Source organism: Lygodium microphyllum, chromosome 26 (genome assembly GCF_053477565.2).
Source record: "Lygodium microphyllum isolate KBCC chromosome 26, Lygodium_microphyllum_v1.1.10, whole genome shotgun sequence".
Taxonomy (NCBI): domain Eukaryota; kingdom Viridiplantae; phylum Streptophyta; class Polypodiopsida; order Schizaeales; family Lygodiaceae; genus Lygodium; species Lygodium microphyllum.
In genome coordinates, this window is record NC_141160.1 from 94,051,437 (window position 1) to 94,109,816 (window position 58,380).

Here is a 58,380-nt window from a genome sequence, read left to right on the forward strand (position 1 = left end):
TTATTGAGATTTTGCTCAAATAGTTGTGCCTTTGGTTGGGCTCTTCCATTACCCCAAGACTTGCTACTACATACATGATTGGTATGCTAGTTGATGTATACCACACTGACAAATTGCAGTTGATAACTTTGGGTGCTTGTCTTATGTATGTTGGCTGATAGAGTTTCTTACATACCCCGCATGATGCAAGATCTCACTTGGCAATTCCACTTTGTCATGTCTCAGTGATAGCTCAGTTTTGGCTTGGTTTTCTTATTGTTGTGCTTTATTTACAACAAGCTGTAATTGCAGATTTTGGCAGTTTTCATGAGGGCACATTGCCATTTCTATTTGACAGTTCTTTCCATTGACTTTGTGGATAGATCATTACTTGGTTACACCCCTTGTTTTTAGCTTGATCTAACATTGGTTTTGGGGTTGATTATAGGTTATTACAGTAACCTATTTATCCCTTTTGTGCATTTTCTTGGTCTAAGTACGGTTGATGGTTCTAATGATAGTGCAATTTTTAATATTGACAAGTTGAATAGCACCAACTATAGCTATTAGAAGGCCCAAATTTGGCAAGTTTTCGTGTAGAAAATGCACGTTAAGCCTTTGAAACATGAGGATGTCAAGCTCAAATGTATTGATGCAGATGATTGGGCTGAATTAGATGAGCTATGTAAGTCCACAATTATATTGTTCCTCTCTAAGCAAGTGTTCTATGATGTTGTCTCTGATGATTGGTAGTACGCATGGGACTTATGGAAAAAGATTCACAATGTCTATCATGAGCAAATCTCAGATGTATTGGTTGAAGCAACTCATGGACCTTCATATGAAGGAGGGCACTTCCATGTCAACCCACTTAAATGAGTTTCATTCAATTCTCACCATTTGTCTTCACATCAAGGGATTGAAATCAAGGGCAGTCTCCCCCCCATTATTTCTATTGGTTACATTACTTGAATCATAGGATACATTTTGCATTGGTATATGTGTCAACATGCCTATTGATGGGCTAGACTTACAAGGTGTAGAAGGTGCACTCTTGAATGAAAAAGATAACAAAAAGAATGTCGATGCTTCCCACAAAACTCTCATGCTTTGACAGTTAAGGGATGATAATGATAGGAGCAGTAATGACCATCGTGGGAGAGACTCTAAACAATCTTGTTCTCAGTTACGTGGACAATCTCCTAGTAAGTCGTGTGGCCATAAGTCCTCATTGACTTATCATTATTATGGAAAATTAGGGCATATTTGACCACAGTGTTGTAAAATGCATGAGGACGTGCAAGGAAAAGAGAAAGGGTAAAGTATAGGACAAACATGATAATCGCATTATTGTGCCTAGCAAGTAAAGTGTTAAGAGTGAAGAGATCAATGCCATGTAGATTGATTTTGATGATGATTTCATACTTATAGCTTCTTCTCTTATTTGATATACTCAGTGTTGGCAAATAGATTCAGGGTCTTCCTTTCATATGTGACCCCTCATGGAGAGAGTGGTTCCACTCCTATCCCTATTTGACTAGATTTGTCCATTTGGGTAATGACCTAGCACTAGAGATAGTTGGTGTTGGTAATGTCCCCAGTTGCAGTTTGGTTCAGGTTGCATATTTACTCTTCATGATGTGCATCATGTACATGCTCTCATGAAGAGCCTTATCTCTACAAGCACTTTGGATGATGCGAGCTATGTAATTTCTTTTGGTGATTCCTCATAATCTTCCCATGGGAATCTTGTCATTACACATGGTGCTAAGTCCAATACTCTATATCCCTTGCTTGTATCTAGGTCAATTCACCATATTTTGGTAGTGGATGTAGTTCCACATATATGTCTTTGGCATCATTGCCTTGGACATATGTTCTTGAAAGGAATGAAAAGGCTTACTCGTTTGCAGTATCTTCTACCCCCCCAACTATAAGTGATTTGAGTCTTGTGATCATTGTTTATATGGCATGTACACATGTAACACACATAAAAAGTTTGGTATGAGACACATGGGTGAGCCATTGGCTCTCGTTCATTTGGATGTATGTGGCCCTACAAGTGATGAGGTGGTATGAAGTATTTCGTTATCTTCATTGATGACTATATGCACAAGGTCCGAGCATATCCTATTGAGCAGAAATTGGAAGTCTTGGCTACATTTCAACATTGGCTTGCTTTGGTTGAGAACCAGTTTGGGTATAGGCTGAAATGCCTAAGGTCAGATAATAATGGGGGTGAGTATGTCTCTAAAGCCTTTGAGTAGTTTTATGATGAGAGAGGTATTAAGCACCAGTTGACTACCATGTACACCCCCCCTAGAATAGTGTGGCTGAGCGCACGAATAGAAGGATTCAGGAGTGAGTTTGCAAAATGCTTAGCTAGGTAGACTTGCCATCTCCAATGCCAAGTTTAAGTGTGCATTCATATGTACATAGTCCCTTATGAATTACCAACTATAGGAGGGATGTTTTTTTTTCTTTTTGGCAATAGTAGTAGGGGACTAAAGGGTGGAGAACCTAAAATTCCATTGAGCTAAGTTCCAAGTGAGGTACCATTTTCCATTGAGATTAGCTATGAGTTTGTGTGGGGGTGAAGGGAGGTTAGGAATAAGAATTAGTGGCTAATCATTGGCCCAATTGAAAGCTCCCTAAATGGCTTGGTAGAGGTGTAGGGGCCATTGTGCTATTTTGTCAATAACCAATTTGAGTTCTATCATGTAAGCTTGAACATATTCCTAATTACTCTTGGATCCAACCATTGTCTCTACTAGAAGTCCCATATATCCTCCCATAGTTGAATGCCTTTCCTATAGAGACATGATGCTAAAAGTAGTTGTCCAAGGGTGTTTCCATAATGAATGTTGAATGCATGTGCTCCAATAAACTTTAGGTATTTTCTTGTTGTTATTATTTGTTCCCTCCATCAAGGATCTAATAGGCCCTCAATCTCCTTTATTGAAGTCTTAAGAGGCCTCCAACAAGCTAAGAAATTGATAATTGAATGAACTACATCCATGCAAATGAGATTGTCCTTATAGTCCTTTCAATATTCTAAAATTTTTCAAATCTTATCAACACCCACTCCCATCTCTATTTCATGGAGACTGTGAATCCCATCAATATTCCAAGGAGGCAAAAGATTTGATTGTCCTTAATGACTCTGTAGCCTTCATTAAATAGCTAGCTAGGAGGGGGTTTGAATAGGCTTTTGATACTTGTCTTGAGGTGGTTAACCACCAAGCCCAAGGCACAACCGAATAATTTTGATGCATTACTAAAAAGATATTAGGAATTTGTCATAATTGTTTATTGTGCCATTGGTATCATTGACAAAAAGATTCATAACCGTTTGCTTTTGCCCATTGGGAAGGGTGATACCTTTAATGTTCCCTGTCTTAACTTCCTTTTGTACTAGCCACCCTAGGCCATATGTTGCAATGGCAAATAGGAGGGGAGAAGGAGACAACTCAGTTGGATGGACTACTTGAGTAGGAAGGGGTCTGATATTGTACCATTGATAGCAAGCCTAGTTGATGCATTTTTTAAAAGCATCATGGTGACAATTTTAATGAAGTGTTTTCCAAATCCCATGACATGTAGGAATTGAAATATAAAATCCCAATTGAGCCTATTGTAAGCCTTATCAAAGTCTATTTAAAAAAAAAGAAATCTTATTTTGATTCTTGTGCAAAATCCATTCCCTTGCATAGTGCAATGATTGAGTCTTAGATGTATCATACTTTAATGAAGCCTTTTTGTTCCCTTCTAATCCATTGATCCAAGTATCCCAAAATCCTCCTAGTGCCAATCTTTTTGCAAATGTGTTATAAGTTGAGGTTAAAGAGGTGATTAGCCTCCATTTGTTGAAGAGAGTCTTGTCATCTCTCTTATTGAATTAACTTGATTACCCTAGCATTGAGGTAGTGGGGAAGGGCACAAAAGTGAAGGGTTTCATTCCATACTACTAGTAAGGGATGAAGTAGGATGTCTTTGAATTTTGGTAGATTTTGTTGGAGAGATTGTCTAATCCATGATTTTTCCCCTTTTTGAGGTCATCAATAGTGTCGCAAAGCTCATAGATAGTAAAATCGTGGTCACAAATGTCAGCAATGGATGAAGGAACACCTTTAGGCTGAGAGACAAGTCTCATCATTAGAATATGATGGAGGAGAACTAAATATCCTAGTAAAGTAGTCATGGACTAGGGCTAGGTTATCTAGATCATTAGTAACTTTATTACCACTCTCATCCATAAGAAGGGGAAGTAGTTCTCTCTCTTTTTCCCCTAATCATATGGAATCTCTCTTTACTGGGCTGATCCCCATTCTTTGGTGAAGATGATTGCCTTTTCAACTTCTAATTCTTCATCCTTGATAAGTTATGAGTGTAAATTCATTAGCTCTTCTTGTACCTCAATGATGCCCTGGTCTATTTGGGCTTCTAGGGTCTTGTGTTTAGCATATTTCTATGGCCTAAGAGCCATTTTATGGGTGGTTGATTGTTTCTTAATGCTTCTTAGCAAGTCTTGAGATTCATTGATAGATTTCTCCGAAGTAGTCGTTGCAAGGGAAAGAAGGTATGAGAAAGCCCACCCCCAAATGTCTCCTATGTTGGTTCTAACATCATCCATTTTGAAAAGCCCCAAGTTAGCATGCAACTATCCCAACCTAATGTGATTATCCTTGTTAAAAAATGATGGTTGGATGGCATAGTGGTTGAATAGAGCTATATCCCTATAGTTCTTTATGTTGGTGCTTACGTATATGGATAGGAATCCCAAAGAAACATAGGCTCTATCTAACCTAGCTTTTTGGAGGTTTTGACCCATTTGTTTGTTGGACCAAGTGAAGAGTTTCTCACTATCAACTTCCATAAGGTTATGTTCTACTTTTAAACTGCCCCAAGCTTCTTTCTCTTTACCCAAAATAACCTAGGGTTTTATAAAAAAAAACGTGTCATTAATATCTTCAACCATATTGAAATACCCTATAAGTATGGTTAGACATTTAAAACACATGAGGGAATTCCAAATGGATGGCCTTATTGTAAACTACTTAGCCATACAAAGAAACAAATACAAAATCCTCATATGTTCTACACATGAGAGCCATCCATTTTATCATAACATACATGTTTGACTACACTTGTCCACCTTGAGCGAATCCCAATCACAACACCACTACTATGGCTTGAATGTTTGGTGAAGTGCCATGAGCAGTCAAGTGAAATGCTCCTTAGATTTTTATCTAATTCTCTCATTGTCAATTTCCATGAGGCTATGTTCTACTTTTAACCTAGCCAACCTTCTTTCTCTATACTCAAAATAACTTGGCCTTTTTTAAAAAAGCTGTCATTAATATCTTCAACCATATTGAAATCCCCTATAAGTATAATTGGATATTTAAAACAAAGGCATTCCAAATGGATGTGGCCTATTTTCAAACTATATTTATAAGTGGATATTTAAAACAAAGGAATTCCAAATGGATATGGCCTATTTGCAAACAAACAATTGGCATGCGGAGGAACAAATGAAAAATCCTCATCTATTCTACACATTAGAGCCATCCATTGATTGTTGTTATCATAACATACATGTTTGTGTGAACTTATCCACCTCGAGTAAAACCTGATCACAACACCACCACTACATCCTAAGTGTTTAGTGAAGTACCATGAGTACTCAAGTGAAATGCTCCTTAAATTTTTATCTATTTCATTGTCTCCCGATTTAATTTCATACAGGCATATAATGTCCGGTGATAGAGAGTTTTGATTCAACCATGTTTTAATGACCTTAGCTCTGATTGGGTTGGATAGACCTTTAGTGTTGTAAGAAATTCTCCTAATTGACTTATTCATTAGTACTTATTTTTTAGATTGTTTCCCTTTTGAGGTTGATCTGGATTGAGCTTAGGGAGATGTCGTACCAATCTTTGAATATTTGTTTAGAAGTTGAATTGTTATCTCTAATGAAAGGGATTTTTGTTTGGTGGGATGTCTCAGGGGGAAGAGGTTCCTCATTTGCTCGAGACATGTCAAGCTCCTTCAGGGGAGTGTTGAAGTCATAATCATTATATTATTTCTCGAAGTGATTTCAAGTTTTAACAAACTATGAGCTATCCACAAATTCCTCCTTGTCCTTGTCAGACAACAAGTCATGGATATTAGCTAGGGGGAAATTGCTAGGGGTTTTTCTTTACCCTTAGTCTAACTATTAGTTGGAGCTCCTTGTGAACTGAAATTTTTAGGATTGGCAAGCTCCATGAGCAATGGTGTAAATTATTATGAGCTTTAGGCTTATGTTGTTTATTTTCTTGGGGGCACTATGCTTTGTTGCTTGTGTTCCTCTTGTAATTGTTGACTAATTGGAAACAATCATCATCTTTATATGGTGTAGATTGCTTAGTTGTTAATTGCTTGGGGGCTCTAAAGTTAGGACAGTCCTGAATAAAATGGCCCTATTTGCAGCACTTGAAGCATGAGTTCAAAAGCTTCTTATAGATGACTAGTCGATCAATCTCATATTCGTCGAATTCGGCCAAGAACTCTACCTAGAGGCAATGCTATTTGTTTAAGACAGGGATGAAGGTACATTGGAAGATCAAGGAGCTCAATCCAAACATGTTAGGATTAAACCCAGGCTCCCATTTGAACAAAGACAAGGGGGATTTTCGAATCATCCATTGCATATGATTCATAAGTTTTAATGCTAATCCTTTAGATTCAAAACTAAATATTGGGGAGGTATAGAGCAATCAAGACCTTACCAATTAAAGCTTTCGTATTAAATAAAATCCAATTTCTCATGTACTCAATTGGAGAAAGCAGACCATGTCATGAACCGATGAGAGCACAATCAACAACAACAATTTCCAAATATCCATACCTTCTTGAGCAATGATAATACATTTTCTTTCTATATTGCTATTGTTGCATCTTCATTGGCACAATTGGCAATAACAATTTCCAATTATCAGTACCTTCTCAAGCAACAATAATACATTTTTCTTCCTATCTTGCTACCATCGCATGTTTGTTGGTTGTTGCCCTAGTGCCTCTGTGACCACCTAGTTGCTTGTTGCTGCCACTTATTGTCATTGTTGCTTGGAGCACCTCCTTCCTTTGATGCATCCAACAAATCACCAATTCCTTTACCATTGCTACTACTAATTCCTGCAGCATCCATGCCATGAGATCCTTGAAGATGTCTGCTCTTGAGGAGGTTAGACATGTGTCATTGTGCCAAACCAACCAACAGCTAGAGGTCAAAATTTGCAAGAAGCAATCCTTCGCCATCTTCTGGTTCTCGATTGAATATATGAGATGAGAAGTTTAGGGATAAGATGCTAATATGCCGAATTGGAGAGAATAGAGAAGTTGCCCGTAGAACCTCTGCATAGCATCTTTATTAGGGGTGTGGTTAGGAAGAGGATTGTAGTTAACCATGATGTTTGAGGGTAACAATCCAAAGTGAAGGGAGGTTGTTTTAGGAGACCCTTGAAAGGACCAAGTTGTTCCAACATCATTGCATGGGGAGGATTGGCACAATAGTTGGAATGGATTTGGCGTTAGTCCCAATATTCACCATGCACGAGGCCTAAGCTTGGCCATTGGCAAAGGAGGATGACTGCATGATAGCCACATGGCCAGGTGGCCGCTAGGCTCCGATAGGAACTTGCAATTCCTCCAATAGAACTGACAAACTAGATGCAACGAATTGGACACGAACGGTGGTCACAATTCCAATGGGAGAATTGTTAAAATTTTGGAGATATCTCATAGTGCCTTGGAACATGGAGGTGCAATGGATTAGATTTAGGTGTGCCTAAAGCGGGGCTCGTTGGACTCAAATAGTTTAAACTACTTGTGGTACAACCCAATTGCTTGTCATTGTGGCTTGGACATCCTAGTTGATTGTTGTTGTTGGTGCTTGGAGCATCTCCTTCTCCTTCCTTTGATGCACCCAACAGACCACCAATTCCATTACCATTGTTGTCACTAATTTCTATAGCATCCATGTCGGGTGTACCTTGAAGATGTCCTCTCTAGCGGAGGTTAGACACATGTCATTATGCGCCACACCAACCCATGGGTAGAGATACAAATCCATAAGAAGTGCACTGCCATCTTCCGACACTCCATTGAATCCATGAGACCAAAGAAGTTCATGGATAAGATACTGATATGTCGGATTGGAGAGGATGGAGGAGTAACTTGCCCACAAAGCCTTTGCATTAGTAGCTTTGTTAGGGGTGTGGTTAGGAAAAGGGTTGTAGTTTGTTTGAGGGTAATGATCCAAAGTGAAGGGAGCTGTTTGGGAAGTTCCCTGAAAGGACCTAGCTGCTACAATGTTATGCATGGTGAGGACTATCACAAAAGCCAAAATGGATTCAAGGTTAGTCCTATGATTTGCCATGCGTGAGGCCTCGACTTGCCCATTAGTAGCAGAGGAGGGTGACTGGCACAAGAGCTAAAACGGATTCGAGGTTAGTCCTAAGATTTGCCATGCGTGAGCTGCTCAGTAGTAGCAAAGGAGGATAACTGCATGATAGCCATGTGGTCAGGTGGCCCCTATCCTCTACTAGGAACTTCCAATTCCCTCACCCCTTCTACCCTGGCCTCTACGAGGAACTTCCAATTCCCTCATTGAAAGGGGTGATCCTGAGTGATGAGTCAAAATGGATTCAAGGTTCGTCCTAAGATTTGCCATGTGTGAGCTGTCTGCTAGTAGCAAAGGAGGATGACTGCATGATAGCCATGTGGCCAAGTGGCCCCTAGCCTCTACTAGGAACTTCCAATTCGCTTACTGGAAGGGGTGATCCCGACTCAACAAATTGGACGTGGATGGTAGTTATAGACTATAGTTATGTTAGGAAAACCGTCGAATAGGTTCTGCTCTGTTTCCTTGGACTGTTGGAGATCAAGGTGTAAAAGTTTGCAAGCATCCCATAGTGCCTTGGAACATGGAGGTGCGATGGATTAGACTTAGATGTGCTTAACATGGGGCCCATCGGACTCTGATAGGCTTAGGCATTTTAAATTATCTAAATCTAAACCATCCTAAAGCGATTAGGTCGGGTACTTGAGTCGAGAGCACGGCTACGTGCTGAAAGCATCTAACAGGAACCTACCTCAAGATAAGTGCTCTTTTCCTCTTCTGTAGAAGGTTACAACAAGACGAGCCATTTGTCATCATGGTAGGTGTTCGAAGGAAGTGCAGTAATGTATGCAATGGAGGCATTAGGTGTTCAAAGGGAGTGCAGTAATGTATGCAATGGAGGCACGTTGTCACCACACAACCAGATCAAGTCACAACTCACGATTTGAAGGCTTCGAATAGTACATCAGGTGACAGAGAAGACAGGAACAGTCTGCTTTCTATCGAAGTTCTCTTAAATTTTGTGCTTTTCATTTTGCAATCATGGAATCCTATCTTCATGGATTCAAAATCATTTTGCGCCTGGTAGGATTAGATTTTGGCGGTAGACACATATTGTGCTGTTTGTACTTATATGTATAAAGATTTACACTGGTATATTTGCATGTACCCATGTGACGTTGATTCCGTGTGTAGCATTACAGTGATCAAATTATTTAGAGGCTCCCTTGAATGCATATTGCAGGTGCAGGTAAGACATTTGGGGCTTGGTCAAGAATGTGGTTTAAAGTTGGGATGTTGTTCGGGTACAGCTTCGTCTCTGAGGTACTTTTCAGTGATGGAAAATCAATAAATAGGAGAAAATAGAAGACTCTGCAGACAAAAAGATCGAACTTTAACACCAGGAGAAAACTGAACTGACATAAGAATCAAAGTAGCTATTAGTGATACCTGCCAAGAATGCTATTAGCCAAAGTTACGAGTTTCTTCGACTGGGAGAGCATGGACTGTGAATTTCACCAGAGTTCAGTTCAGAGGCCCTGCATGAAGAGGCAGAGGAGGTCCATAAATCTATGGTAGCTAGTGCCACCAATGGCCCAAATCAAGAAGATGAGAAGACCAGACAGACTGCATGTATGTAATTCCAAGAAAGTCATCTGCTTCATGTCGATTGTCATGTTTCCTGGTAGCTCTCAATGATTGTTTTATCGATATGCAGGTTGTAGCTCGACAGGAAAGGAGCTTCTCATAACAGAAATTTGTGATCTGTCCAGAAAACCATTTTCATCCTGCAGGTTTTTTGGGCTGAGCTCTTTCATACGTTCCATCTCTTTTCTGGCTTTGGAAACCTCTGCCTCCATGCATAACATCTTCTCTTCAAGTTCATCTATGATTAATCTGGACTGCTTAAGTTGTTCTCCTAATTTTTCCTCCTTGTTGCTTGCAAAGGCCAGAGAAAATTTAAGTTGACCCGTCTCCTCAGAAACATCTCCTCCATCAATCAAAGCTGCTAAATGTTTTGTTAACCTTTCTAATGCTTCCTCTCTTTGTGCAAGTTCATACTCTGTTTCATACAGCTTTACCTTCATAAACTTGTGTCGATGTTTTAGCGCATCATCCTCTTCTTGTAGCTTTTTCAGCTCTTTTGCGGTGCTGTCAAGCTCTTGCTTTAATCTGGTGCTTTCATCTGTCTTCAGCTTTATCAGATGCAACAAGCGCTCTGAGTCCTGGTTAGAGGAAGTAAGCTGTTTCATATCAAAAGACCATGTTAAATAACTTTCTTGAAATTTTCCAAAAGTCTCTTTGGTTTTACTGGAGGTCAGAACATACTCAAAGTATGTCTCTGCAATTACATCCATCTTACCTGGTCTTCTTTTTCTTGAGCAAATTGTAAAAGCTCTTCGTTGACGCTAACAAGCTCTGCCAGTCTCCTCCTCTGCTCATCATATTCCTTTCTCAAATCTTGAGTTCTAGTGACAAGTTCAAACTTTTCCATGACAGTTGCATCAGTTTCATTTTGAATTGCCAGCATTCTCCTTTTCAACTCCTCCATTTGCTTATCCTTATCCTCCAACGACTGCTGCAGAGACAATATCCTAGCTTCACTATCTGCAAGCTGCTGTGCAAGTTGATCTGCTGCCTGTTGAAGGTTGTCAAGCTGCAGCAACAAAAGTTTTATGTTTGAATAATAACTGATGAAAAATAAGGAATCTTATGCTGGGACCACAGCCACAGACCTAGCAAAGTATTTGAGGCTTTCTATAGTACTCCTGGTGATACATTTGCATTCATTTTGGCATAATATTTTCCAACTCTCCTCCTATGCACGTCAAGCAATTTTAGTGATACCGGCACATGTTTCTACATGCAACCTTTTCTTTCCTATAGAAACACTACATCTCCAACACACAGGGGCTCTAACATTTGGGATACTGGCTCCTGCACATGCAATATGCTCTCGGAAAGGCTAATTTGCATTGCAAACTTGCCTACGCCCCTTCAGCTGACATTGATCTTTAGCTTGCATAAGATGTTTCCAAATTCAATTCTGGCAGTGCTCTCTGCTAGTGTTACTCAAAGGTAGGATCTTTTTTCCGAATCACTCAAATAATATAACACCTGTGTGATTATAAAGTAGAGCTCTTTTAGTTAATAACACGAGAAGACATAAACCACAGTATGTCCTCAATCAGCATCTACAACGTCATAACTTACTGTAGGACTCTACCAAAATGGTGGCTGGAAAACTTTATGAAAAAGATTCAATATATTAGGACACTAAGGCAACATTGTTTTTGCCCTGAAGTACTCTGAAACTCGTGCGTAGAGGACAACTTGCTGCCTCCATGGTTCCTTGTCCATGTGGGTTAGCAAGAGAGACCATTCTTGCTTTTCAATGTTCTTTACTCTGAAACTTGTGTGTACACGACAACTTGCCTCTGTGGTTCCGTGTCCATGTGGGTTAGCAAGAGAGACCATTCCTGCTTTTCAATGTTCTTTATTGTGTCAGGGTTTCTTCAAATTGTCTCCACACCTATCTGCAATTCCAAACGTTAAAGGGCACTCTCATAGTGTGTCAGGACATTTTTCTCTGGACCTACATTTTCAATGCCTGAAGCTGCTGTCACTGATCCACTATGTCATCATCATTGCAATCAGGAGTCAAGCTGTACATGTTCTTCGGGCCATGTTTTAGCCACAAGGATCATTTTGCAGCACTTGCACTGTCTGAAGGTTAAGGCACTATCTTTCCAGCACTCACAGCCAAGTGTGGCAGCTATGCAGTTCCTGGCAGCTGCAGTTTCAGCCTGGAATCAGCAAAAGACTCCAGTTTTGCAGCAAGCATGCTCATGGTGCAGTCACTCATATCAAGTCATTTGCAACATTCTGATAATCTCATGTCAAAAAATTCCTACCAAAGATACTGAAGTTTAATCTAGAAAGAACCCTTGATGAAACATGGTGCTCCCTTTCCAATGCAAGACACATTTGCTTTATTACTTATCATCAAATCATCGATCCTTCTCAACAGATGTAGTGTCACTGAGTGGTGGGCCCCATTCCCAAACCTCCCCCCAACCCTTTACTGAGTTGAATCCTACCACTGATCCCCTTCGCCAATCCTACAGCTGTGTCTCACCCCAACTAGCTGTCGCCTCTCCCACCAGCCTCCACTCTCACATCTCTCACATCCTTGTCACTATCTGCACTCGTGCCCTTCTTTGCTTGCTGGGCTGCCCGCACTTCCTCTTGTTTTTTGGTCTCCAGCTGCCGCCATTGTATCTATTCATTCATTTATTTATCTTCAATGTTCATTGTCTCTAAGTTACCCTAACCCTATTGAGTTTTTTAAATCAATCTAAGTTTGGACCTACAATTGTGATTGTATTTTGTATACAAGTATTTCCTTACATGTGATTAGAGCTAGGTGTTGTGTGAAGAAGCCTAGGGCCTTAATTGAGAAAGCTCGTCCTAAAAAATAGGAACCTTCAGAGGGAAGATGACTTTGAGAACTTCCACACTGCTAACATCCCATGCCAAGTACCTGTGAGAGTGTGCAATGGAAGAGAAACATGAGCATAGAGAGAAGCAGAGAGAGGAAGCAAAAGATGAAGGAAGAATACTACATTGATTGAATAAGAACATTGATACAATGATGATGGATTGATTAGTCCTTGCACGCAACCCAAAGCATTAGTGAGGGCACTAGATCAAGCTCATGATGATGGCATCACCAAGCACGGAGAGTCGGAGTGTTAAGAGTGTACATGTACAAAGGGAAGATTGAAGATTGAAGAGTGTGTGTGTCTACCAAGTGGGGAGGGGAGGGGGCTTGGCTATAAATAGCCATAAATGCCCAAATATGGCCGACCTACACTAGGAGAGGCCATAAATGCCAGAAAAATAGGGGTGACCCCGAAAAAATCCCGGATGACAATGACAATATGTTGTAGGTGTAGGGAGATTGTGGAAAGCAGTAACTGGCTTGGGATTGCACACAAGAAGTTGACAAATGAACAAAATGCACCTAAACTGTTAGAGCTCCTATGTCTTCGTTAGACTTTGACAGGAGCTCACAACCAGGAGATGGCAAACTGATAGATCTTGATGTTTCAACATTGATTGGGCCATCTCTAGCACGGTCGGATTCGCACGCTCCACCACACTATTCTCCAAAGGTGTGTTTGGATGGGTTTACTCCACCTGAATGCCATGATCCCGATAAAACTAAGAAAAGACGTTAGAAGTAAACTCTCCACCATGATTGGCTTGTATGCCATGAACTTTGGAAGTAGTCCGTGTCTTCACAAACACCTTCCACTCATAGAAATAGGAGTATGCCTCGCTCTTGTAAGCCACACATAACGACTCAATTCATCTATAATCAGCATCAAATACTTGGCCTTTCCAAGGGAGGCCGTGCCCATAGTTCCACAAAGGTTGGTATGAACCAATTCAAGCAGAGTAGAAGCTCTTCAAGTGGCAAGCTAGGGATGAGGCTGCCTATGCTGCTTGCCCCTCAAATAGCTAGGGCACAAAGTGTAAATAGGAGGGAAATCAAGAAGTTCCTCCACCATCTTCTTCTGAGAAGCCCGTCGTACAGCATTAAAATTTAGATGGCCATAGCAAGCATGCCAAAGTAGCCCAAGCTCATGGGCAGAGCTCATGGCTAAGGCTGTGAGTGCGTAAAGCCCACCCTCTTGGGATCCTATTCAAAGAATGGCACCTATAGAAGCATCCTACACTGTTACTGTATTGTGTAAATACCACGTGGGTACAAAGCTGTGTAAGACCATGAATAGATAATAGGTTAAAGCCTAAATCCGGTACATAGAGAACTTTGTTGAAGAAGATTGCCTCTCTGGCAACAATGGAATAGTTCCCACTCCTTGAATGGGAAATTGTCACCATTGATGAGTGTGTCCTCCCTGGCACTCAGATCTTGAAGCCAATATTGTCTGTAGGTCATGTGAGAAGAGATCCCATTGTCAACGAGCCAAGTCTTCCCCCAAGCAGAAGAAGCAAGAGTTGTATCCTCCTTGGCAAATACATACTCAAAGATAGACTTTGTCGTCACCAAGGCAGCGATCGAATCCTTCTTTTTTGGCTTCAAATAGGGGTACTTTTGCCAACACACGTCCTCAGGATGAGTGTCCTTTCCACAGTGTGGGCACTTGGGCTTTTTCTCCTTCTTCTCATCCTTCTTGTCCTTGGCCTATACCTTTTTCTTTCCTCTACCTGTACCTGCAATAAATGCCTTGGTGGAGTCAAAACCACTGGTCCCAACCTCTTTGAGTCACTCGTCATGCTCCAAGACAAGTGGTGAAAGCTCCTCCCATAAGAGAGTCTCACGGATGCTCGATGTGATAAGGCTAGTGTAGAAGACATTGAACCAAGGTGATGGCAGTTGAGTCAAAAGAATCGTAGCCATGCCTTCAGAGGATATCATCCGACCAAGAGACAAGCTCGCCTCTCATATTCTCCATCTTCGTAATGTGCTCCTTCGTAGAGAAGGAATCATTAAGACAGAGCATTCGCAACAGCTTCTCAAAGGAAATCTTGTGGGCAAATGTCTTATACTAATACAAAGACGCAAGCTTCTTCCACACTTCCATTGTGGTCTTCAACCTGCGAACATGCACAAGGACAGAATCTTGCAAACTCTAATGCGGAAGGATTGGGTTCATGAGTTAAGTTGATCCCACAAGGTTGCTCGCTCCATAGAAGTCCCATCTATTGAATTTTCCTTAGGATGGGGGATGGAATCTGAAACAAGAGCCTAAAGATCAAAGGTATCGAGCATGCACTCCACCTTACATGACCGCAACGAATAGTTCGAACCATTGAGTTTGTCTTTCTTGAGTAATGAAGGAGACATCTTAGATCTTGCAAATCACCTAGAAATCTATGTTTATCAAAGAAACAACCGTCATTTGCCACTAGGAAGCTATTGTCTGCACAAAAAGCTGTTGCCTATGCCCAAGAAGCTGCCACCTGCACTAGGAAGAGGTGACCTGCAAAACGCAAATTTGTGTTTTTTGCAAAACACAGAAATAGATGCCGCTTGATACTTGGATGCTGCCGCTAGGGTCCTTGAGGTTATCGCCTAGCTGTCAAGAAGGTCCAATTGGCAAAGGACCACGTGTACAGGCTGTAAACACAGTAAATGCAGGCTGAAAATCTGCTTTTTGAAGATATGGGCTGCTCCTCCGCAATGAAAACCTGCTCTTCTGCAAGAAATCTCCAACGGATGAGAAACACGAACACAAAGGGAAATAGAGAGGGGAGCAAAAGATGAAGGAAGAATATTGCATTGATTAAAGAAGAATGTTGATACAATGATAATGGACTGATCAGTCCCTGCACGCAGCAGCCCAAAGCATCAATGAGGGCACCAATTCAAGTTGATGAGGATGATAGCACCGAGCACGGAGAATCGGAGTGTGCACCTACAAAGGGAAGATTGAAGAGTGTATGTGTCTACCAAGTGGGGGGTTGGGTGGGCTATAAATAACCATAAATGCCCAAATCTGGCCGACCTGCACCAAGAGAGGCCATAAATGCTGGCCGACCAGCAATAAATGCTGGTCACTAAAGAATAAAATGCCAAAAAAATAGGGGTGACCTCGGGGAAATCCTAGATGACAATGACAATGTCCGGCAAGTGTAGGCATGACTGTGGAAAGCAGTAACTAGCCTAGGAACGCACACAAGAAGCCAACAAATGAAGAAAATGCACCCAAACTGCTAGAGCTCTATGTCTCCATCAGATTCTGACAGGAGCTCACAACTAGGAGATGATAGATTGACATAATTAACATAGGCAGGCTAACAATACCAAGTAGGAGTGGGCTTCACAGCTTGTCCAACAAGGTTCCAACACTTGTGGAGAGATTTCTGGCTATCATGGTGTCTACAAACCCCATGAGATTTCATAGGCCAAGTCTGTCTTGATTCTTATGCATTGAGTCCAATGCATTCGAAGGTATTTTCAAGGTGCATCAAAGACATGCAAGTCTCTGGTGGAACTGCAGCTAGGATTGCCCAAAACAGCTCGAGAAGTGGGAATTGAAGTGTAATTTGCAGATCATTGTGGACTATGGTAGGTTGCTTTCAACCACTCTCGGTCTCACTCCCTGTTCTCCCAACCACCCTCTTTTTTGAGTGCTGGCATCCTTCCTCCTGCAAGCACTTGGTGTATGGAATCACAATGAAGCTGCCGCTGCTGCCTGTTCAGAGCATCACGGAGTGGCTGCCATCACATATCAGCTGCTGCCCAGCAGCTGCCTGCTTTTGTCGACCTGCTGCCACCTTTGTTTTGCATCTAGAGGCCCTATTTTTCATGTACAGCAGTCTACGTCACAAGTACACCTGCGTTTTTGCATGGCAATCCTTTTGTGGGCCGTTGCCTGGTCCCAGCAGCCTTTTACAACTTGCTTACAGCAGTCACCATCATCTTTCAGACGCTGCATTCTGCCTTTTTCTGATCCTTCTTGTCTGTAGACTGGCAACCATCTTTAGAGGTGGCTGTGATTGTCATACAGCTGTTGCGTGGCAGCCAGAATAGGTATTCCTCCTCAACAAGCAGTCGCCGTCCTCAACATGGGACTGGATCTGTGTTTTAATGTGGTTATTTCTGCTACAGTTAGTGGCACCTTTGTGAGAATGAGTAATGAAGTGGAAGAACACAGTAGTTGAATACACTAAGATGAATGAATAGTGAAGAGAGGATGCAAGAACCCAAAGAACGAATGAACAGGGAATGGATTCAATAACTTAAAAATATGAGATGTACTATAAAAACCACACAGGTGATGGCATGTATGATGACTTAACCCAATATCCAGTATTATAGAAGAAGCAATAGAAGGACTAGCAAATGAAACTTGTTAACCTTTCACTGATTGAGATGGAATTGGATTGAAAAATGGTACATATTTGGTTTGTCCTCCAATTGGGGGATTCGCACCAATATGAGGCTCCAAGAGTTGTGCAAGATCCTATAGTTTGTGCACATCGATGGAAGGTGTTGATTAGTATTGTCACAGCTTTGTTCAAGGATTTTTCTCATCTGAAGAATCAATTTGTGTTTTTCTTGAGTTGTCTCATAAATGCTGGTTTGGCCATGACAACAACTTGAAGGTAACATTGATTATTCCCCTTTAGATTCGGTACAGAACTATTGATTTTGTAGTAGGAAGGATGAAACCTTCATTTGGGACTGACCATCCTATGGGACAAACCAACACAGAATACAAACCTACACTTTCCTCTCCTCCCCCTACTCCAATGTTAGGTACACATGCTTTTACTTCTGTATTAGCACCTGTTGTATCTACTTCCATGCAAGATATCGATAGTAATCTGGAAGAAGGAAATCTTCAAATTGTTCATTTGAATTTAAGTAAGAAGACCAGTATTTGTAAAAAACACAATAAGAGAAGCATATAAGGAAAAAAAAAAGGTAATCCCCCTTCTTCTAGTTTTTCTTCGAGTTTTGTTTCTCAAAGTCATCCTAAAGTTGGTATATTATCATTTCCATCTTCATCTAATATTTGATTTCCTAAAAATAATGCATCTCCATTCACTTCTATTCCATTTATAGCACAATTTCCAATCCTATGCATCTCACCATTCTTTTTTGCTACATCTCACTCTACATTTACGACTGCATTTATATCACCATACACAATACACCACATGCACAATCTCACAACAACTAGGGGGTTCCACAAACTTAGGCGCATCCTTTCCTCTTAGGACCTTTGCGTTTTCATTTCAAATCATGTAGATGCACTTATGGGAGAGGCTTGTCCTCCACCTCTCATAGACTTTCAAGATTTTCCTCACATGGGATACCCTTCCAACTATTCCGTGATTGTGCCATAGTCGACAATTGGTTGAGGTTATGGAGTTCGTGTGCCTCCTACTTCAGCACCTTATGGTAACCCTAACCCCATTCACACCTATGCAACCTACCCTCCTTTCTATTTCCCTTATCCTTTTTACCCAAGGGCCAACACCTCAAAGTTCTTCATCCTCCTCATTAGCCGAGCATGCATTCACTAACATGACTCGTTTTAACAAGTCTTACTACACCCACTTGGTCAAAATTTGATGAGACATGTCCTTGACTCATAGAACTTGTGGGACATTGTCTAGGGAGGATTGGAATTCCAATGAGACCCTTGCCTTGCTCCATCTAAGGTTATCAGTTCTTGGAAGGTACGAAATGCCTTTGCTATTGTTGAGTTAATGTAAGATTTGCTTCTAGGATTCCGCTCATAGCTTCTGCATTTGACCTTGCATTTGGGTAGCTGGAATACTTTACTAACCACTATGCAGCTCAAGATAGGACTCATCATACCAATCTCAACCGTGAACTCTAAGAATTCAAGATTCTAGATTGGGATGACCTTAAGGTCAAGTTGGCTAAATATTGGTGATTACTCGTTGAGTTTTTTGGAAACAGCAATGCACTCCATTTCCTCAGCAAACTACTCATAGAGCTAAGGGACTCTTAGATTGATTCATATTGACCTTTGTGGGCTAGCATCCACTACCACCATTGTACTTTTTTATTGTGCATGACTTTTTGAGATATATGTGGGTGACTTCTTAAAGCATAAATTTGGCACCTTCACATATTTCTCTATAGGGGTGCGTTTAGTGCAAAATCAAAGGGGTGTCCGTATAGGTACTATGAGGAGTGACAATGATGGTGAATTTGTCTCCCATGAGTTCTTCGAGTTCTTACACAAGCATAGCATATCTCACCAACTCACCTCTACCAACTCCCTTCCTAAAATGGAGTCGTAAAGCATAGGAATGAGCCAACGATGAACAAGGCACGCTCTATGTTGTTTGCACTAGAGCTCCCTAAGTGCCCATGGGCTGAGGTTGTTCACACTTGACGGAAAATCCTCAACCGGCATTTGATTGTGATGGTCCCTCAGAAGACTCCTTCAAGGTATTCTTTGGCTCTCGACCTCTCATTTCCCACCTTAGAGTCTTTGGGTATTGTGCTTACATGCACAATCTGATGACAAGGTAAGAAAGCTTGTGCAGCCTACTACATTGACCTTCGCGCCAATCCCTTAGCCTACATTACCAAAGATAGTGCTATCTAAGCCAGGCCTATTACCCATTCTTGACTCACCTACAGTACCCTTTCTAGGGATTCATTACCTCACTGGTACCAACAAACCATGCAGGATTCAAGGATCCTTCTACCGGATTCCATCATGGAGGGACTTAGAAGATCTACCCGATTTTAACAATAGATTACATAGTATACTCTAACTTGGAGAGTTGGCAAGTGTCTCTAAAACATCCCCAATGGCGAGAGGTCATGGAAAATGAGCTTGAGAGCATTGATCAAAACCAAACCTGGACCTTGATGGATTGTCTAGGCCACAAGAAGTTCATTGGGACTAAGTGGATCTTTCGGACTAAATGGAAAGCTAATGGGACCTTGGATAAATACAAGGCTCGCCTAGTGATGCAAATATTTTGACAAAGTACGGTTTTGATGATGAAGAGACCTTTGCCCTAAATGCGCAATTGACATCGTGCCATTTGTTAGTTGCATTTGCCGCTCACCATGGCTTGCCACTTGCTCATCACCTAACATGGAGTGCTGTTACGAAAGCATGGTTTGTATAGAAACAATTATGGTATGTGATTTCAAGAGCTACTGGTCATGTTTGATTAGTGGAATATCTTGCTCAATTAATTGAAGAGCATATGAGATACAAAAGATCTCATTCCCATATTGTATCATCCTCCATGCCCAAAATATGCATAACAGACCTAAGTTGGTTATTTCAAATGTAGTGCAAAGTTGCTGCTTATATCTGCAACGGTAGTAAAATTTGGACATTGATGATTCATTTCTCAATGTCTCAAATTTTACTACCGTTGCAGATATAAGGGCGCAACTTTGCACTACATTTGAAATAACCAACTTAGGTCTGTTATCGTATTTTTTGGGCATGGAGGTAGTACAATATGGGAATGAGATCTTTTGTATCTCATATGCTCTTCAATTAATTGAGCAGTATTCCACTAATCAAACATGACCAGTAGCTCTTGAAATCACATACCATAATTGTTTCTATACAAACCATGCTTTCGTAACAGCACTCCATGTTAGGTGATCAGGACCACGAAGTTTACCATCGGTAGAGCAATAGGAAGGTGCCTTTTGGAGAGGATAGGATGAGAAAATAAAGAAAAGAAGAGAAACAAAGAGAGAGTACAGCCAACATACAACAGAGACTGCTCTGTTTGAGTTCACATCAGTTTAGAGACAGCTGATCACAAAAATGACCACTGAAACGGGGAAAATCTGATCAAATACAGCTAGAATCTTAGCAAGCACAAAGATTACAGACAGTAGGCTTTGATAGAAGCCTGAAAATAAATGTGAGGAGTGTTAGCATTAAATGCAGCCATACATTATTAAAATAATGCAAAATGTAAATGCAGGCTGCTGTTCACAAAATGCAAGGTATAGATTGGCAGCAGCAGTTGGAAAACCCTGTAACAGTAGAAAATAGTACTCTAGAAGCTAATACAGGCTTTGATACCATGTTAGAAGCGAATGCAGCAATGGACGCATGTAAAACTGCTAAAACAGACCGCATAACACGAGAGAAGAGAGAGAAAAGAAACATTGCAAAGAGAGAACCGAGAAGAATGCTTGGTGAAATGGAAGCCATATACCAAGTCATGAGACACTCGAATAAAATAGTGAGTCACTGGCTGAATAGGCATTGGCACTGGCTCCCTCTCCAACAGGACCTACAAGTAACAAAGTATACTAACAGTGACTATAGTGATGACTAAGGAGGGAGCCACAACCTAGAAATAGGCAAAAGATCTAGATCACGTCAGCCAGCATCAGAGCAGCCAAAAATAGCAATCGGCTAGTCAAAATGCTAGGCAGTCACAAAATAAACTAAACAAAACCATTGGCTCCAGACTGTTGGTCAAGCTGCAACCAAGAGACCATGGTTCCCTTCCTAGTTCCAATTTTGGGCGCTGAGGGGCTGTTGAGCTAAAAAATGCATTATATACTGTTTAGGTCTTTATTACAGCCCCAAAACTTAATTATTACCAAACTTTAGTCTTTCCTAGAGAGTATCTATGTCCCATAACCCAAATCCTAATTTGGGAGGATCTACTCATCTATAAATAGGAGGCAGCCTGTCCACTCAGCCCTAATCTCATTTTTAGGTCTTCCTCTTGCTAGCATCTGCTTCTCCGCTGCTGTCTATACCCCTCCTTGGTGGATGCCTCAGTTTGTGGTGGTGACCAGCATCCATCAGCAGTTGGCGATCAGTCTATACAGCCCTCCAGACCCTGCATTTGCTGCTAGCAACAGTTTCAGCCTGCTGACAGGCAATTTCCAGCCATCACCATTTGCCGGAGGAGCTTCAGGACTTTGTGTTTGCTGCTGCCAGGTCGTCTGCTGCCTGTGTTTGCAGCATATCAGCTGTCACCATCATCATCAGGGGCAGCATACTGCTGCGTGCGTTTGCAGTTTCCATCGCCTACATCTTCCAAACACTTCTCAGCCTGCTGCCCCCTATTTGTGCTGCTCCAATCATGCTCAACCTGATTTGGACTCTCTAGATCTCTACTCTCAGCCTGCTGCCCACTATTCATGCTGCCTCTAGTCGTGTTTAGCCTAATTTATACTCTCTAGATCTGCATTTGCAGCTGCTGATCACATCCCGAGGCTGCTTGCTTCGTGTCAAGATGCGTATACGGTATGACACACTCTCCAACTCATGCCCTCTACCTCGGTCCTTCAGAGACACGAGAGTTCGAGGTTTTATATTCAATTAGCATAATGTGTTTACTGCATTGAGCATTGTATCTATTCATCCATTTATTCATCTTCAATGTTCATTGTCTCTAAGTTACCCTAACTCTAGTGAATTCTTTTATCAATTTGCGCTTTGTCGTACAATTATGTTTGTATTTTGTATATGAGTATTTCTTTACACCTAAAACATTGGCCACAACCTTGGGTCATGAATGACTTAGTGCAAAGACACTAAGGATACTTGTAGGTTAGGGTAGTCAAGTCCTACAAATAGGAATCAAGTACCCTTAGTGCAAAGACACTAAGGGTGCTTGAAGGTTAGGGTAGTCAAGTCCTATAAATAGGAAACAAGGCCCATTTACGCACATCCATACGCACATCCATTATGATCACTACACTTGGACTCTAGGCCCAATCACCAATATGCCCACATATTGGGATAGTGTGGATTGGTGGTATGGGACGCCAACCCTTGTGACACTAATGTGACGTGATACATTGTTGGTCCTAGGGTAGGGGGTGAGCAGTTTGACTCCATGGCTAGGAGGTGAGTCTAATGCCATTCTCGGATCTCTTATGATTTCTATGTTGTGGGTACAACTTGTGTTATATCTTGTGTGCACAAGGATTCCCAAGGCAATGTGTCATGGCATACTATAATCAGATACAAAGCAAGAGAAGGATTGTGGATAATAGAATTAGGCAAGTTAGCAGTTTGGGGTTATGCTAGAGGATAAACTTCGAAGCTTTTCTTCAAGAGGGCTTTCACAATGTCTTTCGTGGCACGTGCTATGAGGGCAATGGAGACCCTTGTTCAAGAAAATCTTTACCACATTACCACCCCTTGATCCACCTTTGCGTAGCTTATTGTGGGTATGTAACACCTATGTAAGTTGTTGTGGGAGTAGAGACTATGGAGTTATCAAGAGGAGATTGATAGACAACTGTGTGAAGATATGCTTGGGTTTGCACTGAGAAAACATAGCATGTGCGACCAAGATTGAAAAACAAAGACTCAGAAAGTGACAAGCAAAACTCGAACCCTAAACTCAAAACTCAAAACTCGAACATAGAGACAAACATAGAGAGAAGAAACTCTAAAGTGAATGAATGTTGTAAATGAATGTAAGAGTGTACAAAATGCCCAAAGGCAGAGCAATGAAGTGTCGGAGAGTGACGTCCACTGAACACGGATTCCAAGTGCTGTGATCACTAGTTGAAGTGTGAAAGATGAGGAAACCACCAAACGCTAATCATTAGGTAGTGAAAAGATAGAGGTGATAACATGGATGATGCCAAGAGTAGAGGGCAGCAACATGAAGCTCTAAATGTAGCAATAGGCTCTAAGTGTAGCAATAGAGCTGCCGGCAGGAGAAGGAAGACTGCAACCAGCTATCACGTGCAAAGGAAAGGGCCGAACACAAGCTCCAGAAGGTCGCTTGGAGGAGTGGAGGGCTATGCCCGCTTGGGAATGTGGAGTCCAAATGTAAGCAGCAAAAGGGGCTGGCGATGACAGGGATGCCAAATGTAGCCAAGTGTGGGGCACTAGACAATGGGCAACAACAATGGATGAAGACACCAAGCACTGGAGGAGCTGTGGAAGCAGTGGTAGCAGTCGCGAAGAATAAACCACCACATGGATGAAGGCTGATGGTTGAAGTCTACACAAAAAGAATGAGGAGGAGTCTATCTATTTATAGATATTAAAGGGTGCCCAAAAAAATTAGGATTTTGGGGGACCACTGAAACTCTCTTGAACCACACATCAAATTTGCGCTTTTCATTAATTAAGCGCATTTTGGGGCTGTTTAAGGATGCTAATCAGATGAAAAGCATGTTTTAGCTCAACAAACTAGTTATATAGAATGGAGCAAGTTAAGGATAAGGGGAGCTTACATGTAGCTTCTTGTGTGTACACATATTCAGTGGACAGATTGGGAGGTTGTCCTTGCTCGCTTCATTAGAATATTTACTATGATGTAAGTGCAGTGGTTCTTCAATATAGGTGATAAGGAGCATAAGGGATTAGGGACTAGGTGACTGGAGATTGATATGGGAGACATGCATGAGTGCCTTTCCCCTACCCAAACAAATAGAGAATCAATATTCGTAGGCAACACACTTACCATCGGTACCATCGATGGCTATCCCAATGTAGGTAGCAAGAGTGGTGATTGGTTCTGAAACCAAACTTTCTTCCATGGACAGCAAGATGGTAATTTTCTGATTACAACTTAGTTACGACAACAACATTTACTATAAAACTGAGAAATGCAAATTAACTCATAATCTTGGGCAATGGACACCTTGTTGGCCCCAAAACTAGCGCCATTTCTTTAACTTCATTGAAGAAGAAGCTAATGTAGAATGGGATTTTCCCAATCCCTTATATTATTTAAACTCCTCTTGTTGTCCAAAATGACCAGCAAGTCTTCAATTAGATTTGCGCCTTGATTTGTGCAGTCAATTGGCAAATGCCCCAAATTCAAGGATTTGCTGGTCCCTCCACTTGAATTTAACTAAAAACAGCTTCAACCTTGTTGAATCCAAGTCTTGGAGCTTCCAATTTTTGGCACACTTCTCAAGGTTGTTGGTAAACCCTAATTTTTGCTCTGTATATTAGGATTTATAGCAAAGAAATCTAAAATTTCTTGGTCTCTAGTGATCTCAATGCTGTAATCTTCGGAGCAAAGCTTCACAAAGGTTCGGAGATGAGAGAGAATGCTGAGGAGAGAGAAAATACAAATTCTTTGCGAAGAACTAAAGAAAATTAGTCATTTACTATTGCTACCCTGTCTCAATAGCCTGTAGATGTTGTCGCCTACTATTGATTGATCTTCTCCTGCTTTTCACTGTCTCAGAAGGTCCTCCAATGGCTGTAGATCAAACTAGTAGCATCTTCTCCCTCTCTCTTGCAAGATAAATGTACTATAATGCCTCTCTCGAGCCTCTAAAGACGTTTTTTAGTCTTGCATGGGCATTTTTGACAAGTGGCAGTCTTCCAAAATGGTTTATTATTATTATCTCTAATCAAATATTAATTTTCAATCTTTAAATATTGAAAATTAATCTAATAAATATTTGGTGTCCCAAAAAAAATTCGACTAGTCAATAATCAAATTGGCTACGCAACTTCCATTCTTGAGTGTCTCTACGTCATCTTTGACTATCAGCTTGGTATTAGGTATCATTAAACGCCACTTCTCTAGCATCACCAATTGACATTTATGGCCAAATGAATGACCTAAGCCAATAACTGGCACTAGATACCACCAAGTACATGTGCAACATAATTTAAAGCAACTTTTGCCTTTTGACATCTCGTGATTTCCTCGAGTCTCGGGCTTGTAAATTTACTCTAATCCCAGTTATACCTCACATGTGCAATATTTACTTAATCATGTGATTAAAAATTAATCCACATGTTAAGGTTTCAAAAATACATGTCCTCATGACAACCCTCCCTCCTAAAATCCTTGCAATTGTCCTTGATTGCACTGCCAAATGCATCAAAAGGAAAATAGTAGATTGGAATTTCCACAAGGCATCATTGTTAACACAACATTGTGCATAGTTGCTCAATCATTCGATATGTCCAACACATGCTGAAAATTACCAGCCAACATAACATAATATAAGATTCACAAAGAATCTCAAAAACATTGCCAAATTATCATGACATGTCTAGTTCTCACGAGCTTAACTCATCCGGCAAAACCAAACCATAGCATAGGATAAACCATGGCTACAACATCAATGGCATCATAACATATGTTGCTGTCCACAAAACTAGCTGAGTACCACTGAATATTAATGATCATATACTAAAAACCAATATTCATTAATCAATCCCCAATTATCATTAATCAATGCAAATGTACAGTTTCAGAGCTACAGTGAAAACCATACCCATCTGCATACGAAACATAGTGACTAGTACATTGAATAGTGATGTCCTGGCAAACATACTATCAGCTACCTTGAATGTATGCTAATACATCCGAGATCCACTACATCTAGAGCTGTCCATTACTGAGGAGTGGAGGTGCTAGCAACCACAGGAGCATTAGGTAATACCTAAGATCCGTGCTCTATTGAACTTGATTGAGCCCGAACTAAAGCCGGCTCTAACATTGAATAAAAACAAGTGCTTTTAGCCTATCTTGTGCACCACCGAATGGCTCAAACTTCACATTTTTACCACCTTCATTATAGTCCTTCAGCGGACCTATGGGAGTCAAGTTATCATAAATAGGATGCTGCAAAAAGGGCGCATTTGGTGTATTTACATAATAACCAGCATGATCAGATGCTCGTAATGACCAGCACCAAATCCTTGTGCTCCAATAGTACCTGGAAATGCAGATACATATCCATATGGCCCGCTTTGTGCCTTAGGCATCATGCCTATGTTGCCATACATGGGATTAGAAATTCCACTTGCATTACCTGGATACATTGGGTTTTGTGAGTCATGCATTGGCTGTTGCATACCATAAGGATTTGAGCCATATATTCCCATATGTGGTGCTTATCCAGCCATAACATGAAAAATGGTACCACCACCAAAGTATCTTAGGTGTCCCATGCTTGCATGTGCATATTTACCTTGCTGCCCATGTTCCCATGGATTGGCACTACCAAGTTGGCCATGCATTTGCACTTGCTGCCTCACAAGTACCAATTGTTTGTGCTCATCAGGCATTTTGGGTCCTTCCAAAGAAGGCTTAGGCATTTCCTTTGGTTCTTGTGGTTGTCCCGAAGCTATAGAAGGTGTCATCTTCTCTTTGCCTTTACTATCCTTCCTTGGGGTATTCACAAATCAAGAAAATTGGGGATCCTTTGCCAATTCAGCAAAAATATTTCCTGTAAATATTTGGGTCATTTTTCACATTTTCAGCTTGTTGTCCATGTTGAGAACCATGCCCAACATTGGTCATTGCATTTCCCCTTTCACCACGTGGCTCACCAAGGAGTGATGCATCCTCTCCACTTGATTCCATATCACCATGTGAAGACATGCTTGTTGTAATTCATTGCTAAGAGTAATTTCAGTACTAATGCAATAGTCCCAAGTAGCAATCAAGTGCCGCGGGCCCACCAATTCAAAGGATTTGATGGTATTCTGGCAATGGAACTATGAAACTAGCCTTCCTTCCGTGGATGGGTGGTAATTCTTTAATTACAACTTAGTCACAACAACAACATTTACTACAAAACTAAGAAATGCAAATTAACTCACAATCTTGGACAATGGACACTCGGTTGGCCCCCAAAACTAGTGTCCCTTTCGATATTTCTTTAACTTAATTGAAGAACTTGATGTATAATGGGATTTTCCCAATCCCTTTTAGTATTCAAACTCCCCTTGCTCCCAAAATGACCAGCAAGTCTTCAATTTGATTTGCCCCTTGATTCGGGTAATCAATTGGTCTTCAATGCTTTGATGGAGATGGAAAATGACCTAAATTCACTGATTTGCTGGTGTCTCCACTTGAATTTGACTAAAGACAACTTAAACCCTATTGAATCCAAGTCTTGGAGCTTTCAATTTTTGGCACGTTTCTTGAGGTTGCTGCTAAACTCTAATTTTTGCTACAGATTAGGGTTTACAATAGAGAAATCTAAAATTTCTCAACCTTTGGTGATCTCAATGCTGTAATCTTCAAAGCAAGGCTATCGAAAAATTGGGAGATGAGAGAGAATGTTAAGGAGAGAGAAAATTCAAATTTTCTTCACGAAGAACTAAAGAAAATTAGTCATTTAATGCTGTTGCCTTGTCTCAATAGCTTATAGATACTGTCGCGTGGTGTTGATTGGTCTTCTCCTCTATCCCCTGGCTACGTCAGAAGATCCTCGAGTGGCTGCAAATTAGACCAAGAGCATCTCCTCCCTTCCTCTTGCAAGTTGAATGCACTAAAATGCCTCTCTTCAACCTTTAAAGATGTATTTAAGATGGGTTTTTTTGACATGTGGTAGCCCTTCCCAAATGGTTTTTCCAGCATAATCCATAATTAAATGTTAAATTTCAGTTTTTAAATATTGAAAATTAATCTAATAATTATTTCAGTGCCCACAAAAATAATTTGACTAGCCAATAATTAAATTGGCTAGGCAACTTCCATTGCCGAGTGTCTCTGTGTCAACTTTGACCATTAGATTTGCGTTAGGTACCATTAAACATTACTTCTCTAATGTCACCAAGACACTTATGGCCAAATGAATAACCTAGGCCAACAACTTGCACCAAATACCACCAAGTAGCTATGTAGCATAACTTATAGCAACTTTTGTCTTTGACATCTTGTGATTTCCTTAGGTCCTAAACTTGTAATTTTACTCTAGCCCCAGTTACACCTTAGATGTGCAACATTTACTTAACCATGTGATTAAAAATTAATCCACATGTTAAGTGAGGTTTCAAAAATACATATCTTCATGACAGGTGTCCCCCAAACACTTTCTTCGCAGTAAAGGAGGGTGGTAGTTTGGCCTTGAGGCTTGGATAGAGGGCAGTGTGGTCCAGCTTTCTGCGACATTCCTTGGAGAAAGATCTATCTCACCGCATCTTGTTCGGTTGAACATTCATGAGTGGTGATTGTGAATCCAAAAGGCTCAAGTGCTAGATGAGCTAGATTAGGTCCCACGAGAGCAAAGCTGGCCAGCCTCTTCAGTTTCATAGACTTCAATGAGTTGTTTAGCCTATATGACACAGATTACCAAACACATACTCATGGATGACTGTAGGAGTCGATGAGGCTTGGAGATAAGAGGTAGACAGACCTTACGCTCTGAGAGAGAGACAGAGAGAGTGCGAGTAAGCAGAGTAGAAGTGAACACGTTTTCCGGTACAATGATGAGTGCACCACTTTAGGTTTTAGATAGATATATGTATGAAAGTACAATGTGCTAAGGGTGTGTTCACACCCGTGCACATATATAAGGCACGATGGCCCTTTATTCCCAACAATGACAATATGGACTAGGCCCTCACCCACAGCTATCATTGGCAGAGCAGTGACTTTGAAATGTACCTTCTGGAGGTGGCTAAGAAATAGCTGGTGGCCACAGAGGGTCTCCTTCATCCTCTAGCTGGTGACCATGGATATCTTGCAGTGGGCAGCTGGTTTTGGTACAAATGCAGCAACCATATGGAGACCCCAACCTTTTGTCTATGTTCTTGCAAGGCAGCTCAATTGGTGAGAAGAGGATCAAGTAGAGCCTAGCCTCATGGGGAGCTTTCTGTGCGTGTGATGTGGGTAGGATTGGATGCCTTGCCCAGCCAGCAGGTACTACAGACCGATTGAAGGTACTGGAGCTTAATGGGAGCCTAACAGGTTCGTACATTTGGAAGGCCAATTGCTAGCTAATCTTCAACAGGGATAGAACCCTTTAATATATGCCACCTTGGCAGAACTTTGGTCTTCCATTATTCACTCCCTTCAAGGGGATGGGAGCAGCTTCGTGGATATTCTTGGCACCAATACAAGCTTCAACAACTATTTCTTCACACCTAATGTTACCACAGCCTCTTCTTCATACTACGGGCTGGTGCTTAAGATTTTGTGGGAGGAGGGGGTCACTGTGCAAGATATGAGCACACGCGATGGTTGGCGATCAGCCAACATTCGAGCCATTCTCATGTGGACGATGCATGACTTTCCGGGATTGGGAGAGTGTTCAGGTGAGCAGACCTCCGTTCTCGCTGGTAATATCTATATTTTATTTCATTCAATCGATTATTCACTAGGTCGTGGCTCGCCTTACAAGTCTGGATACCTCGTGTTATCACGCATGTCCATTGTGTGGGCCACAGTTAGACTCCCGAAGGTCACGAACCATGAAGAAGATGGTATATCAAGGACATGCCGCTTTCTTACCGGAGGATCATGAACTCAGGGAAGGTTTTCTTGGACGACCTTCAGCACATATGAACGCCTAATCCCTGGTGGTGTTATTCTCCTTCATCTTGGCTTCTCTCCCCATTTCCACCTAGGCTGTCAATGACTCGCACTCCTTTGGGTTGCTGCTGCATAACATAATTAGAAACACTTTATTTTGCAACCAGAAAAAGCGAAAGAACCTGATGGCACTCTCTCATTAGCCCCATCCACCTTGGGTCCTCTCTCCTCCACCTTGGCTTCTTTCCATCTTTCCACCTAGACCACCTTGAGAGGCCTTGCACCCATATGATTTGGTCTTTAGCTCCAGCTACGTTGTCAAGCACTTGCACTCCTTTGAGTTTCTACTGAGCAATATAATAAGCAACATTTCATTTGCCAACCAAAAAATAAAAAACAACAACAAAAAACAAACAAAAAGAACTAAGGTTTTCATCAGAAAGATTGGATTGGACTTTCCTTCACAACCCCATCCACCTTGGCTTATCTCCCTCCACCTTGGCTTTTCTCTCATTTCCACCTAGACTAGCTTGAGAGGCCTTGCATCCATATGATTTGGTGTTTAGCTCCAGGCTGTCGAGCACTCCTCTTTTTGAGTTTCTGCTGAGTAATATAATTAGCAGCACTCTGTTATGCAAATTAAATTTTAAAAAAAGAGCTGAGGTATCAGAAAGATCTGATGGGACTGTAGCACTTTATTTTGCAAATAAAAAAGAAAAAAAGAGCTGAGGTTTCCATCAGAAAGATCTGATGGGACCGTTCCTCATTAACCCCATTTCGTGACTGATGATATGGACTTGATAGCAAGGTAGCAGCTTTACAAGAAATGCATGTTTCTAGGCAGCATGCAAATCAACTCAATAGTGTTTATAGACCCCCTGTTAAATGTTTTGCAGGAGTTGAGGACCAAGGTATATGATGTACTGTGACTTATAGGTGAGTTCATGAGCATCTACATAACAATGGAGCTACCAAGGACTGCCTAAAACACTGTTGCATCCATCACCTTGACAAGTGTTCTCAGCATGTCTCACACGTTATCAAATCTTGTAAAAAAGGTGGTTTAGGATACATGATTTTGATGTGTTCTCAGCACATCACATGCATCATCAAAGCTTAAAATAGAAGGCAGTTTTAAGTACCAAGCTGCAGGAAGCTGAGCAGCACAGCAAACAAGACAAGAAGCAGAGGACATGTTCACAGTGTGCGGATGGACCTTGGGAGAAGTGAACATAGATGTGACACACACAATCATAATTGGCTGGGCAGATTTTTATGCCATAAACCAGCAGGTCACAGGCCCATTACACCTGAATATTAAGGCACAAAACAACTATTCCTAGTTGCCTACAGACAAAAGTCCTAATAACGAACTTGTGGGAGTTGGGACTTACTGATGTGCATGCCCTTGACTCTTGCCCTCAGATCAATCATACCCTAACCCTCAACTTTGAAGTTGCCGAAGCTAATGACTTCCCTAAGCATCAGCACTTCATAAAAACTTGCAAACTTAAAAATTGCCACTTCAATGGTCCAGTTCAACAGCAAACAACACCAGTTGTATTGTTTGAATATGAATCCTTTACTATATTCTCATGAAGGCCAAGAGCACACAGACCAGAAATTTTGGTGATACTTACCATGGGATACTTGCCAGAGAGAATCTATTGATACCACAGAACATCCATGTGACAGTCCAGTGTGAATACAGGATTGGATGGATACTATAAACATTACAATGTTCTTAATCATAAGCTTGAGGTCAACTTGACAAAATACATCTAGTTATTGCCTAGAAGTACCAATCATCAAAACCAGGTGTGACGACTTACATCACTGTTAGCATCAGTCAGCTGACTTTCCAAGGAGGCCACCTGACCTTTATACTGTGATCGCAGTTCAGCAAGAGTTGTCTCTGTTTTAGTTATATCATTTGCAAGCTGAGAGTTTAGTTGTTGTGCAAAACTGAGTGTTTTTTCCTTTCTCTCAAGCTCAAGTCGATGTTCATCCATTAATCTGGTTATATAGTTTTCATCATTCTCAATCCTCTCTAGTAGCAGTTTATTCTTGTGTATTTCATCTTCTAGTTGTTTTTTCGTAGATTCTAAGCAAGCTTTCAACTTCTGCGACTCATCACCAGCTACTTGTTTTTTCCATATGGTCTTGGATTCCCTCTGCAAACATAAGAATCATTATTTTACATGCTAGTATTACCATAAAAACAGGTAAAATAGACTCAAATCAAGAGTCTTGAAACCTATGAGAATCAGAATAAAAAAATCTTAACTTACAGCATAAGTTTGACTCTGTGGATCCTTGTTCAAATAACTGAGTAAAGCCTTCATTTCAGATAAAATCTCAGACCTCCCCGGTACTTCAACATTAAAACTTTCTCTGTCATCAATGTTTAGTCCCCCACATTTAGAGCATCCTTTTTCCCACTCCTTGCAAGCTGCAACCAATTTCTGGACTGTATCCTTTAAGAAGTGAAATTCACCTGTAAACATTTTGTGCCTGTTAGTAACTTGTAGGCATGTTATAGATGCAGACAGAAGATACTCCTAATTAGGGATCAAGATTTACATGGGCTTCTGCCAAACTCCAGACCCTTAGCATCATAAGGCAAACCGTTTGATACCTCTGTTGCATTGTAATCCCCATCTGATAATTCTTCATTACACAACCTACAATTTAGAAACTCAGAGAAAGTTGAGCATTGCATCAACCAAGGCACAAGTCAAAATAAAACTTTGTCCCAAGCATCTAGAGAAAAAAACCTTATTTTCTGTTCATCCAACATGATGTGAAATTTGGTGTTACAGACAGACCTTTTCATCACTATGTTGTCTTCATTATTATCTGCTGTCAGGAAAAGTGGACCAGCATTTTCTCTCTTTGCCTCTACAATTTTCTTGTGCATAACCTTCATAAACCCATGGGGTGCATACTCATTTATAGGAACTTGAAAGTCCTGAAGATACCTCTCATCGTGCAGATTTAACTCTGACCTTATCACCATGTTGTCCTGCAAACAGTTCCTTCTGTTAGAGAGGGAATGCTGTAGCAAAATAGAAAGACCATCGAAATGTCTGAAGTATTTCAAAGGTAAGACAGGTTGTCCAGATATTAAAATATAAGAACCAGCAGTTGTCAAAGTTGCTAACAACACCTTGCTCCTGGTCTAGCCTTAGATAGTGTAATGAAGATATTTTAAGAACACAAAAAGGTGTACATACTTTCTCAATGTAGTTGTTTCCTTTCCGCCTCATTTGAACACCATTTCCACACATTCGAAGCTTTTGTATCTCTGCTTTCAGTTCCTGTATCTGTAAGTCTTTAGAATAATCTGAGTATACATTTGTGGTTTTGTGTGATCCATGTTTGTTATTGACATCCTTCGACCTGCTTGGTTTCCTATCTTCAAAAATGGGAGAGACATATATACAACTGAATTGTTTCGTAAGATCTTCATCAATATATGTTTGTGGAAGTTTTGTCAATCCAGCTTCATCAGAGCTCACATTATGCTTTGTTGTTTCTACAAGTTCCTCTAGCTTCAATTTCTCTTTTTCTACCAATATGAGCCTATTTTCAAGATTTTCAACAGCATTATTTGCAGTCTTCCAATGCATCTCCTGCATTTGCATGAGCTTGAATAACTCTAACTTGATGCCTGTATCCAGCCTATTAGATTGCTGCAAACTTCTCAAGTGCACCAGGTCACTTCTGTAGTTAAGGTTGATGCATTCAGTTTCATAATCATTTCCATTATCAGTACTGAGCTGAGAAACTTTAGTTTGTGGCACATCGATTATCAGTGCTGAAGTGACATCTTTTGCAGCACATCCTTCTGTAATTTGTAAGATATTCATCTCCCTCAGCCTAAGGTCATCCTTATCAGATTTATCATTTGATATCTCATTTTGCGAGATCTTTTTGAGTCGTAGGCTTTCATATTGTGATGCTTCCAGTTTCTTGGTATACTCCAAGCGAAGTTGCATCTTATCTTCACACAAATATTGTTGCCCTTTCTTAGCAGCCTAGAAAAAGCAAAATAAAGAAAGATTAGGAGCATCTTGTGAAGCTCTTTTAGTTCAAGAGGAGCTGAATCTCTCACAGATAAGCTGCAGAAATACCAGATGTGAACTTCAGAAGAAGTGTTATGGTACCTTTTCCTGATTTTCTTTGAAAGTGTCATCAACAACAATTGCTACCTCCTCGTCAGTTATATCAAGCAGTTCTGCATCCCATAGTGATCCAAACGTATTGTGAAATAGTTCGAGATCCTTCTTTGATGATTCATGTTTCAACTTTTCCACATCCAGTAGCTGTTGCAGTTGAATCTTGTCCATGTTCCCTTGTTTGAGTGTTTCTTGAAGTTTAGCATGGAATTTGACTCTCTCGTCTAGTAAGTGGGTCAGTTTGTACTCTGCAACCTGTCACAGCCACAAAGACATAGCAAATTATTTGAGCTGAAATCAGTCATGGCAAGCCATATTTGTAAAACTGAATTTAGCACTCTAAGTTCAGAACCTACCTTGGTAGAAGCCTTCAGAGCTTGTATGTCATCACAAGCTGGTATATGCAAAGGCTCGTCGATTCCTTGATGTGATGAAGCTAGAAAGGTTTCATTCGTAGCAACTGTACTTGCCACCATATCTTGACAGCACCTTTATCTTTTCCAACGTGTTATGCTAGTAGAAACATGGGACTTCCTGCAAAAGCCAAATTAGAAAAGGTAAATGTCAGCTTAGTTGCAACTTAAGATTGCAGTGCTGACTTACCAAATCAGCAAAACAATTATTCTGCCCTAAGACTTATTGCAAAATATTTGTGCATTAAATTATTCAGGGTCCAACTTTTGAAATTTCCGAATTCCAAATTTATTTATGTGCAGTCAATTCATTCAAGGACTCTGACTTTTTAACACACAAATCCTTCAAAGTCATCGTTGTGCTATGACCTTCCAAAACTTGAATGCATCGACAGATCTTGCATTTTGCCAGTATGGTCAGCTGTTTCTGTCAGATCATCCCAACTTCGCACTTGGTTAAAAGTGAGCAATTCTTCTCAGAAAGCCAGAACTATTAGGTAACTGAGTTTTATTGAGGGAACAGTGGGAGCTGACGTTTTGCAGCTTAAAACTGTGAACTCTATATATGTCAGATGTAAATAATCTCTGTTCACTTATCCTTCCAAGTCACAAGATAGAACGTCCTCAATGTGTTATAATCCATTCCAGACAATAAAAGAATCTATCAACTTCTCTGATATTGCCTGAAGCAGCAGTAGCGTGTCTGTACGGCAGATCACTACGTTGTCTACTGTGTGCAATATCCCTCCCTCCATGGGCATAAATCCACTGTTGTCAAATCTTGAGACTTCCATCGATCAAGCGAAAACAACCAGCAAAGTTTGCACGTGCAGTTCTCATTCTCAGAAGGGAAGAACAGTGGTGCAAATTGATTGCATCTGCATAGTAAGGTCCTCCGATACACTTCTATTGACATATTCCAAGTCATTGGTCGTCATTCGATATATCAAGGCACAGATGCATGGAAAGGAACAGCCGTCGTTGCAAATAACAGCTGTTAAAAGCACAAATGAGCATGTTTTCTTGATGGATCTAAACGGCGATTGATCTACAGTAGATGTACGCCTTCAGAAACTGTGCAAACGTGCATAGTTTGCTGGTTGTTATTATGCTATCACTCCAATGTTGAGCAAGTATTGACAGAGCAAGGACTTCCAGCTTTGACGTTTGGCTGAGAAGAATGACGCACCTTCGGATTTCTCGCCGATGTAATGATTTGTGATCTTAAGGTGACTCCAGCAGGTCCAGAAACATAAACTCAACGCGCTCGTCCGCAAGCGAAATATTTGACAAGGATCACCAGGAGAATGCTGAAGAGTACCTTCTAGTTGAGCCTTGGTCACTGGAACATTGGCCTTTGATTAAAGACTGTGACAAACACGAGCTGTCAATGATCGGCAGGATCAAGGAAATGGGAACGACAAAACCGAGGCAATTTAGTACGCAGTAGATGGGACGAAAAGAGAGAGAGAGTGTGTGTGCTCCTTAAAGAGGAAGGAAGAAGAAGCTTGACAGCTAAATAGGTTGACGATGTCGATGATGAGACGGGGGAGCGCCACCTCGACTACCACCTTGAGTGCGTCTTATATTGTTATTGGCCACGGACGGTTAGCAAACGAGGAACAACACGTCAGCAGGTGCACCCCACTGCAAAGCCGGCCTCTCTTTCTCTCTCTCTCTCTCTCTCTCTCTGTGCGTGCCGGCTATTGTTTTTCGTCTAATCACATACTCCGTTACATATGGTCACTTTTGACACCCCATTGCGTAAACTCCATGGACATTGCATGGAATCATGGAACGAGCATATACTCAAGATAAGTTTGTTTATTTGCTTCTGCAAGCAAGTATGTGAAAATGATGGTGATGTGGGAGAGAAAGAGTGCACAGTAGGAGTAGGTGTGAATAACAATCTATGCCCACTCCTATGGGCATGAATAGCTTAGCAGAGGAAGAGTATGCAATAGGAGTGTGATTTTGAGAAGACACTACTCTAATATGCTGTGTAGTAGTAGATTAAAATTGGTGAAAATGAGGCAATGAATTTGTGTTCCCTACTATACTGCTATAGCATGTGGATGCATGAGGGATGGAGGGGAAACTATATTATTGATCAAGGACTCTCCTATTCCCTATTTAGTTTGGTTGGATGGTGAAGGCTCTATAGGGTTGCAAATATCTTAGTAGATGGTGAGCATATGTTTATGCCTCTAATGTCTTAGTTAGGAGATCAATCAATGGGCTTTTGTAAATAACAAGCTTGATGAGACACCAACCTTGATGATAGGAGATTTGGAATATGGCCTTTGAATTTGGAGATAGGTCGCATGGCTGTGATGGGAGTAAAGCATGCATAGTTTATAGGATTTAGCAAAGGTCTTTAGAAAAGTTCTCCAACCAATTTTTCCTTAGCATAATCATCATCAAGGGGATACATGGAGAACGACATGCTTGGGTAGGATCTATGTAAATAATGAGGCTTGGTGGCTTTCAAGTGACCACACATTGGATGTTCTATCTCAAATAGCTGCATTTGACCATTATCATGTGCAATTGACATTTCAATTTCTCTTGTGTGAGATTCAAGCAAGGACAACTACTATTTAGAAGGTAAACAATGGGGCTAGGTGGCTTTCAAATGAGTACAAATAAGATGTACTACTTGAAATAACTACATCTAATCATTGTCTTTTGCAACTAGTAGCATTTCAATTTCTCGTGTGAGATTCAAGAAATGATAACTGTTGTTTAGACTTAAATCTTCTTTTTTGGTAGACCCTCAATTCCTCATGAGTGTTAAGCATGTGTAGAGGGAGGCTAAAAGGCCGAGCCACCACGATATGACCAATGCATGGTTGGAATGCAATATGGTTTTCAATCAAGGAGGCTAAGAAATATAGTAGAAGTTTTGCATGTCAAAGGCACTTTCTTTGGATTACACTCCCTTAGCGAGGTCATATTCTTTGTATTCTTTTTGCTTTTTGCTTGTTTTCTATTGATCCTATTCCCAATAAATTCTTGCAAGAGTGTGAGGATTATATTAAGGGTTGAGAGAGGAGGCTAAGAAATATGGTAGAACTTTTGCATGCCAAAGGCACTTTCTTTGGATTACACTCCCTTAGCAAGGTGATATTCTTTATATTCTTTTTGCTCTTTGCTTGTTTTCTATTGATCCTATTCCCAATAAATTCTTGTAAGAGTGTGAGGATTATATTAAGGGTTGAGAGGCATCTAGAGTTCAAGTTGTTAAAATTTAGCTAAGGTCTTGGTGGGAGGTGGATGGGGATGCCCCTTAAACCTTTCACTTTATTGCTTTGAGAAATAAAAAGAAGGAGATTGTTAGTTGTATAAAAGATGACAAAGGGGTGAATCATATACATAATGAGGATACCATTGTTGCATTCCAACTTCATCTAGCTTCTATCCTTGGGATAGAATATGCTAAGGTTGTTGATTATGGGGATAAGGTCCTACAACTTTTTCATTGGTTGTGCAAATCCCTTCCCTTCTAACATGTTTGATCAACTTGGTTAGCCCTCCTTCACAGATGAAGTCTCTTTTGCGATGTATACAACTAATGGAAGGATGGGAAATCTCAGAGCATTGATGGCCTTTCCACCAAGTTCTACAAGGCTATTTGGGATGTTTATGAAAAGAACTTCATTAGATTTCTTAATCATTACTTCAAGAATGGGATCATGCCACAAGAGGTTAATCAATGTTTAGTTATGCTGATTCCTAAATCAACCAGTAGATTGAAGATTAATCAATGGCAACCTTTAACAATGCTTACCCTCTCTTACAAGTTGATGGCCAAAGTGTTGGATCTAAGAACTAAGATGTTGTTGCCTTGGCTTCTGCAACCTTGGCAATATGTCATTTTCCATCAAATTGTAAGAAGCTAAGAAGATACATTATTTTTAGATGGTTTATTAATAATACCATGTCACAATGGCATAGCTGTATGAGGTGTCACCAATTCATTAATACAATTACAATCTCTTTATCTTACCTTCTCTCTCATAGTTTATATGGCTTCTCTCACCTCTCTCCTATCTTTCCAATATTTTTCTCTCATCACTCACTCACTCTCCTCTTTTTTGTCTCTTCTACACTGTCTTCTCTTACCTCTCAATCCTCTTCTTGATAAGTGGTATCAGAGCATTGGTCTTTGATCCATTTGGTCACCACATCATATTGAGAAATATGGGAATTTTCCATAAGTTTGGGACACGTGGTCAAATCTTTGGATTTGTCATAACTTGAACACTATAACTCCAGATCGAGTGCTTTATAGCTCAATAGATTCTATTTTTCAAGTGCTTTCCAATGATATGTCACATCATATGGTTTTGAGAACGTTATGGGCATGTTATTCGTGTTCCACCTTTTTAGTATTCAAAAAATGGGAATTGGGAGATTCCAAAACTCACTAATGTTGTATTTCACAATCTAACCACAGATTTCTCTCTCAAATCAGTTAAATTTGAATTACTCAAAGATAGGGTGTGCAACTCTTGAAGTGGACTGATGCAGAAGTCAAGGAGCTTTCAAATGCAGAGGATAGCCTAGTTAAGGTAATTTCTAGGATATGGAGGTCAAATTCGAGGCACGATGGACAAGATAGTATGTCATCACCAAGAAACAAGCTATTTTGGTTGTATTTTGATCAAAGAGTTATCAAAGTTAATCAGAGCTAGAACTTACTTTTTTTGAAAGGGGCTTTCTCTCTCTTCTCCCTTTAAGCTCTTTTGAAGCTTTCATGGAGGACAACCATGGATCTTGATCTCCTACTCTTTGAAGGCTATTTTTTCCTCTTTCACCTTGGGGCAATAGATTTCTGAGTCATGAGCAACACATACAACATAGCATTGACCAATCTCACTATTGAATACTCCTTGGAGTAGCCCCATGATTTTTTATGCAAAATGAACTAATCTGTAGCAGTTCCCCTAGACATTGTCTTCTTTGTTGAGCATCAAACACTTCATCCATTGCAAGTTTCCTTCATTCTTCAAGTGGTTTACCATCAAATTTGGCTCATTTTCACTTTTCCTCTTCTAGAAACCCTAATACACAATAGGGTAGCCTTAGCATTAACCTTGAAGCTTCAAAAGTTTTCAAGATTTGGTACTTCCCAACCTTCAAGTCTCTCCTACAACCATTATATTCCAACATTGGCATCAAGATTGAAGACATTGAAAGGGATCTCAACAGAGCAAGCATTGAGCAATACTTTGGGGCTTTTACACACAAAGCTTGAATTTCTTGTTTTTGAGCATTCAAATGGATTGAAGGCACTTCTACTTCAAAGTTTTTATGATCTTCAAGCATTGGATGGGCTGATTATAGGGGTTGACTATGGAGCATTATGGATTGAATGGGGGTTTCTTTTTTATTCAATGGTTAAAGCTTGATTCTCTTTGAAACATTCATCTTCTTTGATCTCTAAAGAGGTAATTCATTCCCTTTTAATCTTTGAAATCTCTATTTATCCAATTAATCAAGCTTATCCAATCATTGATGAGAGTTTATGTTTTATTTAGGCCTCTAATGAACCAATAATCATATATTAATATCTCTTTAGATTGATTAGAGCTTTTAGATCAATTTTCAACATTGATTTTATTTCCATTGCAATCAAAGCTCCATTCATTTGTGCTTTTATGGATAACCCTGATTTGTACCTTTGATCTTCTTGTGTCTAAGAAATGAACTATAAAGGATAAGCATTGCAATCAATGAGTCACTAATTTCCCATGGTAAGACCCTTAGCCATTCCCCATTTTCAATCTTCTTTTATTGATCAATCCATGCATCTCATTACAAGCTAAAAGATCAATTTTAGAAATGCATTTTATCTCCGTTTTCATAGAGTAATATACTCTTGCCATGGATATACCCACCAAGAAAAAAGGTGGGTGCTCGGGGGAATAGTGGGACAAAAGAGAGGTGACCCTCACTCTTATCGAAGATCCAGAAGGGGTACAATCAACTGACCCAGGTGAAACTTCACCCATCTCCTAGTGATTGGAGCCCGTGTAGGGAGCCATCCTACTATTGTATTCCTAATATAGGTACCGCAAGTGGAGTTATTAGCTAAAGAGAATCAAATTAGGATGCTCATTGATCAAATTACAAGGATTATTACTGGATTTTAGGTCCTTTTGGCCTTTAAAAGCAAGGTACATGTGCTTGTAGGAGAAACAGGGAACTTGGGTAATTATTGGGAAATGTTTTCACTCATTAGTAGGGTGATGTAGACTATTACATGTCCTATACATGTTACTTATATGTTGTTACAATGAAACATGGCATTAGGAGTCACTGGGGGAGGGGGGGGGTTATTACCCACTTAATAATAGGTGCTATAGGTTATCTCAAATCTTAAATAGGGTTAGTACAAGTCATTGGAGTGGTATTCAATACCTATGAGTTTTATCTAGGGTGTTGTAGGGTTTAGAGACATTGTTTTGGACCTTTCAGGTGCTTGAAAGACCAAAACAATGAGTTAACAAGGAGTAGACAAATAATATTTCCAAAATATTCTGATATGATTTTGAAGTGGTATTTGATAGATCATCTTGAGAAGAGCTATTCATTAGCTTTCATTTGAATAAAAAAGTTTCTCACTTGGATATTGTGGTCAAAAGTTATAGTCATTTTGGTGATGGGGGTCTATTTAGATTGCACTTTGACAATGAGCAAAAATGGTAGGAAATATGGGAGAGAATAAAGACAACGGGGATGTCCAACAACAAATTAAGAAAGGACATGATGTAATACATGAGCCATATCATAAGGAAGAGGAATCATAGGAATATGGTGCATAACATACTTTATAATCATCAAACTAGACATTTCATTAGACATATCATTGGAGCTTGTTTCCAAGTTAGATCAAGTGGTTGAGTAGATAGTTCAATAAAATTCTCTTTCCAGGGAAGTAATAGAGCAAATGGCTCACTCTACTAAGGACTTCTTAAAGAAATTTACTACGCCCACTAAAGAATCTTTGGACAAGCTCACTACTCAAATATCCATGCTTATGGCTACACAAATGGCAAACAAGGAAAGTAGGGATAAGCAATCATTTTAGCCTTCAAATCCTAACCCATAGCTTGGTATCATTGTTGAAAATAAAGGCACACCACACACTACATATGAGATAGGGGAGATATCTTTCAGGGTTAATGAGCCAATCTTGAGTATTCATGTGTCTAATTCTCTAGGAGCTAGAAGTCAGCCACTTATTCCTCCAGGAAGATTCCAAACAAATTATTTCAAGAGTGCTTCTAATCTTTCAGCTCCCGTGGTAGCTCTAGGGATATGCATCCCCAAGATTTAAATGGATAGCAAGGCTTTATAGAAGAACTCTGTGACAAGATAGTGATGATTAAATATAGTGGCCATTCGTCTTCGCCATCAAATTTGGAGGAGTGGACATCCAAATTAGAGTCTTACCTTGACATCTTCCTTAGGTTTGATGATTAGAAGATCCATTTTACTATGCTTCATCTTAAGGGCTTTGCTCATACATGGTCGAGGTACATTAAAAAAGAGAACTAGCAAGTAGACATTTGGGAGGATTTCAAAGCAAAGATAGCTCAAGTGTTGTGTCCCCCCATAGAAAAAGAGAATTTGGTGAGGAGGTGGTATTAGCTAGACCAAAGAAGTCTATTTGTTAAAGAGTATACCAACCAGTTCTTGAATCTATTTGGGAGGATTTCAAAGCAAAAATAGCTCAGTTACTTGTGTCTACCCCTTTCCTACAAAGAAACAAGTCCATGTACCTCACCCTTGAAAAGAAAAGGTTGATGCCAGAGCTGAAGTGGTATTTGGACAAAACAGAATCAACATCCAAGCTGGGGCGACTCTGAGTTGTTTCACACCATTAAGTGCATGCTGGCCAGCACTTCACAGTGAGAATTTGGCCAGGAGGTGGTATTAGCTAGACCAAAGAAGTCTATTTGTTAAAGAGTATACCAACCAGTTCTTAAATCTTACCATATATGTGGGGAGTGTGAGCAATGATACACTGCTGCAAAAATACATCTATGGTCTAGAGCCTAGTTTATTAGTAGCTGATGTCATAGCCCAAAAACTCACCATGTTATTCCAAGTTATTGAGTTAGCTGGGAGGTATGCTCATATAAGTACAGGAAGGATATCCCTACACACTCCACTTTTAGACTGTTAAGAGTTGTAAGTAGACATGGCAACTTTGGTGGCAATTTTGGTGGATCTAGCACTTTATTTGGCAACCCCAAAGTCCCCACATATCTCACATTTAATGCTTCAAGGTAGTAAAAGCACTTCAAAGCTAGTAGTCAATGATACAATTGAGCCTAAACAATGTGACAATAGACCCAATAATAATTAAGCTAATGGTTGGAAATTCATACCTATGGATCTCTTTAGAAAGTGAAAAGAGAAGGGTCTATGCTTTAAGTATAGTGGAAAGTATACGACTAACCATGTATCCAAATGTGCCTAAAATAATGCTAAAGCTAAAAATTACAATATGATTATGCTTGAAGATGTTGATGAGGAAGGCATTGAGGATCGAATTGCGGGTGCACATGCTAAATTTGAGGATCATGCTGAGGATCTTGAGCAAGATCAGTTCAATGACCTAGCAGATGGCTTTCCATTTGACCTAGGCGGACATGTTTCATTTGATTTAGGTGGGGATGGTCTGCATACTAATGCCACTACACTTTGTTCCATCTCCATGGATGCAGTTCATTGAATCATAGGTGGCTATTAGTTCATGGAGTATATCTTTAAGTTATGTGGACTACTATAGGTGATTCTGCATGACATTGATACAAAGTTCATGATTAACTTTTGGCAAGTGGTATTCAACTCCATGGGTACTAAGCTGGCTCCCTCTACAGCTTATCATTTGCAGACTGATGGCCAAACAAAAAGGGTTAATAAGTGATTAGAGACCTATCTTCACCATTTCTATCATGATGCATAACATGCATAGGACTCCTAGTTACACTTGGCTGAGTTTGCTTATAATAATTCTACCCATGCTAGTATTGGAGTTTCTCCCTTTTAGACTTTGTATGGCTATAAAGTGCCTCTTCCCATAGTTCTCTTCAGTGAGAAGATAAACCCTCATGGAAAAGATGAATTAGAGAGGATATATACCCTTCTTTGGTAGTGCAAAGTGAATCTTAAGAAAGCCCAAGAGTAGATGAAGATGTATGTTGATGAGAAGAGGTGCCCTATGGAGTTCCAAGAAGGAGAGTTAGTTTTGTTGAAAGTCCTTAAGTCTTGTTACTCTACTTTGAAAGATGGTTATAGCAACAAACTTATTCGCATGTTTTATGGACTATACAGGATACTAAAGCACATGGGAGACTTGGAATATAGACTGAAACTATCCTCTTTAACTAAGATTCATTATCGATTTCATGTGAGTCAATTCAAACCATTTTCTGGCATCGAGATTGATTACTTTCCATACTGTTATGAGTGCTAATCCTCCTAACGTTAGTTTTAAATGCAATGATGTAGAGAGTGTTTTATTTACAGAAGAAGTGAACAAGAAGAATATTGATGTAGCTCGCACTTCTCATGCACTTACATTTAGAGGCAGAAATGTTAAAAATGGGAATAATAACAATGGTAAAGACTCACAACCCAATAAGAGCAAGTCTTAGTCTCGTGGGTAATCACATTATTCATAAAATCTCTTTGACATGTCATTATTGTGGGCAACGTAATCACATTGGGCCATAGTAAATAAAATGCATAATGATAGGTGCAATGAAAAAGGCAAAGGAAAAGTGCATGATAATGCCAAATTTTATTATGATTGCAATCTTATGCTTAAGTCCAATGTGAAGATAGAGGAGATAAATATCTTGGAGTACAATTAAAACGATTGCATTCTTATTGCTTCATCACTTAGTGTTACTCAATTGACCAATGCTCCATCTTCTTACTCGTAGTGTTGGCTTCTTGATTCGGGGGCTTCTTTCCATGTTACCATTCATTGTCATTGATTTCATAGCTATCGTATTATTACAAGATCTATTAGAGTGGGAGATGACACTATATTAGATATCATTGGCATAGGTAATGTTAGACTACAATTTAGTATTCGTGCTCCTTTTGTGCTTCATGATGTACGTTGCGTCCCAACTTTCACTAAAGCCTTATCTCAATTGGAAAGTTCAATGATGATAGGTACCATGTATGTTTTGGTGATTTTGCATGAAAGATCACTTGTGGTAGCCTTGTTTTTGTTAGGGGTGCCAAGGTTGGTTGTCTATACCCTTTGGTTGTATCTGGATCAATTGACTATGTTTGGAGCGATGTTCCTCATGTATCTCTTTGGCATTGCTATCTTGGCTATATATCCTTGAAATGAATGAAAGTACTTACTCATTTGTAGTATTTTCTAGGCTCGATGTGCACGGGTGAGCTATTGGCTCTTTACATCTAGATGTTTATGATCCCATGCTCTATCAATCATTAGGTGGCGCGAAGTACTTTATTATATTCATAGATAATTATATTGCGTAAGGTTTGGACCTATCTTATTAAGCATAAATTAGATATTTTATCTACATTTCAACGCTTTCTTGCTATTCCAGTTTGAGCATAGGATGAAATACCTACAATCTAACAATGGAGGTGAATATGTCTCTAAGGCATTTAAGTAACTTTATGATAAGAGGGATATTAAGCATCACAATTGATTGCCCCATACACCCTACCCTAGAATGATATTGATGAGTGCATAAATCAGACTATTCAAGAAAGAGTCCACATTATGTTGAGCTAGGTATGCTTATCATAGTACTATCATTCTTCTCATTAACAAATTTCCATCCACTACTCTAGTTGCAGAGGAGATATGGCCTAGTAAATCTTCCTCGTATACAAACTTGCGAGTCTTTGGATATGAGACTTTCTATCATATTCCCAAAGACAAGTACAATAAGTTGGATCTAAAGTCTATTGAATGCATCTTTCTTGAATATGGTGATGCAATCAAGATGAGCTATTGTCATTGGAAACCACAAGCTTAAAAGGATATCCGCCCCGCAGCCATGATGTTAGATTCCATGAGAAAGAGATCCATATGAGAACAATGTAGGTGATTAAAGTGTACATGGTGATCTTTCAAGAGGAATATCTTGTTATAGTACAATCAGTCCCAGTTAGATAGCTTACTATAGTTGTTGATGATGTAGTGGCCCAAGATCCACCTATTATGTAGGATGATGATATTGGATAGAGAGGGCGGGCCGTATAGACCCCATAGCTAGTCTTGAGATGCTCCTCTAAAGCCTTATGTCCTCCTAATCATTTTGAGCCCTCTATGCATCATGTCATGGTGATAGATACTGGTGAATCTCTCACTCCTCTAAGGAGGCATGCACAAAGATGATAATCACTCGTGGAAGAGGGCCATGTAGTTTGAGTATGATTCATTGTAGAAAAATCGTACATGGGATTTGGCTCCTTTGCCCAATGGGAAACATGCATTTCCATACAAGTGGGTGTATAGGTTGAAGAGTACCCTTGGTCACCCCAAGCCAACATATAAGGCCGAATTGGTTGCTAAGGATTTGAAGTAGAAATAGGGAGTTGAGTTTGATGATATATTCTCTCATATGGTCAAGATGACTACCCTTATGCTTGGTATTGTTCTTGGTTATGTAGATGGATCTGGACTTGTACCATATGGACGTGAAAACATATTTTCTTTGTGGGGACTTCCATGTGGACATTTATATGCGCAACAGCCTACAGGCTTTAAAGAAACATGCAGGGAACACCTAGTGTGCAAGTTGAGAAAGAGTCTCTACAGACTTACATAGACACCTAGGGAATGGTACCATAAGTTTGATATTGTTATGCATTCAAGGGTTACTCTTGTAGTGACATGCATTCATGTCTTTACATGAAGAGGGTGCCTAATGGTAGCCTTATCGTTCTGGAGTTATATATTGGTGATATGTTGATTGCTAGGAGTGCTCATTATGAGATGGATACTTTGAAGTCTCAACTCAAGAAGAGATTTGAGATAAAGGACATGGTGCATGCATTAGGCATAATCATGCTAAGGGACTCTTCTACTTATCACAGAAGGAGTGCATTCATAAAGTCCTTGAGTGGTTCCATATGTAGGGTTGTAAACCTTTTGCCTTCTCATGGGAAGGTTAGTCAAGCAAATTGCCCCTAGTCAAATGATGAGAAGGTTGAGATAGCCAAGATCCTGTATGCATTCACAATTAGAAGCTTAATGCATGCCATGATAGCTATTAGACCTAACATAGGATTTGTAGGGGGAGTTGTGACTCATTATATGGTGACACTTGGCATGCGACCTTAGGATGCTGTGAAGGGTATCATGAAATACCTTAAGGGCACTATAAATATATGTATTTGTTATGGTGGCCAAGATACTAGAGTCATGGGCTACATAGATTCTAATTATGTAGGACATGCAAATAGTAGGAAGTCCATCTCTAGCTATGCTTTCACATTTACTAGAGGTATTATTTCTTGGATGTCGAAGGGACATAAATGCACAACCTTCTCTACTATTAAGGCCAAGTACATTGTAGCCATGGTTGAGCCTTGCAAGGAGGCCCTATGGTTAGGCCATCTGGTGGCAGACCTTGGTGTATGACTACGACTCCTACATTAGATTTGGACTTTGTGAGTGCTATTTAGTTGGCATTTAGTCTGGTCTTTCATACACAGTCCAAGCACATTGAGGTTCATTATCACTTCATTAAAGAGATGATTGAGAGCAAGCAAATAGGGCTTATCAAGATCTTGATTGATGAGAATCCTATAAATCTGTTCACTAAAGTCTCCAAATGGAATGTTATGCCTTCCTGAGGAAGACAATGGGCATAGGATAAGATGGCATCTATTCTACATCTTATTGCACTTCTATGTAGACTTTGTAGTTTGCCACATCTTTCTTGTTTTCTCCATACTTAGGCACATTCACCCTCAAATGGAAGGTTATTGAGGGTTAAAGGCCACTATGCCTAGCCACCTACATTTACTTATACTTACCACCTACACACTTATACACACTACAAGTGGTGACTACCCCTCATTGCCACTTTATTCTTTATTCTATAACAATAGAATAAGGGAAGGAAGGTCACACATTGTGACTGTTGGAGTTTCCATACATGAGTCTCTCTCTTATTTGCTTGAACCTCCATAGCTCTTACTTCTCTCTTGCTTCCACCTATGCTTCCACTTGTGCTCCACCTTTCACTACTCTCCATAAATTGAGATCAATGCACACCACCACTATAGGAGGAGAACCAGCACTAAGCTGTGATGGGTCTCCAAGGCCTTATTGTGTGCTCAAGGTTATTATGTTGGAAATAGAATGGATCTAAGCTTCCCAAGCTTCAATGAATATCTAGTATCTTCCAAATAGCTAATATATCCTCCACATCAACCCAAAAACCTCTATGACATCACCAATCAACCCAATACATCAAATGGTATTGTGTGAAAATATTAGCCACGATAAAAAACAATTTGAATTTGTGTATGTTTACATTAAAAAAGAACTTGTAATAACACCAATATTAATGCAACACCATGTTTCTTTGAGCTCTAAATAGAAGCAAGTTACTCCACTGCACATGTCAACCACAAAGAACTCAAGTGGCCAACAAGGTATTGATTGTGCAAGTGAGGGACCACATCAGCCACCCACTGACTATTGGCACCATGCAAATCAATCATTCAAAGAACAACGAGAAGAATAATGAAGACTCGACAACTACTACTTCTTCTTGTTTGTCAACTCTTCCTAAGGAAAATCAAGGCTCAACAAAACAACAATAATCAACGGCTACCAACATTGATCACCACTGGTGACCACCAACAAACTATTAAATGAGACTATATCCCACTAACAACTACAACTTCCACTAATTGTTGCTTCATCAAAGAATCATGTCCTTCAAAATATATTAGGATAGACTCTAGTCTATCCATTATATCTTACCATTCTCTTCATGGTCCTCTCCTAACAAATTCTATTGGATTATCTTGCATATTTCTTTGATGATGAAATATCTTGTTTGAGATCTAGGTTGTGTGATACATTGCCATAAATTTCTTATTATGCAAATGTAAAGCCATTAACATATTTTTAAAGCAAAATGGCTACTCTTTATTATTGGAGCAATGATTTGCTTATTTACTCATGGTCTAAGGGATCTTTTGTGTGCGATTAGTGGAATGTTTTATGGAAGATAAGTGGAGATTGAAGATGAGCTACATCAATTTGCATAATGAGAATGTAGCTTTGAAAATTCAAATATATTTGGCTAAGAAAGAAATGAGGGTGGCTTAAGATTATGTGACACAAATGGTTGTTGAGAAGAAAGTGATAAATAAAGCAGTGGATATGTATGCAATTCAAAATTTTAATTCTTTTTTGATGGAGTAAGAAATTGTTGGATAAAATATGGTCAAGAATTTGGAATTCTAGAATTTAGGAAATAAGGAATTGCAAGTTTCAAGAAATGAGAAATTGTAGATTTCAGGAAATCTAGGATTGTAATTTTTTTAAAAAAATCTAGAACTACAAAATTCTGGAGATCGAGAACTGTACATTTCAAGAAATCAAGAAGCTTAGAATTTAGGGAAGAAAAAAGTGCAAATAACTAGCAATGTTGACTTTGAGATCTCTAAGGCTTCTTGGGCACTATTTTCTTACAAAGTTTTATTTATCGCTGATTGATTTAGTCATATATGCTACTAAACTATAGTAGTAATATGCATGGCATGTTAGTTCTTTTTTGTCTATGTAATGCATTGGCTAGGCAACTATGCAAGATGGTTGCAAGTACTCCTAGTATTGCATCTAGACTATGCTTATGTATGTTTGATGTGGCTCATTCTAGGGCACAAGGCTTTAGGTGGAGCTAGTCAATTGCTCTATCATTAGTTGTACATAATAAGGGATCAAAAGAATTACTAGGTTCAGATCTTGGAGGTGTGCTAGGCATTGGGGCCTAAATGGACTACAATATTAACCTTAGTATATGCCTTGTAGGTGTAAGGCTATCTTGAATATTTATGTGGCATGTAAGTTGCAAGATATATCTCTTAAGAGAACAATGTGATGTTGTGTGGGGGGTTGAGTGTATGGAATTCTGTAAAGAATCAGATATCATTCTTATCAGATTCTATCATGTTTTTGCCATTGTTCTTCTATTCTTTGTTATTTATAGTACAGATTTATAGGTTTCAATCCCTAACTATGTGATGTATTTGGTTCTAAGCAGTGATATGTCTCTGCACAATGATTTTTGTGTGTTAGAGTAAATAATTACAAGTGGCTTCTCCAACCCAAACTTATTCCACAATTCCTTCCTCAAAGAACTATGAGTGGCTTGAATGTTCTACAAAGTGTCCAACTTGATGGCATAAGTAGCATGCGTTAGGGAATGGGGAGAACTTAGCTTCGCAAAGTAACTCCATGCCTCTTTGATTTTGCAACTAGAGAATCTTTGGTGGCTCCACTCACCCATCCCATAAGATGCAAAACTTGTGACCTCTCTTTGGGCTGATGGGAAGGAGGAAAACATATAGTACCTTGCTAAGAGGACTAGCAATCTTGTTGATATTAGCATAACAAATTGAGTGCATGCTAGGACAAGAAACCCAAATTGAGCATTCTAACAAGAGGACTTTCTACAATGAGAACCCAATTGACCACCATGGAATTGTGTGCACTAACTACCCTTTGAAACCAAGAAAGCAAAAAAGCATCTAGTTGCATTCAAATTTTTAGCCAATTGCCACACTTAGAAGAAAACTCTTCTAATGAACTCAAAATGCACCAAGGAGTGGGGGCTTGGAATGAAGGGATGAACTATCTAGGAACTCCTCTTCTATCATGCACATGTAAATTCCTTGCCTTCAACAAGCACAAATGTTAGGAAAAGCTCGATTAACCTCCTAGCCACTCAAGACAATAACCGGTTTTATCACCGCTTCGGTAGCTTTAGGAAAATCCATGGTCTCTATATTTACATTGACCTTAGTAAGTACTTTCACATTGATTGCACATCCTTTGACACTTTGATCAATATAGCCTTGTGCCCTAATGTAGACTATACTTTGGCCCCTTAACTTGCCAATACCTTAGTATATTGGCTAGTTGCTTACTATTAGTGCTACAATGGAGCTATCCTATAGACCTTGTCTACTCAAGACACATGTCTTGTCATTACTCCCCCCTCTTGGAAGCTTTTTCATCCTCAAAAATAAAAGTGAAAAATATCTTCTTGAGTACACTCATGTTTCTTAAGTATGTTTAAGGTTGTAAATGGGCCACAATATCCTAAAGACAACTTAATAATCATTTTAGACCTCAAACTTTTTGAAGATTCTGGAATTCACATAAGTAGATCTTATCACTCTATTCAAAAGTGACCACATGTATATGTTCATCTTCATACTTCTTATGGTGGCCATGAGCTTACTTAACATTTAAGCATGCCACTTTTAGCATATCAAAATGATCTTGAGGAAAGCCATTTACAAGTTGGATTTTCTCATTAGCCAATCCAACATAACTAGTGATCGAAGTTGAAATCCAAACATAAGCACAAAGGGACTATCATTCTGGCATAGTTGTTTCACAAAACTCTAAGGTGGATAGATAATCTTCCCAATTATATTGTTTTTTTCTTACATATGCTCATAACATATATTTTAGAACTTGGTTTATCCACTTAGTTTTCCCATCCATTTGAGGGTGATAAGTAGTACTAGGTTGAGCATTATAACTAAACTTTTGAATACGACTCTCAAAATATGGCTATTAAACTTTTGATATTGGATGGAATCCTATGTATTTGATAAATTTTCTCCACAAATATCCATTCTAATTTAGGAGTTTTAATAGTTTTCTTTGTTGGAATAAATCTACACAACTTGAGTCTATCCACTATTATCCAAATGGCAAAATGACCACGATTGATAATAGGAACTCCAACAATAGAATCCTAGAGATAAATTTCCACTTGTCATGAGGAATATTTAAAGGATGCAAAAACCCACCTACCTTTAGGTACTCAACTTTATTCACTTAATAGTTTTAGCATTGAATATAATATTGTTCTATATCATTGTGCATTTCAGACCAATAAAAGTGTTTATGTATATGTGCAGTCCTAGGATATTGCCTCATGGAGATTCTAATATATCACTCCTTAATATTGTAAATGAGAAAGTCCCAACTTCAGGCATTCTACTTAGAGCATCACCGTCTTATGCTCACATTTGCCTCATAGAGATTCTAATAGATCACTTTACAATGTTGGAAATGAGAGTGTCTCAATATCAAGCATTCTACTTAGAGCATTACCTGCACAATTATATCAATCCTTGCGATTGCAAGCTTGCAATCAAACTCTTGAAGAAATTTAGCCCATTTGGCTGCCTTTCTTCCCTTCAAATCCTTTTGGATAGTAAACCACTTGATACTCTCTTGATCAAGCACTACTTCAAATATAGCCAAATAAAAATAATGGCACCACTCCTTCAAAGCATGGATAATTGCATAAAGCTCACATCATATGCAAACTAATTCTACTAAGCCATATCTAGCTTTTTACTTTCAAAGCCATAGATCTACCCTCTTGGAGTAGCAAGACTTGATGTGGCACTAGTGTCAATTTCCACTACAAATGGCTTGTGTGGATCCACTATAGCTAGCATTGGTGTAGTAGTGATAGCTAGTTTGAGTTACATTGTTTTTCCTCACCCTAAGAGAAAGTGCAACCTTGAGCTTTCAATTAGTTTGTCAGGAGGAACAACTACCTTAGCATAACCTTTGATGAATGTATTATGAAATTATATAAAACCAAGGAATATTTATAACTCCTCTAAGTTCATAGGATGAGGCCATAATAAGATAGTCTTGAACTTGTTCGAATCCATCTTACACCTCTAGATATTATATGGCCAAGGTAGTGAACTTCTATCTTTTAAAACTAACATTTACTTTCCTTTGTATGGAGTTTATGTATCTTGAGCATCTCAAAGACCAACTGAAGATGTTCCCAGCATTATCTCCTCTTGTAAATAAGGATATCATCAAGGAAAAAAAGAACAAATTTTCTAAGTTATGAAAATAAAACACTATCCATAAGTGTCATAAATGTGGTAGGAGCATTAGTTAGGCTGAAGGGCCTAACTAAAAACTCATAACAGTTGAAAGAGGTTCAAAAGGCCATTTTAGACACATACTTTGTGTGTATGTGAACTCGATGGTATCTTGTGTTGAAGCATTGTACCCTTTTTAAGTTGATAAAATGACTCATCAACACATGGAACTAGAGATTCTTTATTATTATGATTGCAATTAGACTATGATATTCTATGCATATACACATGGATGCATCCTTTTTCTTTACTAACAATATTGGTGAAGCCCATGGAGAAGAAATGAGTTGAATAAATCTTATGGAGATAATCAATTAATTGTTTCTTCTCTTTCCTAGCTTCACTAGCACTAAGTTGATAAGGTGGTTGACTAATGGGTTTACTCCTAGTAGAATGTCAATACAATGCATTCTAATATATTCGGGAGGTAAACATAGAGGCAAATCGAGAGGAAACATATATCATGTACATATTGTAGAGAAAGATAATAAAAATCCCTAAGAGAATGCTATGGTGAGGGATTTTCTTGTAGAGAGAGAGAGAGAGAGAGAGAGAGAGAGAGAGAGAGAGAGAGAGAGAGAGAGAGAGAGAGAGAGAGAGAGAGAGAGAGAGAGAGAGAGAGAGAGAGAGAGAGAGAGAGAGAGAACATCCACTTAATAGACATAAGACTTGGGCAAATAAACAAAGAGGAAAAGGACATAACAAAAATAGTCATATTTTATTCCTTATGTTTGGCTAAATACTTAAGTTTAGTTGTACATGTAAGAGGGGATGAAAGGACATTCCGTGACTCACTAACAAAACTTGCACACCATTCTCCTCAAATGTAATAGTGTTATGCTCATAATTATGTCTTACATGCTACCCAAACCATGCAATCACTCTTGGCCTACTAACACCACATTTTCCCTAGTTATATTCATAAGTTGGAAATTCAATGCCTACTAACACCACATTTTCCCTAGTTATATTCATAAGTTGGAAATTCAATTTCATAGAATCCCCTTGCACCTCTAATGAAACATCATGTACTTTCAAATCCCATACATCCTTGTCACTCCCATTTAGTGGAGCAAACATAGTTTCTTAACCAACATATAGTTGAGAAAGTTGTCAGTTGATCCATTTTCCACCACAATATAGACTCATTGTGTATTGATCGTAGCATACATATGAACCATGTCATGGGAACTAAACATGGACTACCATGGGGGGGCAATCAAACAAACTCGTGCTCATTGGTTTGATGGTTAACTTGTATAGCCAAATACTTAGAACAAAGTTCCAAAGGAAGTAGCTACACCATGTGTACATCTTTTTCTTTTCCCTTGTGCTTATCAAGCTTGATTCTCTAGAGTTGTGGACAATCCTTAAGTTCACAAAGGCCAAAGCAATTGAAGCATAACTTCTCCTTACTTGCTCTTGCAAGATCTTTGCTTAAGAGTGGCTCTCTAGCCCCTTTGGATTTCTTAGCATTGTCATTCTTTATATGCAATATTTAACTTTCTCTTTCTTGTTAATGTCGATGTAGACTTTGAATGTATAGATGCATATAGATATGTTTTCTTGTCTAATATATACTTAAAAAGATATGTACACTCTTGATGGACTCTTGATCAGCCTTATATGGTCCAAGCCTCAAATGAAACATCAAACCCTTTGAAAGTCATCTAAGCTATCAAGTTTGAGAATGATTTCTTTGTATTTGGAGATGTACCAAGTTAATATTGAACCCTCCATTTGCCACATTCCGAGTAATCCAATAATGGCCCTTTTCATTTTAGGGAGAAATTCTTTTCGAAACATTTCTTGAAACTTTTACTGCATTGTAAGATGATTAGTGGTAGCTCGAGTGAGTGCACTCTAGATATGAGAGAGAGAGAGAGAGAGAGAGAGAGAGAGAGAGAGAGAGAGAGAGAGAGAGAGAGAGAGAGAGAGAGAGAGAGAGAGAGAGAGAGAGAGAGAGAGAGAGAGAGAGCAAAAGATGAAGGAAGAATACTGCACTAACTGAAGAAGAATGTTGATACAATGGGGATGGACTAATCAATGCTTGCACACAGGCCACTATGTTAGTGAGGGCACCATATCAAGTTGATAATGATGGTAGCACCAAGCACGAAGTGTTAGAATGTCAAAGTATGCACCTACAAAGGAAAGACAAAAGACTAAAGAGTGTGTGTCTACTAAGTGGGAGGGTGGCTATAAATAGCCATAAATGCCCAAATCTATCCAACTTGCACCAATAGGTGCCAAAAGGCTAGTTGATTAGCATTAAATGCTAGTCACATTGAAAGAAATGTTAGAAAAATAGGGATAGGCCATGGAAAAAATCCCAAATGATAAATGTAGAGGTAGATTATGGAAAGTTGAAATTCGCCTAGGAATGCACACATGAAGCTATCAATGAAAGAAAATGCACCTAAAATTGCCTAAGCTCCTATGTCTCCATCAGACTTTGAGAAGAGCTCACAACCAAGATATGAAAAACTAACATGACTAACATAGGCAGGCTAACATCCCCTCTCAGATCCTGTGAACATATGAAGACCCAACAACCTCATGTGATGAAGCATAGAAGCCTTGGGAAAAGGCTTCACGAAGAGATCTATTGTGTTGTCTCTCATGGGACAATAAGCCATTGCTAACTTGGAATCCACAACCAACTCTTGAGCATAGTGATGTTGAACCTCAATGTGATTTGTACGAGCATGAAACATAGGGTTCTTTACTAGAGCTAGAGCACTCTAGTTATCCATACACAACTCCATAGGTCTAGGTTGGGGAAAGCCAATCTCGATCAACATGATGTGAAGTCAAACCACCTCGATAGATATAGAACACAATGCACAATACTCTACCTCTATAAAAGAAAGGGCCACAGTAGGTTTCTTCTTATTGCTCCATGACATAGCTCCCAATCCAAGGGAGATGGCATAACCTATAGTGGACCATCTTGAATCCACATCACCTGCCCACTCCGAGTCACTCCAAGTAGAGAGAGTAACCCCCTCTCCATACACGATCCCATAGGATCGAGTCCCCTATAAGCAACAAAGAATGTGCAAGGCCACTCTTCAATGTTCATGAGTGGGAGCTTCCATGAAAGAAGACAAAAAAGTCGCAACATAAGAAATATCTAATAGAGTGTGAATAAGCCAAAGGAGGGAGCCAATAAGATACCTATAACGAGTGGCATCTATACTAAGGGGAGCTTTGGCTACCAAAAAGCTTGGACTCCAGATCCATGGGGCATGAAATAGGCCAAGTATTGGCTATGCCAAACTCCAAAAGAGGTTTGGAAATGTGCTTGTTTTGGGAAATAAAGATGCCCTCCTATGCCATTTGATAAATCTTTGATTCAAGAAAGAAGTGTAGAATCCCTAGATTTGTTGTGTCAAACTCCTGTCATAAAAGATCCCATGTCCAATCAACCTCATGAGTATAGCTCCCTATGATGATAAGGTCATCCACATACAATATGAGCAAAACAAACATGCCATCCTCAACCTTGTGGTATAGTTTGGGGTCACAAGTCGATTGATGGAAGCCACTCTATAGAAAAAATTGATCAATCCTCTAATATCAAGCTCTAAGAGCTTGCTTCAGGCCATAGAGGGCCTTAATTTGTAGACATGGTCCTCTTTCCCTTGTATAAGGAAACTGAGAGGCTATATAACATAAATCTCCTCCCCAAGGACACCATTCAAGAAGGCAGACTTTACATCCATCTAGTAATTATGTCAGCGATGGTGGGCTACAAGAGCCAAGATAGCCTGAATAGTAGACACTTAAGCCATAGGTGCAAAATTCTCAAAAGAGTCCAAACCTGCCCTCTATGCAAAACCCTTGGCAATAAGCCTAGCTTTGTGCTTGTCCAAGGAATAATTTGCAAGGTACTTGGTCTTATAGACCCACTTCACACCTATCACCTTCCGCTTCAGTGAATGCACAACCAACTCCCAACTCTGATTGTGCTGCTTAATAGAATCGAGCTTCTCCTACATGTGGCCTAACACTAAATAGTGCATGCAAGAGCTTCCTCAATCGTAGTAGGCTCACTGTCATGAAGAATTTGTGACATAAGAGCATAGTTCACTTAGACTAATCTATTATTCCACTAGGCTTGTAAGCAAGTTGAGCTATGTGGACTTATAAGAGAAGCAGAAAAGTGAGAAACATATGAATCTTGCATGAGCTATCGATACCAAAGAGGAATCCAAATAGGCTCATCCTGATACGAGGGAGACTGAGTAGCCTTCGGTACACATGCAATGCACCTATCTGTGGAAGGGAGAGCTTTATTAACCTCCCAACCACTCAAGATGATAATCTATTTCAACACCACACTAATATCTTTAGGAAAATAAATCATGTGGTCTATATTTTGAACAACCTTAGTAAGTCCATTCACATTAATCAAGCATCATTTGACCTTTTGGTCAATATACCCTTGTGCCCTAACATAAGCTATCCCTTGATCCCTTAACCAATCAACATTGGCATGTTATCTGCTATTAGTCCTATGGTTGAGCTATCATATGGATCGTATATACTCAAGACCTTGTCCTAACATCTTTCATTTCGATAATCTCCCCATGCAAAATATGAACAACCTTGAGATAGCGAGATCAAAATAACGAGAACACATAGCATCCATAGGGAGGGCCTTGTGAACCTTCTTTTGCATAGAGTACCTTTCTTTTCTTCATTGAGTTTGTTCAATGGAAAATGATTTAAGAACTGCTTTTTGATCAACATACAAATGTTTTACATGATTAACAAATGTCTCAATTTTCCATGCTTGTCCCATTAGATCTTGGAGTCTTCTAGCATCGTGCTTCCCTGTATGTGTGAGACACACATGTCAAGGGAAGTAGATTTCCTTATCAACTCACCTCACAAGCGGTCATGGTTGCCCACTCTAACTCCACTCAACTCTCTTTTTCCTAGCTTGCCTTAGTTGCCAAAGAGAAGAAGTAGCACTTATTTAGTAAATAGTCTATGCTCTCCTTAAAATCAACATATCTTTGTTTGAGCTTCCATAGCAAAAATGTGATAGGTTTTTGAGGATTTTCTTACCTTTCTAAAGCTTTGTGCCTATAACATTTTGTGAGATGTGAGATCTTGCCTATGGCTAGTTACACATTAGTGCAAATGGATAGATTTTTAAGAAAAAATTCTAACCCACTACATGTCACAATGTCATAGGCCATGCATTTTGCAAATGTTGCATAAGCTATAGTCTCATCAAAATCATGGGTAGAAACTTGAAAGTCGAGGTCTATTTTGTCATTGAATCGATGTTGCTTTCATGTGCAATCCTGCCCCCTTCTTGCACCTCAAGAGGGCACTTAACAATGATAGGCTCCACGATATATATGCCAATAAGTGGGTAGAGGCCAAAAGGAGCTCACTTGGAAAGTTTAGTCCTTCCCAAAATAAAGGTCAATAATTTCCAAATTATAAATAGCAAACAAACAAGAAATATTCA

At 39.6% G+C, this 58,380-nt stretch overlaps 1 protein-coding gene across 3 annotated transcripts; it reads right to left on the reverse strand.

The window, feature by feature from the left end:
• Nucleotides 1-9,307: 9,307 nt before the first annotated feature.
• LOC148013553 (uncharacterized) lies at nucleotides 9,308-36,192 on the reverse strand. 3 transcript variants are annotated; one of them, XR_015688818.1, is made up of 12 exons: nucleotides 35,884-36,192; nucleotides 34,638-34,815; nucleotides 34,270-34,536; nucleotides 33,337-34,140; nucleotides 32,929-33,125; nucleotides 32,684-32,784; nucleotides 32,392-32,597; nucleotides 31,933-32,274; nucleotides 10,728-11,021; nucleotides 10,447-10,608; nucleotides 9,815-9,903; nucleotides 9,308-9,736 (listed from the first exon to the last, which is right to left on the reverse strand). XR_015688818.1 is itself a non-coding variant. In XM_087667726.1 (11 exons), the coding sequence occupies exons 3-11, from the start codon at nucleotides 34,755-34,757 to the stop codon at nucleotides 10,069-10,071; spliced, it is 2,871 nt and encodes a 956-aa protein (XP_087523852.1). In that variant the 5' UTR covers nucleotides 34,758-34,815; nucleotides 35,064-35,688; nucleotides 35,884-36,192; the 3' UTR covers nucleotides 9,993-10,068. The 3 variants fall into 3 exon arrangements, 2 of the variants coding, with proteins under 2 accessions (XP_087523852.1, XP_087523851.1); XM_087667726.1 differs by lacking the exons at nucleotides 9,308-9,736; nucleotides 9,815-9,903 and adding an exon at nucleotides 35,064-35,688 and having other exon boundaries at nucleotides 9,993-10,608; XM_087667725.1 differs by lacking the exons at nucleotides 9,308-9,736; nucleotides 9,815-9,903 and having other exon boundaries at nucleotides 9,993-10,608.
• Between the last annotated feature and the right edge of the window lie 22,188 nt (nucleotides 36,193-58,380).

Bases quoted from the DNA above. Each gene is read 5' to 3' on its own strand.
- LOC148013553 (XM_087667725.1), bottom strand. From the start codon at position 34,757: ATGGTGGCAAGTACAGTTGCTACGAATGAAACCTTTCTAGCTTCATCA. The intron at 34,537-34,637 runs GTAGGTTCTGAA...TGGCTGTGACAG, and splicing joins CTCTGAAGGCTTCTACCAAG to GTTGCAGAGTACAAACTGAC. The intron at 32,275-32,391 runs GTAAGTTAAGAT...TTATGTTTGCAG, and splicing joins CACAGAGTCAAACTTATGCT to AGGGAATCCAAGACCATATG.